Raw genomic sequence first — 72,089 nt, forward strand, 5'->3', positions numbered from 1 at the left:
TTTTAAGTTTTAATTTAAATTCCAGTTAGTTAACATACAGTGTTATATTTGTTTCAGGGGTACAGTATAGTGATTCAACATTTCCATATAAGACCAGGAGCTCCTCACAGGAAATTCACTCCTTAATCTTCTTCATCTATTTAATCCATCCTTCCACCTTCCTCCCCTCTGGTAACCACCAGTTTGTTTTTTGATAGTTAAGAATATGTTTCTTGATTTACCTCTCTCTCTTTTTTTGTTCTTTTCCATCTTGACATTCATGCAAAAACAGGAGCTGAGGGGAGCAATGATATACAGTGCAGATATTTTAGACCAAAGAATGCCTGACTATCAGGCATCTGATAGATGTTCAGACTATCTGAACAAAAAGTTAATCATTGGGTGCCTGAACGACTCAGTTGGTTAAGTGTTCAATTCTTGATTTCTCCTCAGGTCATGATCTCAGAATCCTGAGATCCAGCCCTGTAAAGGACTCCTCACTGGGTGTGGAGCTGCGTAAGATTATTTCCCTCCCTCCCTCTCTGTCTCCCTGTCTCCCTCCCCTACTCTCTCTCTCTCTCAAAAAATAAAGTAAAACAGTTAAGTGTGGCATTATTCTGCCACAAAAACAGTGAACTTTTTTCATTCATTTTTTCTTTTTTTTTTTTCATTCATTTTTTCTAATATTTTTACATTGATAATGTTGATTTTTTTTCTAATATATGTTAGGAAATAAAGTGCAATAAAAATATGTTGGATGCCTAGAATATGTCCTGCACTATATACAACATTTAGAATCATTCATTTCTCATATCAGTTTTAGTTATTATAATGATATCTCATATAATACTCTCAACAGTTGTGTGAGTTGCTTTCTTAATTCCATAAAGAAAAATCAGAATCCTGCTGTTTCAAAACTTATCCAAAGTAGCAAAATTGGAAAGTAGCTAGGAAAAAGCCTTGGTACAAACTTAGGACTCCTTGATGACAAAACTTGCTATCTCCTTTCAATAAAACAGTCTTTCCTTCAATTTTATTTCAGTGCTCAGAGAAAGATTAACAATCTGCTTTATTAAATATTACCAGAAGCATGAATCCTCTACAAAATATACTGAATGTTTCTCCTTCTTTTTATCCCTTCTGTTATTGTGCAGTCACACCATGAGGTTGGTCAAAGTGTGCCAGGTTGGATTCAGCCTTGGAAAGTGACAAATTTGTGAATAACTACATGCAGATGTCAAATGGGCAAAATGAAAACAGGAAGGTTAAGTGGGTAAATTCAATATTAATTAGCTATAATCATTCCTCCTAATCATATCATGAAGATGCAAGGAATACAGTATTTTTATATTTATTTGACATTTGATCTTTATAATTTCCATATGAAGCTTTGCAATTTTCATGTGTATACCTAGTTCTAGATGCCATTCTCCCATGCATAAGATACTGCTTATCATTCCAAATTCACTGCAATATTATTCGTGCCCCGTCTTTATATCTAAAAAAAAAGAGAGGCACATCATTTACAGACTTGTAATTAGATCCTGTTCTAATTATGCTTTATGGATTTATGTATGAATCCTGATTATTTTATACATTTGTCCATCCCATGATTGTGAATAGATGGAGGACAAAGAATGTATGTCAGAGTGCTGGTCACACAGTAGTGCTAAAAATAGCTTTGATAAAAGAAAGAAAAAGCTAAGGGAAGAAAAAAAACAGTGAAATAAAACTTATAACTTATGATTTGATGGTTAAAAAATTCTAAACAAACTAAAAATCTAGTATTATTTATAAATAGTTGCTTTCCCAACATTACTGATAATTTCTGTAAGTATATTTAAAATTATTTTCTGCATCATAGAACACTTAGAATATGCGTAATTATACCAAATTATTGAGGTAATACATGATAAGTAATTTTAGAAAGGATATAAATCACATACATTGTCAGTTTGGGCATATAAATTACATCTCTAACATCGGAAATTAAAGTACGAAAAGGAAAACTATGAGCCAGAATTTTTCAGTGATCTTTAAAAAAGAACAATATAACAAAGTTATTATTATAAGGATTTTAGTTACAAAGTAATTTAAGTTCATTAGATCTTTATTTGAGAATTTATGATAATTAACAAATGAAAGACATTTTTCTGCAAAAATTGTCTTAAAGCCTCACACTTGCCATCAACTCTACAATTTTAATCCAAAGCTGAAAGAAAGTGTAATGAAATGACAATGACGTTTGTAAACTTGATGATGATTTTAATTTTACACAAAAACACTGGTTGCAAGAAACTATTATAGATGCTTTCTAAAGAACATTTAATCTTATCCGAGTGTATTAGAGATAGCAATATATTTCCATTTTTATTATGTCAAAAGAGAAAAAGATTTAGTTTTATTTCTTCTTATTTTTCCATTGAGAAAAAAAGGAATGATAGTTCAAGTTACATTCATTGTAAACATATCATGGATATTCTGGGAATTTAAAAAAATGTTATTCAAATATCGTATGGTGCAGAAATATATATATATATGGGATATTTACACATATATACACACATACATCATACATATATATGGAATTTTATATTTTACAAATTTTACATTTTCCATATGTTTAATTTTATATAAAGAATTTTGATAAGGAGTAAAATTTTGAAAATTATTGTAAATAAATGCAGTCCAGAATAAAATATTAGAATTAATTTTACACTGTGAAATTATGTTTTATCAATATTGGCATGTTTCTCAAATAATTAGTTTCTAGTTAAAGAAAGGCAATAAAGTAATGGGAAGAGGGCCATTACAAAGGATGACTAGAATTCCAATCCTGAGGGCACATTGTGTCATATCAGATTTAGGAGTCTTGCATATTTAGGGGTTCTACTCTCCAGAAAATATTTCTATAAAAAGAAAGATATATATTTAATCAAAATATCAATTGACCTTAATTTTTATATCTTAGCTAATTTTTGCTTATTTATTAACATTATTTTTATAATATTATAATTCAGGGGAGCCTTGGTGGCTCAGTTGGTTGTGTCTGACTTTGAATCAGGTCATGATCCCAGGGGCCTGAGATTGAGCCCCACATGGGACTCCCTGCTCAAAGGGAGTCTGCTTCTCCTTCTCCCTCTGTCTCTACCCCTGCTTTTGCTCTCTCTCAATCAAATAATTAAATCTTTAAAAAATATTACAATCATACTGTTTGTAAAAGTATCTAGAATAAAAATACAGTTTTGAAGATAACACTTTTGTGAATTATAAATCTGATACTTTTATATCAATAATCAAGTTGTTCTAATTTGCTCAATTAATGTCATTGAGATAGTAATCTAGTTTTATGTAATAGCTTTCAATTTATTTGAAGTAAACTTTTAAGAATAATATATATTCCAAAATTAGAGCATTGGGGTGCCTGGGTGATATAGTTGGTTAAGCTTTTGACTCTTAGTTTCGGTTCAGGTAGTGATGTCAGTGTCGTGTTTTCAGGGTGGTGAGATCAAGCCCCACATCAGGCTCTTTTCCCTCGCTGCCTAAAACAAACACATAAACAAATTTGAAAAAAATTAGAAGGTCAGTTGAATTATTTATTTGTATAGTTTTAACATTTTTCCCTTAAAGTCCACCTTTTCCTACTCTAAAAAACAATTCATAATTTGTTTGTGATTATTCAAAATAAGATTATTTTGTATCTTAATGTATTGCCTACATCTCAATGCTATTGCCCAGTTCCAATATATGATTTTAATTCCATGTAATATCAGTATTTGAAATAGCAAACTTATTATGCTAGAACAGAGACATGAACATTGAAGGTAATCTCAGGCATGGTACGCAATTAAAATAAAAAATATGTAACAATAACTGTATTTAACAAAATAGAATGTAGCATTGATGTCTTAGTGCATTCTATTGTCATTTGAAGTTAATTGTTTGCATTTTTCCACCAAAATATTTGAAATTCAATCCTATCTTCTGAGGATTTCTACTGGCTGTAAGAACATGCAAGCAAATGTGGAAAACAGTGCATAATATCTCTTTTCAGATTTCTCAGAACTCCAGAAAAAAATACTGTATTATCTTTATATTCTCTCTTTTTATTACTTCCTTTGTTAGATATTTAATATATAAGAGAGATTTCTAAAATATATCCTAGTTCACAGTAATAAATATGCTGCAGAGAATTCCTGTTAAAATTTAACCCTGAAATTCCAGAAAATATTATTATATGCTAGGCACTCCTAATCATTTCATATAATCTTTACAACAGCTTGATAAGGTAAATTTTTGTTGTTCTCAGTGTTAGAGGAGGGAATTCAGGCATAAAGAGGTTACATCACTTGTCAGCTAATAAATGAGCTAAATGAGTTTCAAACTTAGTCTTGGGCATGATTTTACACTTTATCATGTTTCTTTAGTTCTCATTCTTTCATATCCAAGCATAGAGAGGAATAAATACAGATTTTGTGGAGGCCTGAAGATGATGTAATTTTGGTGGGTCGACATTAAGGAAAGGAATACAAAATTACCAATGATATATAGTGGTTAAAAATAATATTTAGTTAAAATGCTAAAAGAAATCACAACAAATATACTAAGTTGAAAATACCAACAAATCACAGAATTCAGAGTAACAAAACAATATGTTCACTAATTAACTGCCAGATAGCCACCTTCTTAGGATGTTTTACTTCACAATTTTTGGTCATCTCTTTATGAAATAAAAATTTCATAAATAACTTTTCCATACAGATTTTAAAAGGGTAATTCAATACTGACACTGGCATTGGTGATTGAAAAAAAAATATCATTGATAGTTTGCATTTATAAAGCATCCTACCTTACACATAGACACACTTATTTTGAAGTAGTACTTCAGATTATTGCTTTCTGGCAAAGAAATTTGGTAAATTTCTTTGAATATTTTCAAAGAAAATATTTTGAAATATATTCTTTGAAAGAATAGTGTACTATTCTTTCCTCCTTTTCTCCAATGCAGTTAGAATCAACAGATCAAACCTTTAAACTCCTTATTTTGATGGAAATATTCTAATATAGTAAATATTGATGACCCAGATCTTGCTTTCAATTGATACTCAATTGCAGGTGTCAAAAGTTATTTTTTTAAAGATTGAATTTATCCATTTGAGAGAGGGTGAGAGAGAAAGAGAGAGAGAGAGAGAGAGAGAGAGAGCACAATCTGGCAGGGGGAAGGGCAGAGGGAGAGAGTGAAGCAGACTATCCACCGAGTAGGGAGCCCCAGGTGGGGCTGGATCCCATGGCCCTGAGATCATGACCCAAGCTGAAGACAGATGAGTCTGTTTCCTGGTTTGCCTCTCTCTCTGTCTTTTTTTTTTTTTTCATATCTTCTGTTTTGTTTCCTAAATTCCACATATAAGTGAAATCATATAGTATATGTCTTTCTCTGACTTATTTCACCTAGCATAATATTTTCTAGCTCCATCCACATCAGTACAAATGGTAAGATTTCATTCTTTTTGGTGGCTGAGTAATATTATATATATATATATATATATATATATATATATATATATATATATATATACCACCTCTTCTTTATCAATAATTTCACTATTTGTTGATAATCCTGCTATAAAAATCAGGGATGCATGTATCCATTAAAATCAGTATTTTTGTATCCTTTGGGTAAATACCTAGTAGTGCAATTGCTAGATCATAGGGTAGTTCCATTTGTAACTTTTTCAGTAGCCTCCATACTGTTTTCCAGAGTTGCTGCACCAGTTTGCATCCCTACCAACAGTTTAAGAGGGTTCCCCTTTCTCCACACCTTTACCAAAATCTGTTGTTTCCTGTGTTATTAATATTAGGCATTCTGACGGTGTGAGGTAGCATGTCATTGCAGTTTTGATTTGTATTTCCCTGAGGATCTTTTCATATGTCTCCCAGCCATCTGGATGTCTTCTTTGGAAAAATGTCTATATGTGTCTTCTAATCATTTCTTAACTAGATTGTTCATTTTTTGAGTATTGGATTTGATTAACTTTTTGTAGATTTTGGATAAGTACCCTTTTGTCAGATGTCATTTGCAAATATCTTTTCCCTTTCTATAGGTTTCCATTTAGTTTTTTTTTTTTTTTTATTGTTTCCTTCACTATTCAGGAGCTTTTTATTTTGATGAAGTGCCAATAGTTCATTTTTGCTTTCACTTCCCTTGCTTGCCTCAGGATGCATATCTACAAAGAGTTGCTATGGCCTATGTCAAAAAGATTACTGCCTATGTTCCCCTTTAAGATTTTGAGGATTTCCCACCTCACATTTAGGTCTTTCATCCATTTTGAATTTATTTGTGTGTATAAGACAGTGATGCAGTTTCATTCTTCTGCATGTTGCTGTCCAAGTCTCCCAGCACCATTTATTGAAGAGACTGTCTTTTCACATTGGATATACTTTCCTGGGTTATCAAAGATTAATTGACCATATAGTTGTGGATTCCTTTCTTGGTTTTCTATTCTGTTCTGTTGACCTATGTGTCTATTTTGTGCCATATTGATTTGTAGTATAACTTGAAGTCCAGAATTGTGAGGCCTACAGTTTTTCTTTTCTTTCTTTTTTTTTTTTTTTTTTCAAGATTACTTTGGGTATTTCAGGGTCTTTTGTGGGTCTAAATTTTATAATGGTTTGTTGTAGCTCTGTGAAAAATGCTGGTGGTATTTTGATAGGAATTGCATTAAATGTGTAGATTGCTTTGACTTTGTATTGGACATTTTAATCTTATTAACTCTTTCAATTCATGAGCATGAAATATTATTTTTTTCTAAGAACGATTTCCTGATTTCATTGGTTTTGTTTTTGTTGTTGTTTGGTTTGTTTGTTTTTAGTTTTTATGTTATTTCTGCTCTAATCTTTATGATTTCCTTCTTTTTGCTAGCTTTAGACTTCATTTGTTGTTCTTTTTCTAGTTCCTTTAGGTGTATAGTTAGGTTGTGTATTTGAAAGTTTTCTCGCTTCTTGAGGCAGGCCTGTATTGCTATATACTTCCTTCTTGTAGTAGCATGTTGTTTCATCTCCGTATTTGGTGGTCTTTCGAATTTTTTTTCTTGTGGTTAACTTATAGTTCTATAGCTGTGTGGTCAGCTTTGTGGTATGATCTCAGTCTTTTTGTATTTGTTGAGGCCTGTTTTGTGACCTAATATGTGATCTATTCTGGAGAATGTTTCATGTGCCCTTGAAAAGAATGTGCATTGTACCTTTTTTTTTTTTTTTTTTTTTTTTTTTTAGGATGGAATGTTCTGAATACATCTGTAAGTTGTTGTGATTCAATTTGTCATTCAAAGCCAATGTTTCCTTCTTGCTTTTCTGTTTAAATGACATGTCCATTGGTGTAAGTGGGCTGTTGAAGTCCTCCTACCATTATTATGTTATTGTCAACATTCCTTCATGTTTGTTATTGATGGTTTTAAATATTTGGGTGTTCCCATGTTGGGTGCATAAATATTTAAAATTGTTGTATCTTCTTATTGGATTGTTCTCTTTATGATTATATAATACCCTTTTTTATCTCTTGTTAGTCTTTGTTTTAAAGTCTAGTTTGTCCAACATAAGAATTGTTACTCCAGCTTTTATTTGACAACTATTTGTATGATAAATGGTTCTCTTTCCCCCTTAATTTCAATCTTCAGGTGTCTTTAGGTCTACAATGAGTCTCTTATAGGCAGCACATAGATGGGTCTCATTTTTAAAATCTATTCTAACACATCTTTTGATTGGTGAGTTTAGTCTATTTACATTCAAAGTAATTATATATATATATATATATATATATATATATAGCCATTTAATTACTTGTTTTGTTATTGTTTCTAGAGATTTTCTCTGATCCTTTGTTATCCTTGTCACTTTTGGTCTTTACTTTGTACTCAGAGTCCTCTTTACTATTTCTTGCAGGGTTAGATTAGTGGTCATGAGTTCCTTTAGCTTTGTTTGTCTGGGAAACTCTTTATCTCTCCTATTCTGAATGATTGCCTCGCTGGATAGTGCATAGTTGGCTGCATATTTTTCCTATTCAGCACATTGAATATATCATGTCACTCTCTACTGGCTTGCCAACTTTCTGTTGAGAAACATCCTGCTGGTCATGGATGTTTCTCAACTTATATACTTATAAATTACTGACTTTTATCTTTCTGCTTAAGATTTTTTCTTAATAACTATATTTTATAAATTTAATTACAATAATTAACTACAAGCTTTTAGGTATTATTTCTTCAGGTAAATTTTCTGTTCACTTCTCTTTCTTCTTCTGAGACTCCTATAATACTAATGTTATTATGCTTGATGCAGTCACTGAGTTCCCTTAGTGTATTCTCATGTTACATGAGTCTTTATTTATTTATTTATTTTGTGCAACTTCATTGTTTTCCATTATTTTCTCTTCTAGGTTATGAATTAATTCCCCTGCTTCTTCTAGCCTGTTGTTCATTACATCAAGCCTGTTACCAATCTTGTTGGTTGTATTCTTCATCTCTGATCAATTATAACTCTTTTATCTGTGTAGTAAGGGTCTTATTGATAGCTTCTTTTCTCAAGCCCAGTGAATATCCTTATGATTGTTGCTTTAATTCTCCATCAGTTATGTTACTTAAATCTGTTTTACGTAGATCTCTGTCTGTGGTCTTATCTTATTCTTTCACTTGGGATACATTCCTCTGTCAGCATTTTGTCTAAGTCTCTGCCTTCTCTGTGTTAGAAAAGCCAGTTATAGCTCCTGCTCCTGACAGTAATGATATTATGATTAAGTCATGTAGTACCCAGGACCTGGCACTTCAGGGAGTGTCTCTGGTGTGTGCTCCCTTTGCTCTGCTGTTGTATTGTGGCTTCTCTGTCATTCAGGCCAGTCACCTGCAGAGGTTCTACTTGTCTACTGTGGGTAGTGTTTGGTCCCTGGCCTGAATGTGGTGAGTTTTAACTAGGTACACTAGTGAAATGAGACCTGACATCAACTTCATCAGAACTGAGGCCCTGTGGAACTCTCTGATCAAGATATGTGGTGTGGTGGACAGTGGTTTGTGTTGGTCTTCTAGGGGAGAGGCCTGTCATGCTGGGGACTGAGATAGGCTGGACCAAGAAGGGCAGTCCTACCAGAGCACAGGGAGCATGGGGCTTGATGTAAGCAAGTTAGGCAGCCAGTGTCCAAGCTATGTTGTTTCTCACAGGGGGCTCTCTGTTTATTCTGATGGGTGCGGCATATTAAATATAGTCTAATCATGTCCTTTGGAACAAATGTATAGAGAAGAAGAAAATGGACTGTGAAAACTAGTTAACAATCTCATATATAGACTCATATAGATTCTAGAGATTTTCTCTGATCCTTTGTTATCCTTGTTATTGATGTATTGTTATTGATACTTGCCCAATATCACACAGATATAATGTGTCCACTTGTAGATAGGAATTCAACTCTGATTCTTCATGCTGTGCTATTATCTATACAAATGTATAAAAAAATGAACCAAGAATTTGTGTTTGCATTATAACTTGTCACGATGTATCTTGTGGATGCATCTACAACAGTGGCTTTTCTATGTAAAGTTTTTAAATTAATGTGTATTTTTAGAGCTTAAAAGTTAACTATATTCCCATAAAAATGGAAAATATTTAATGATACTTAACCTTATTTTAAGGATTTTTTAATAAAATAAGAATAACTTTTTAACTGGACATTTATAGGCAATCAAGATGATTTTATTGCAACACTTCAGATATATTATTTCAGAAAATTATTTAATAGTCATCACTTATATTTAATTCAAAATAAGTGTGATCGTTGATTGATAAAAATATGAGGAAAAAATGACATAATCAGGAGCACCTCATAGGTGGTATCAACTTACTTGTATATTAAAGTCACAAAAAATGATTTTTCCCAAATTATACTGAATGCGTTAACATTTGCACATTCGTCTCTCCGAATCAGGTTGTATCTTGACCAGAATATCTAAGCTTTTTTTTTTAAGATTTTATTTATTTATTCATGAGACACACACAGAGAGAGAGAGAGAGAGAGAGAGAGAGAGAGAGAGAGAGGCAGAGACACAGGCAGAGGGAGAAGCAGGCTCCGTGCCGGAGCCCGACGTGGGACTCGATCCCGGGACTCCAGGATTACTCCCTGGGCTGAAGGTGGCGCTAAACCGCTGAGATACCTGGGCTGCCCTCTAAACTTCTTAATCTATAATTTCTAGCTCTTCCACTGTTTGGATATGGGCAAGAGAATATTCCCAATATTTTCATTTTATTTCAGCTCAATGCCTAACATCTTCTCAGTTGTCTTCCACAGATTTACCTTCCCAAAGTTCATAATTAAGGCTCATCTGGGTACCCTTGACGCTCAAATAGTGGAGGTTTGGATGGAGTTTATGTGGGCTATGTCCACATACATGGGTGTGAGATTCCTATGGGACAACGTAAGACAGAGTATAGGCCAGGGTTAGGAAATGGTTATGCCTTCCCTGTTTCCATGAAAATAGAAGGGTTCAGTAAATAAATCTAGGTAACATACTATTACATAAAATGTCAGGTAACTTTATCAAGGGACAAGAATAGAACATATTTAATACTATATAACATTTATATATTTATAACATTTGTACATTCATATATCTGGATATGTGATATGTGAATCTCTTTTTGTAGTCTTTTTTAAATTATTTATTTATTTATTTATTTATTTATTTATTTATTTATGAGACACACACACACACAGAGAGAGAGAGAGAGAGGCAGAGACACAGGCAGAGGGAGAAGCAGATTCCATGCAGGGGGCCGGATGTGCGACTAGATCCCAGGTCTTCAGGATGACGCCCTGGGCTGAAGGCAGTAGACCGCTGGGCCACAGGAGCTGCCCTCTTTTTGTAGTCTTGTGTAAACCTTCAAAGTTTAGAATTAGGCCTGCCTCATATTTTTCCAAGATGGAAGAAACTAATTTCTTTTGTTAAAACAAGACTTCTAATGTCTCTCTGTCTCTGTGAAATTATTTCTCCTAAAATATTACCTTTTGTTTCCCAACATCATATTTTCTCCTGTCATTTCCTCAGATATCTGCATTTTTCTGAGTCATCTGTCACTGTTGCTATAGAAAACCTATTTCTAAAGTAAACCTCCAGCCCACCCTTACCTTATCATTTTCCTTGAGCACACAGAGTTCTACCATTAAGCTCTTCCTGTATATAAATTCTAGAGCTACTAAGGATGTGAGGGAGACAATTTAAGAGACAGTTTTATTTTGGTGTTCTAGAAAACTTTATTACAGTTTAAAATCCCTGGTCTCAAAAAATTATAAAAAAATAAATGTTTGGTCTTACTAATATGAGGATAATGGTGAATATGTGGGAGAATTGAGATTGCTACTTGCTTCACTTCAAACTATTAAGATAAAAATCCTCTAAAACATGAATTTATTCAACAACTACTCCAAAAGCTACTATATTCTAGGTGTTATGAATGATATTTGGTAAGACAAATGTAAGAATATTATAGTGAACCTAAAGAAAAGTGATAGGGATTAGGCATGTAACTGGAGAGGTTTCCAGCCCAGATTGGAAATGTTTTTCTCTCAGAAAATTGATAAAGGGGAAAGGAATAAATAAAGCAACCAAAGACACAAATGAGGTACTCTATTACACAGCAAAATCAATAAGGATTTATTTATATAAAACTTTAAGCAGTGATGTGCTTTATGCACTCTTCGAAGATTTCAAGTACAGCAAATCTCCATAAGTGTCATGTAGAAGACTGGCAGTAGAGCAATACCAGCTATGTTGGGATGGATTCTAGGCTGTTTTCAGTGTACTTTAGAGTTATTTTATTCTCCATATGAGTAGAAAGGAATTAAAGGATATTCCAAATGAAAATATGTCCAGTGGGGGCCTAGAGAAGTATTAGGTAAACAAATTAATGTCATAGAATCATATATTTTAAGAACACAATCAAAATTAATTTAATTTTATCTTATAAGCTAAAGATCAGGAATTATGAACCATATGAAAAAATGCAACTATTTAATGACACAAGTAGTGTAGTATAAAGTCTGGAATTCAAGACAATGAACTTACTACTCTAGGGTAAGTGACTTATCCTATTTGATCCTTATTATAAAACTTACAAAATTGGACAAAAAGGCTTAAAATGCCCCTAAACCCTAAAACAATGATTCTTTGGAGACAGAAACCAAGTTGAAATTAACATCCTTGCATATCCTCTTCAGTACTTTTCCTATACTCCTCTAAAATTAGAATATAATAAAGTTCTGTTATCAGTATCAAGTACCTTTAAATAATAAACTTATAATCTCTTTGTATGACCTATGGTCAAAGGTAACTATTTTTTGTTCTCACATATTAATGTGTCTTCATGTTTAATAGTTCAAGTATATTTAGGGCATATACTAAAAATAAAAGACAAAGGATGAGTTTAAACTAATACATTCAAGAGAGGTATAGCTGTGATTTCTCTCTCATGTAAAATATGTACAGAAAGAGTCATGAGGGAATAGGAGAAATAGGGAATAGTTCAGTCTTAGAGAATTGTATGATGGAGTGTCTATATGTTAAGGTTCTGAAGTGAAAATACCTGATAGTTTACTCTGTCTACTTTAGAAGCTTTGGACTGTCTGGCATGGCTAGCCCTCTCATGAGGGATTCTTTATGAATGGATAATGCAATTTGTACCAAGTTATTTTACTATAACTTAATGATTAGACTAGGAAACATTGTTGGACCTAAAAACAGTCACCTCTTAATCTGGCCAGCAGCCTACATAATCATCCTCCAATTGAGTTGCCTTGTAGGACAGATACTAGCTAAATTAATGAAATATTTTCATAGGAGGATTTAATATGGTCTCATATTATGAGGTTTTCACATCATGAGGTTGGCTGTTTACATTCAGAACACTGAGAACAACAACAACAACAAAAAATTCCATCTTTGCGAATATATTCAGATATCATGGGACTTCCTAAAGTAGGGGTCACCTAGGCTTCCATATAGACTAGATAAACACACAGAGAAAGAATAACATTAAAGCAAAAAGTAAAATGATGAATCAGAAAATGTATGAAATGATAAGGTGCAACAAACAGGTTTATCAGGAAATATATTGTCATCAAGTCAAATAACATGGATAAGAAATAGTAAGGAAAATAGAAATAAAAAGCCAGGATGGAATATTCTCAAAAGCAATCTTAACATATGGTCTTCCTCTCCCACACAGACATTCTTCCCCTACACTGGTGCTCCTACAAAGCCTCTGCCATTCGATCTTTAACAGTTTTGGACTGAGTTGTTTGGGAAGTGAGACTAAAGGAGAAATTAGATACCATTTGAAAACCTTTGTATTTTTATTCCTTTGAATCTCTGCTTAACTAACTTGCTTGTTGAAGACTTTCTTCTGTCTTTTCTTTCACTTTTCTATATCTCATGTATCCTTTGACAGCAAGTACCAGTGCCAGAGTGAGAAGGAAGTCTCATTAGAAACTTTAGTAGAAACTTGATTTTTTTTATATTTGTCTGATTTAATTGTATAAAGTTGGATAAGTATAATAGAAGGTAGAATACTTTTATAATTATGAGATCTAAATATTTTCACCTATTGTGGTTGGTTAAGTTCTATCTGCATACTTGTGATATATTCATAATTAATTTAAAAATTGCATTTTTCTGTCTCCATAGGCAGAGTATATGCAGCTCCATATGCATCTCCCCATCCTTGAATTTGGCCTACAAAAGTCACACAAAGTTAATTTGGACAATGGGATATTAGCAGGTATAATGCAAATAGGTGCTCAAAATGTATGTCTGCAGTCAGTATGCACAACTCTTAGAAAATATAATCTCTTCGGTCACTTGTCATTGCAAAGAAAATTTCTTCCAAGTAGCTTCCAAGTTGCTTCTCCAACATGGATTACAGAAGTAAAACTCACAGTAGGCCAAAAGTGACAACCAAAAGTAGTCAAAAAAGCCCACTTACAGCTGACCACAGATGCATAAAAAAGAAAATTGAATTGTTAGATGCCACTGATATTTGGTGATTCTTTATTAATCAGCCATTAATAAGTAATATTCCTTTTGCTAAGTAAATAAAGGGTCCTGAGATAATCAGGCATATAGAAAACAATAAAATAGTGATAAAGGCTAGGAATGAACATGATAAGGTAGAATTAAAATTTTAAGTAAGGGAATCAGGCAGGAGTGGTTTCATATTGATGGTGATATTGGAGGCTATTGAGGGAATGGGTCGTGTACATATCTGTGCAGATATAACTCCAAGCCAAAAGATGAATTAGTGCAAACGGCCTGAAGCTAGAATGTGCCAACCATTTAAGAACAGCAAAGAAGTAAGTAGGGCAGAGAGACAGACTCTGTGGTCTTAGATTCACTCCAAATTACATGGGAAATCCCTGGAGGATTTTGAGAATACATTAATGAAGTAAAATATGAGATTTACCTTTTAAAAGAATTAATCTATCTGCTTTGTAGAGAATTGGCTGAAGGATGGAAAGCTAGAGTTTCAGCAATCAGGCTGATTAGGAGGCTATTGCAATAATTCAGAAGAGAATTAAAGATAGCTTAAACCAGTGCAGGACCAGTATTCCAGGCCAAAAATCTCCAGTTTCTGGACATTGTGAAGGTATACCAGAGAATATTTATTAATTAATTTTTGTGTGAAATATAAGAAAATTGGAAGGGCTAATAATTCTAAATTGGCCAGAAAAACTGTAAAGTGAAGTTACAACTCCCCCAAGACAGGAAAAACAGCATAGGGATGAGAGACAACAGAAGTCACACATTAAAAAATAAATAAATAAAACAAACAAACAAAAAAACATTTAGCCTAGCATAGGTTGAAAGGATATGTATATGACAGGATACTGAGTGGAGAATTTTTCTAATGCCCTGCAAAATAGCACTAAAGTCCACAGTCATAAGCAATTAATACTTGATGCCATATATTTTTTAAAAGCCCATTCATAAATAGAACCACACACTATCTTCCAGTGCTTAAAAACAAGATTAAACCATGTTTTTCACAGTGAACTCTTTTTCTCCTCACTCTTCTACTCTATCCCACTCCCCGCTACAGTATATAATCAAAATATCAGGGACGGTAACTAGAGAGAGGAAGTCCTAGATTACCACAAATGAGAAATAGAATGGTTTTAGTTACCCTGCCTATTTGAAGAATAAATGAGATTCTTTCCTCACAAAGCAGAGTAAAAATGTATAGGTAAAAATTCACCTTAGAGACAGAAATTGGAGATTTCTGTAAGGTACAAGACTAGTATCTCATTTTCTTACTGGAAGATAACTGAGCATTGAATCTCTGAATCTTTCTCATGCTACTATAAAGGAGCTCTTTGGGTGAACTGACACATGTTCTTGGACTCAGGGTTTAGTGTGTTTTGTTTGTTTGTTTTTTTAAGGCAGTGTAGCTTGAGATAGCAGCTTGAAGCAGAGAAACAAGAAGAATCAGTGGCATCTCTGAAAAGAAAGCAGTGAGAGCTACTTAGTGTTTCCTTTGCCTCTATTTTGGGCCATGAAGGTTAGAGATTGCTCAGGGGACTGCCCAAGGTTCTGCTGCACCAGTAAGGGTGGCACACTACCTAGAGATGGCGTATGATGGACTACTCCTGAAGCCATATTTAGAGCTGCTCCTTTATAAAGAGCTCCCCATAGAAAGAAGGAACAGAGTAAAGCTAAACATATTTGCTAGACATTCATGAACATTATGGGCTGAGGCCACTAGTAGGAGACATAAGCAAAATAAGCAGGAGTGAAAACATAGATAAATTGTTACCAAAGCAAAATAAACAGATTATAAATGAAGTTATCTGCCTCTTCTATTACTCATCTCAGCCTCAATACCAGAGTAGTGAGAATCTTCAAAACACAGGGAAAGACTATTTCTCAGAATAAGATCAGGATACCTACCCTCTTCCTTTGCTAGGCACTGGGGTAAGCGGAGAAGTGAAAGAATGGCCAATGCTCTCTTTTCACTACAGCTACTGTAAGAAACCAACCCGGGTATGCCTGAAGGGAGTAGATTGCATAGGATTACATCCACAGTAAAACTGGGTTTTCTAGCATAATTGTGTTTTTTTTTAAGAAATAATATGAGAGAGTGACTAATAACCTGTGAGATCATCCAGATGCATTTTGCAGATCAGGAAATAGAGACTTAATGATCATAGTTGAAAGTAACGATGGAAGAAAAAAATGTCTAGACTTTACTTAGATCAAAACTTTGCAAATCATACAATATATTATTTCTTCCGCCTTGAAGAACACTTTTTTTCTAATAATCTCTTACATTGTTCCTTGCTGTAATGTAGTTGTAAAAGTAAACATAAAAATTATGACTCTTAGCCTTCAAAAGATGTATGTGGCAGTGATAAATTGAGTACTTTCCTAAAATATGAATGTAAAATGTACATTTAATAAGAAATGTCCTCTCCTCTGAATTTACAAAAAATTTGGTTTATAAACATTTCTATTTCTTATTGATAGGAAATATTTATTTCAAATATCCCACCTTAATGGGAATGAAGAATCTATACACAGCAAAAGCTAGTTTATTACACTGTTTGAAAGTATGTCAGGTGATTCTCCACATGTCTAAAATATGTAATAAAAAGAAAAAGCATGCATAGATTTTCGATTATTTTCAATTGTGCAAGCATCCTGCATAGTGTCAACTTGATATCAACTCTTAATTAGAAGTGCAGTTATTTTTTTTCTTCTACAACTAAACTTTTCTTTTCCACTGTTCTTTGATCTTTTTCCCCCTCTACATTTTCAATGCCTTCATGTTTTTCTCTTTAGACTCTTTTTAAAAACCTTTAACCAGTAGATGTCATGCCTTATATTGAACTATTAGTAATGTCCCAAGATAGTAGAAAATAGTACTCTCTACACAGCTCTTCCCTACTTTTTGAAAGTTCATGTTATGCCACTTCACATTTGCAAAAGGCTTTCATTAGTATTTTTTTTTTTTTTGCTAACCTAAAGAAATCCAAAGAGGATTTTGCTTTTATGAAAAAAGGGTAAAGCAAAAATAAAGGTCAATGTTTGTTTTGTAGTGAGCCAGTAGAGAGGCAACATATACCCTGAGCAATGAGAGGGGCCTATCTAAGCTCATTCTCCAGGAACCACACAGTATCTCAGCATCAAGCTGTCATAGTTTTGGACTGTGTCTATGAGCACCTGGCTTTATCTCAATTTATTTTGTGTATCTGTTAGTAAGATGTGTCCTAAAGTATCAGAAAAGCCTAACAGAGGTTATTTTTGGGGATCTGAGAATGTTCAAATTTTTTTCTGTATAAATTAGTGGTAACTGCTTCTTTGCTTAATGCCATTTTTACTTGTGGATGTTTTCATAGGAGTGCTCTACTTTCTAATAGTGAAGGAAACCTTGTTACCAGCAAGCCAATATAGAACTGATGCTGTTGGCTACCAGGTACTACAGGAGCCAGAGAGAAGTTGTCCAACTTGCAGGAGCCTAGCAATGGAAAAGTCTCCCATGCAGTAAGAAGATTGCAGTGGTTTCCTATTTGTCTCATTCTTTTAAACTGCCTGTTGATTTTCTAAAGCATGTTGTTCCATACATTATTTTGTAGTGATTCTACATTTTGACATAGACCCATGAAGGACATCATCAAGAAAGACATTGGGCAATGATAAATTTTCAAGACAAAGTTCTATTTTTTTTCACTAGCTACAATGTCCTATAGTGATTGAGTAAAAATATAAGTGAAATTAAAGCTCTTAAAAAAAGAACATACCATTTTCCCAGTAAAACTCTGAAATAAAATATCCTATTCTTCTATGATGGAACCTAATAAATTGTGGGAGCTTTCTCAGTTTTTACATGGTGAAGACTTCTGACTACAGTGAGATAGTATACCAGGTTCACTAGAGAAATTTTCTATAACCTGGGAATGTGGCAATAAATGAGTAGTAACTATACTAGTTTCCTATTCCTGCTGTAAAAAAAAATTGTCACAGATTTGGTGGTTTAAAACAAATGTATTATCTCACCGTTCTACAAGTCAAAAAACTAATACAGATCTTGGGGGGATAAAATCAAGACTCTGGCAGAACTGCATTAACAAAATTGTTGCTGAAAAGTGTGCTGTTTAATTTCCATATACTGGTGACTTTTCCAATTTTCCTTCTGGTATTGATGCCTAGTTTCATTCCATTGTGGTCAGAAAAGATGCTTGGTATTTCAATCATCTTAAATTTATTTCGAATAAATAAATAAATAAATAAATAAATAAATAATAATTTTATTTATTTCGACTTATTTTGTAAAGTAACGTGATTTATCAGAGAATGTTTCATATGCACTTGAGAAGGGTGTGCATTCTGCTGCTGTTGGGTAGAATATTCTGTATATATCTATTAGGTCCTTTTGGACTATGGTGTTGTTTGAGTTCGCTGTCCTATACTGATTTTCTTCCTGAATGTGCTATCTACTGTTGAAAATAGGGTAATAGTCTCTTACTATTACTGTTATCTATTTCTCCCTTTAGATAGGTGAATGTTTGCCTTGCATACTTGGTGCTTGGATACATACTTATGATTGTTATGATTATTATATTCCTGATGAGTTGGCTCTTTCTTATCTATGTAATAGCCTTCTTTTCTTTTGTGAGAATTTTTAACTTAAAGTCTATTTTGTCTGATAAATATAGTCATCCTCGTTCTCTTTTGGTTGTCATTTCATACAAGATAAAACAGAATTTCTACTTGGTTCTTTTTAATTGTTTCTCTTTATCGATATTCTCATTTTGCTCATAAGTCATTTTTCCAATTTTATTTGGTATTTTAAACAATATTCTCTTGGAAATCACTGAGCTTGATACACTTTGAATTCTTTGTCAATGATTTCTAGATCTATAATTACTTAGGCTTGATACATAGAGATTTATTTTGTCCATATGATTGTGTCATGTTTTCGAAATATTCATGCTGTTTGTAGCTTTGCACTGGGGTCTGCACATTTGAAGAAACGTCATCTCCTCCTGGCTTTGACTGAGAAAGACCTTCACTAGTCAGGCTAGAGAATCTGAGCTTTTGTTTCTAGTTACCTAGGCTGTCCTGTCTTCTTACTTATTTTTCTTTCAGGAGCTCACAATCTTGTGTTTTTTTTTTTTTTTTTTTAAGATTTTATTTATTTATTCATGAGAGACACAAAAAGAGAGGCAGAGACATAGGCAGAGGGAAAGCAGGCTTCTCGAAGGAAGCCGGATGTAGGACTCAATCTGGGGACCCCAGGACCACACCCTGAGCCAAAGGTAGATGCTTAATCACTGAGCCATCCAGGCGTCCCAGGAGCTCACAGTCTTGTATATCACTCTTCCCTTTTGCTATTTAAGTCTTTGTAAGATAACATCTTTAAGAAGCTTTTAAAACAGAAAAAGTGCTAAAAAGAGAATTTCTGCTTGCTTAGATCAAAGCTCTTTTATTGTCCTTTATGGTGAACATTTCAAGTAGGCATGTAGGTTGACCACTTAAAGAACTGAAGTTTATTTGTAAATTCATAAATTTTTTATTCATTGTTCCAGTAAACCAAAATAAAAAGGCTCTTGAGAGTGTGAACAATGTCTGCGTGTAGATAAAAGGATGGAATGTTGCTTTAACCTTTAAAATTGAAACTTTTTCTTTAGGATATTTCAGGTGGGAGATAACAGTTGTTGTAGCCTTCTTTAATAGAGACAGAAGTAAATGACTTGCACAATCTGTCTACCAAGAAGAACTATTGTGTTATTATTAGCACTACCAAGGGAAATAGATTTTATGCTGGTGAGTAAGTTGACAATCTGAATGACCGGCTCCATTTTACAAAGTCACATTACAATGGAAAAGTTATGTAATAATAATGCATGGAACCTGTCTCTATGAATAATTGGGTTATACAAAGCTTCAGATGATAAATAAATAAATTCAAGCACCATCAGTGATAAATTATTACGTTTACAAAATTAAATTCTAATATACATAATAAATTATGTGGTTTCCAAAACACTACATTTTTGTCTTGTCTTACTGGTTCTATTACCACATTTAAATAGGTTTGTTGTTTCAGGTTTTTGTTTTGTTTTGTTTTTTGCCAAAATGAGTAGCATAGAATGGAGTCTAGTTTATTTAGTTTCCTCATCTTTCCTTATTACCTATTTTCTGAGATAACTGATTAGCAACTTCTTTTCTGTCTTCAAACTTCCATTGTACCGTATTCTGCTAGTTTTTTCTTCTATATGACCCTCTGCTCTTCAGTTTTTTGGTTTTGTTTTTGTTTTCCTAACTCCTCACCCTACAGAAGGTCTGTCTGTATGGGATATGTCCAAGAGCTCTGACTACATCATTTTCTCTGTAATTATTCTTATTCCTTAGATGATTTTATCTAGATATTTAGATTTAAATCACATTCATGCACAAATACTTCCAAATTAATACTTTACCCCAACCTCACTCAAAATATCTCTACTATATCTCTACTTTGAAGTCTTATGCGCATGTCAAACTCCTATGTCAAAATTCAAGTTTGATTGATTCCCTTTACAAATCTCTTCATGGCTTAGTCTTTCATAAATTTGCAAAAGCACAAACATTAGCCCTATTTCTCAGGGGCAGAAGCCTGTAGCTATCTTTCTCTAAACTCTTTCTGTGCATTCTACTGGCCAATCTTGAAACTCTGACCTTAAAGTAGGTCATGAAAGTAGTCCTATGCATCAGCTCAACTTTCATTAGACTGTCAAATCAATGTTACCTCTCTCATATGTGGTAAACAGTCTTTCACATTTTGTAATATTTAATAAAAAATGTATGTGCATATATATGTGTGTGTTTATGATATAGGAGTTTTGAAAATAAAAATACATTCATAAACTCATCATCAAATGACTATTACTAGATTGGTTACCTAAAACTCCATTCCTCACCTTACTTTTCCTTCTGCGGAAATCATTATTATACAAAAATTGTTTTCTCTATCACCAGACACAGTTGGAAAACTGTATGAAGTATGTGAAACAAAAGTTTTAGGGCTTTGGATAATAGTCTGTGAAGAACTGTTATCTCTGAGAGAAAGATGGCATTTGAGATGAGCCCAGTGGCTGCTCGATTTTCTTCCTAGGAGCACACTTGGGACTACAGTGGAGGGGAATTCCAGGGTGATGGTGCTGGTTGAGGTGGGGAAACTGAGCTCACAGTTAAAGTTGGCTCAGGGGGCTGGATGTTATGAGACTGTGTTCCCCAAAAGAGGAAGTTATGTAGGAAAAGAACTCCAGAAATGTGCATATGGCTTCCTTTGAGTATATACAGAATAATAAAATATGGGTGCAAATGGTGATGCTTAGCAAAAATTACCTCTAGAGTAAAACTACTCCAGACCTGTCCCTGCCCTAGCTTTACTTCTGTGATGGTTTAGCTCTGCTACTAATGTGCAATCTATGTGTGTGCTTACTTTGTTGAATGTCTCAGGTGATCAACAAGAATCTCCACTTCTAGCTTTGGCTGGCTGGAGCTTAAATATCTTTGTGTTCTGTGTGAGCTCTGGAAATTGTTTAGCTGCTATTGCTCTGGTTGATATTTTTTTTTTAATTTTTATTTATTTATGATAGTCACACAGAGAGAGAGAGGCAGAGACACAGGCAGAGGGAGAAGCAGCCTCCATGCACTGGGAGCCCGATGTGGGATTCGATCCCGGGTCTCCAGGATCGCGCCCTGGGCCAAAGGCAGGCGCCAAACCGCTGCGCCATCCAGGGATCCCTCTGGTTGATATTTTTATGATAATTTTGTGATTAAAATTTTATATTTTCTTATAAACATTAAAATTGTCTTCCAAATTTACTTCTTGTATCCATCTAAAGAGACAAAATATAGAGAGTTTCAAATTCATTTTTTCTTTATGGATAACCAATTTACCCAATAAAATATATTGAATAATTTGTCATTTCTTTCTAATCTACAATGGATTCTCTGTTGAATCAAATTTACAAATATGAAAGGATTTGGTTTTAGATTATTTACTATTTTATTGCTTTGTGGCCAATACCACATTTTCTTACTAGGATCTTTATAATATCGGTATATCCTGTAAGGATTCCTCTATCAACAATTTGCTCATTTTGACTGACTATGTAATTCTTAGGTCTGCTTTCTTCTTACTTTTGATCCTTATAAAAATATCAGAATCACCTTGTTAGTTTCATGAAATATATTGTGATTTTGATTGAAATTATATTGCATATACAGATCATTATAAATATAACTAAAATGTTTTTAGGAATAAAATCTAAAATTGAATTGCACATGGATTATAATTCTTGGCAGTAATACCACTTAACAGAACTATGATTGCATAATCAAATGTGTACATATTTTTAATTAAGATTCACAAAACATGATGAAAATATTAGTACACATATATTGATCTCATGTTGGTTGCAGAGTTATTTAGAGGAGTTTTGATGCACACTCAGGCAAAAAAAAAATAGGGGAAGAGGAAAGTAGCCATTTATTAGGGAGGCAATCCTATGAAATGAATACATGTCCAGGAGTATTCATGAGACAGAAGTCATGGTAATTCTCAGCGGTTATCACTTTAAGTTTCTTCCATAGGATGTGCATTTCTGATGTTTAAAATGTAGTAGTATAAAATGATAGTTAGGATATGTATTATTTTACATGTTTTTGAAATATACATTTATCTAGCCGTATTACAGGGGTGTGCATGCAAAACTACAATGTATTTTAACTTTTGTTCCTAAAACATTTTAGGAATAAAAGGTTGAAAAATTTCCAGAAATGATTTTGACTATATATGTTTCCCATATTCACCAGCCTGGGATGCTAACCATTTGTGTAAGTTATCTTTTGGTTGTAGCAATGCTGCATAACAAACAACCTAGAATATAAGTGATTTAAAGGCACAACCACTTATTCTGTGCTCTTAGGCAATTGGATCAGCTGCATCTTGGTTTGACTCTGCTAAGCTCTAGTGGTTCAATTAGGTTTCCCTCCAAGATGTGGGTTAGCTGTAAATTGATATTTAGATCCAAATTGAAAGATCGTACCTTATCTGGGAAGTGAAATCCTCATGTCTGTGCACAGGAGCACTAAGAGAAAACAAACCAATCCATGCAAAGAGAGATAAAGCCTGCTTGAATGTATGTATGTCATAGTCCCTAACATTCTTTTGGCTAAAGTGAGTCACACAACCAAATACAACACCCACAGGGTGGAGGTATAAAGTACTCCATGAAAGGGGCCAAGGAGGATGAATATATTCTGAATCATAACATATCACACTATGTAAGTATGACTCTATAGTCAGCTAAATTTTTCCTGTGGAAAATACCTGCAATTTTCAGGCATGACTTCTGTTAGGATCATGTTATTCTTAAAAAAAAAAAAAAAAAAAAAAAAAAAAAAAAAAGAAAGAAAGAAAGAAAGAAAGAAAGAAAGAAAGAAAGAAAAGAAAAGAAAAGAAAAGAAAACGTTATATTTCAGAAACATTAGTTTATATTTCCCACAAACTTAGAGTCTTTTTTAATTTCAGGATTTTAATGAGATTTTAAAGAGCTTTTTATAACTTCTTTGCATTGCTTAGTTTGTGACAAAGAATATTAAACAAGTTGTTTGTTAGATAATTCAAAACATACCATGAGTTGGTCTACTAATTAGCATTACAGAAGTAGAAGTGCTGAAGTTCCATAGTAGTGTTATTTATAGAGAATCTAAATTTCTTCAGAGTAAACTTGTTTACTATTAACTGTTCTTTGCAAAAAAAAAATATTGCTATACTATATTTAACGAGAAGCATAAATCACATCTAATGGACCATGCCTCAGATTACCATCAATTTATGATGCTAAAATATGGGCTTAGAAATCTATCTTTCTATGACTAGTTCAGTTGGGTTAAAATATTTATGGGTGGGGAAAAAAGCTTTATTCTTTTTTAAGCAGCAATAGAACATCATATGCTTCTTTGTTCTTTTTAGTTTATAAATATTAAAGTAATAAATACTGCTGATTAAAACTTGAAAGTGCAAATAAATATACAGACAGGCAAGCATATTAACCTAAATATCCTGGCTAACCAAGAGGAAAAAAAAAAGTAATTTGGGGGTAAGGAAGATGAGAGAAAAATAAATATATGTATCAGTGTTTTATTTAGTGTTATTAGTTCACCATATTCAGTATCTTGTGATACTGGGTCTTTGCTCCATATATCACAGGCTAGACCATACTGGCTGCCAGATTCTTAAGAGATGTTGTTGACATTTGCAGTCATGATAGCTAACCTGTGGATATCTTCACTTTAACAGAAAATAATGCGCTGTAAAAACAGAATGAGCATGAGACTATCATTTATGCTTTTCAATATCTTATTATAGTTTCCTAATTTTAGCCTTTTTTCTATCATCATAACAAAGAGAGGTAAGATCAGATGCTGCGGGATGCCTGGGTGGCTCAGTGGGTTGAGCATCTGCCTTCAGCTCAGGTCATGACCCCAGGGTCCTGGGATCTAGCTCAGGCTCACTCTCATTGGGCTTCTTGCTCAGTGGGAAGTCTGCTTTTTCTTTTCCCTCTGCCCCTCCCCTTGCTCATACTCCTTCTCTCAAATAAATAAATAAATAAAACCTTTAAAAAAAAGCCAGCTATTGCAACCCTTCACTCAAAATCTAAAGTGTGTAATTAAGGGGTTTCTACTTCTTCTTTCTCCTTTCTTCTCTATATATGGCCATATAATCATTGATCTCCCATCAATAGTTACCGAGATATTTTTCTAGCTTTTTTCTTATCCTATAGATGGCACAAGGCTAGCTTTTTACATATATATCCAGCCATTAATTGTGAGAGCCTGGTAGACAGTATCAACTTGGAATTGAAAGCTAAGTAAATTCTTGCATTTAGAGTAACTTATTTCTAAACCGTATACAATCTGGTGGAGGGGGGGTCACTTGGAAAGATAATTTACTCTCCAATTGAAGCAACAGGTATGAAAAGAGTGTATTGTTGCTGCCCTTTTCCCTTCCTTCTCCTTCTCTGGAAAGCAGACCTGGTACCTGGAGAAGAGTTTGACATGTTGAAACCATAATGAAACAAAGAGAAGGAGAAAGAAGATGCTAAGGATGTCAGAGGAGAATGATAGAACCTCAAAACCAGTTATATTGTGAAACTACTTCATCAATAGCAAACATTGCCTATGTCCAATTATATGGGGAAAACACGAACTTCTATTTTTAAGATGTGATTTATCAAGTTTTCACTTCTTTATTGCCAAAGGCATTCTTACATAGTGTAGAATATTTATCTAGAATAAAACTGTGAATAGAAGGTTTCCTGGTTAAAGAGTTACATTTTCTATTATAAACATTAATGTAAAAATATTCATTTAAAACATGATGCAAATTTACACCCAACCAACAACAAATGAGAATGCTTGTTTTCCTACATTGCTACAACATTAAACGTTATCAGTTTATATATTCACTAACATTTATTTAGTGCTTAATAAATGTACCCACTACTGTGCTAATTATAAAGATAGGAAAATAGACACGCTTTCCATGTTTCCAGTTATGCTCTATAAGCATTTTATTTTTTCTTGATGAATCCTGAAAAGTTCTTAAATTTGGCTTTGGTATTGCATATTTTGTGTTGTCTCTGTGGTTGAGATCAAGGGACAGTATAGGAAACTTAGGAAATAGATTCTAGAATCAGTTGGCTTGGGATAAGGATAAGGATCTCGTTACTACCTCAGTAGCTATGTGGTGATGGCCTATTAACTCTCTGAGCCTCAGTCTCCTCACCTGAATTTTGAGGATAATAACATTTTTATGGGGATCCCTGGGTGGCTCAGCGGTTTGGCGCCTGCCTGTGGCCCAGGGTGCGATCCTGGAGTCCCAGGATCAAGTCCCGTGTCGGGCTCCCAGCGTGGAGCCTGCTTCTCCCTCGTCCTGTCTCTCTCTCTCTCTCTCTCTCTCTATCATAAATAATAAGTAAATAAATCTTAAAAAATAACATTTTTTATAAGACCCATGGGTTCTGTAAAGCACTTAAAACAGGGCCTGTTTAATGTCACCTAATAGTACTGTGAGATTTTTAATGTATTTTATAATTAGTTTGTATTTGTATATATAAATGTTGCAAAATTTGGTACATTAATTTGTATGCAACTGCCTTATTGAATTTTGTTATTACATTAGTTGATTTGTTGATCTCTAATATTTCTAAATATTTAATCATATTATCTGAAAATAATCATATCATCTCTATTCCTTTCAATATCTATACTCTTATTTTGTAATCTAATATGGAACAGAATTTCCAGAAAAATAGTACCATGTTTATGTTAGAAGTCATACTAATTAAAATCCTATAACTATTTTAATATTGTTTCTGTTACTAGTCCCAATGTTAAAGGCACTCACAAAATAATGCAATATCTTTTTCAATTTCCTTTTCAAGTATAGCTGACACATGATGTTAGATTAGTTTTAAGTGTACAATATACTAAAAAAAAAAAAAAGTGTACAATATACTGATTCAACTTCTCTATACATTATGCTCTACTCACCACAAGTGTAGCTAGCACCTGCCACCATTCAATACAGTATCATTGATCATATTCCCCATGATGTGCCTTTTATTCTCATGACTTATTCATTCCATAACTGGAGGCCTTTATTTCCCACTCCCCTTTACCCATTTTGCCCACCTTCCTCTTCCCTCCCCTCTGGCATTAGTTATCTGATAAAGAGGGGGTTTCTCCACTGATCTGATAATAAGAAAAAGGCTTTGTTAACCAGAGGTTAGAAGGAAAAAGATATCTCCCATACTATTACTGTGCATTTAGAACTAGATATACAATGAACAACTTAGTTTGAATTTATAATTCAATTAACAAATTGATTTACAAATAAAATAATGAATTAGCTTTATCTAGCAAATTCTTCAAAGGTATGGGAAACATGCAAAAAATTACAGCAAAATAGAGAGAGAGAACAAATAGATACAGAAGCTAAGATGGATAAGAAGGATAAAGAATGTATTCTACAAGAAAAATTCCTATTTGTAATAGTTAGGAAACATATTCTCTAGTCCCTATAATCATATAAAATTGGCAACTTAGAGAAAATCTGATCAAAGATGAGCTTATTTGATGATAAAAATGTTTTATAGAACAGGTTGCCATAATATTATCAGTTCTCTGTATTTATCAGTCTGATTCTTTTGTTTGTTTATTCATTTGTTTTTGAGATTCCACATATAAGTGAAATCATATGGTATTTATCTTTCTCAGTCTGCCTTAATATTTTTAGTGTAATACCCTAAGGTCCATCCATGTTGTCACAAATGACATGATCTCATTTTTTTATGGCTGCATAATATTACTGGATCAGTGGAAAACCCCTTCTATATCAGATACATATTTCCATTGATCATAGTATACAATAAACTGAGCAAAATTTTGATGGAATAAAGCAAAAAATATTTGTTTATCGTACTATTTCACAGATTGGTAATTTGTGTTTGACTCAGCCATCATTCTGATCTCAACTGTGCTCCATCATGCTTCTTTGGTCAGCTGCTAGATTAGTTAAGGTTGCCTAAGGTGTCTAAGAAGGCCTCAGGATTGACAATTCATTTCTCCTCCAAGAGTTCCTCTTTATCCCATAAACTAACAGGAACTTGTTCAGTTGATAGTCACAGTTTTTGGAGAGAGAAAGCTGAAGCCCAGCTTCAAGGAGTTAGGAAATAATACTTTTTGGTATGAAGAACCACAAATGAAGGTACATAGATCCAAGAATAATTACAGTTAATTTTTGCAAATTATCTATATTACACCATCTCTTACTCTTAAGTAGCTATAATAGATCACATTTTGCAATGAGTTTTTTTTTTTAATTTCCTCATTTGTGGCCTAAAATATTTGAATCATATAAAGTTTAATTAAAAATAACTAGATGAAACTAGTAATATTTTGCAGTTTTTATTTAAACACTACTAATTGTTTGATACGTAAATATTGATTTGTATTTTGCCATATGCCTGAAATTCATTACTACATCACTAGTTCTTGGATGGTTCAGCACCTGAATGCATATGTAACTTTAATTTGATTAATCAGCATGACAAATAAATACCTTGCCACCCTGTAGACCATTGTAAGGCTGCAACTGAATGTTCCCCAACAGGAAGCAAATAGAATCCACGTTTGGTTGTTTCATATACTTTAACTTGCTGAAGGAGCACCTTTAATTTTCTAAGTAACCAGGAAGCAACCATGCATTTGTCAGCGTTCTTCAGAAAAAAAAAAAAAAAAAAAAAAAAACACATCAGAATATGTATACCATGTTTTTGAGAGGATGAATAGATTGTAAGAATAACTGTTCCTACTTGTGCATCACTAAATCCTTCTAGAGAGTGTGAGAAGCCATATTACTTAACAATCCCTTTTGCTATCACCTTCGCTTGCCTTCCACTACACTCAAATTCTCTAGCCCTCTTCACTATTATTTGGAAGATGATTGGCAGCATAATGTTGATTTGAATTTTATTTATATTCAAGAAATTAAATTTGTCTCTTTAGGCCATAAGCATTTAGAGGAAAATATAACCTATTTTAACTCTATCTTTAAATAAAATAAGAACATTCTTAAATACAAGGATACTTTTATTTTTAATGCACCCAATTATGATTTTGAACTGAAACTTTACAGAAAGTCATTTTCAGGAATTGAGGAAAGCAGATATGAGCGGTAAATTTTTAGGAGCAAACTATATCCTGCATAGTAGCCAACCTGAAACAGAAATATTGATCATAAAGGTAAAAAAATAAGGGTATAAGCTGCTATATGTAAAATAGAAAGTATTCTGGATTATAAAATACAGTTCTGAACTGGTTGTGATGGGGGTATGTGTACGCAAGTACAAGCATGTACATGTTTGCTCGCCTGTGTGCACAGTAGGTGGGGTTCACACACAAAACCTCCAAAGGAAAATTAAAAATGTGAAAGACACATGTATAGTTGTTAGAAAACAAAACAAGCAAAAACTTTTCTCAATAAAAATGCAATCATTTGATTAGATCATTAAAAGAGGGAATCCCCATGATACAGGAAAGCAAGAATCTGATTTTCAAGACTTCTTTTATTATCATTTTTCTCTTACTTTAATCACTACTGAAATTCAAAAGAGGGAAAAAGGGTGGCAAATCAAAATGCTGGTGTCTAATTTTACTTTAAGCCCTGTGTAACAAATCAATGTGCAGGTCGAGTGGTTTCCAGTGAATTTTTTCAATAAAATTGAAGAAGACTTCATCTAGATGTCACTGGAGAGATCATTAAAATGATTTTTGATAATAAATAACCTTGTTGGGTTTCTTTCTTCTTTTTTTCTTTATTGGCATAGAAATCGAAAGTTTAAAATATTAAGTGAAAAAAATAAAAAATATTAAGTGACTTTGTTGTGGAAAATTATTTTGTTTGGTTTTAATTATTTATTTTCAAAAGTTCCTTGGTGCTTTCTCATTGCAGCATTCAGAAATTATCATCTAAATAAATAAACTGATAAGAAAATACCCAGCATCCATTTCATTGAGTCATTTGCAATAAATCTGAACCGTAGACATTTATAAATTATCTAAATGCATTAAATGTATAATGTTTTGATCAATGCCTTGCTACTTATAATTATTAGAATGATTACTGAAGTCAAAAAATTTAAAGTTGAAACTGTTTGGTCACATCTGATGGAAAAAAAAAAAAAACATGTTGCTCAAATATACCTTAAAGCTGAAACCCTTAGCCACACTTTTTTGGCCAACTTCTGGAATCACCTTTCTAATTTGGCTCGTATTTTGGACAGAGCAACAAAGCTCCCAGAGTGGGTCTCTTTCTGGGCCCTGGTTCTCAGTAAGGCAGGGCCCTGTCCACTCCTTCCTCTGTGGAGAGGGCAGTATTCATTAGGCTGAAAAGTTAATCAGATGTGACCAAACAAAAATTAAGATGGTGAGACCTCGATCTGAAACCAAATCCTTGTCCTATCTTTGCCCTAACTGCTTACAGAATGGATCATGTTCCCCTTATGTCGAGGTGACCACTTATTTGCTCTCCTGCCTCCTTGAAAGAAAAAAGTGAATTATGTTTGCCACTGATTTAGCCACATGAATCAAACTCATCTCATCACCCTTTTATGGGTCCAAAGCTGCTGCCTCTAAACGTGCAATCTCATTGTGCTTTGTATCAGTTAGTGCTGGAGAAATCTTGAATAGCTTATGTACAAAACTGTTTTTAAATTTTATATTATTTTGAAACTTTGCTTCTTTAGGGTTGGGGCACATTGACCACCCCGTCTGGCTGAGAACTCTCTACAGTCTGTAGGCTGACAGTGTGCTGATCTTTTAAAAGTTTCTTTCCCTCCCCAACTCCCCTTTTAGGTGAGGTTTCCATGAGGTCTGTTAGGTGTGCATCCTGCAGCTTATTGGCTTAAAATGCACTCTTCCTTTGGTGGCCTCTCTTTGGGGGCCGATTGGGAGAAAGAAACCAATAGTGCAAACTGTTTTGATACTGAAAATTGACAAGTGTCTTTTTGAAATAAAGAACCAGTCCCTCTCATAAATAAATAAATAAATAAATAAATAAATAAATAAATAAATAAAAAGTTGAAACTGAGACCCCCTACACAAGTACAACCTCTGAATAAAGGACTCTTTTTTTGTATTTCAACTGTCCCCACTTAGTCTAAAGACCCATGATTATTCATTTTTGAGGAAATCTGTGGAAGTCCCAAGACTAGATAACATGACTCACCAACCATGATGAAAATATTAATGGCTAAATAGCTAAAGGAGAATATATATGGCAAACTTACCAAAATGTGAACAAAAAGAAATACATTTGAATGCTCATATAAAGAAAGTAAATAATTAAAAACCTTGTCATAATTATCTAGACATCTTTTAAACAAATAAATTAGAACAATCTTGTAATTAACTTTTAGGGAACTGAAAAACAAATACCTATTTCCCCAAATGTATTGTGAGATCAAAATTGCAGTGATATATAAGGTGATAAATTATTCATAAAACAAGAAAATTATAGCCTAGTTTCCCTCATGTGTGGAAAACTTGGCTAAAATTTTGTCCTTTGAATAACTCCGTGGCTGGATTATTGGAGGGATTTTTAATCTGAAGGCATACACGATAATTAAAACAAAAAACAAAACCAGGAACTCAATCCACTGTAAGCTTTGTATTGTGAGCTGTGATGTTACAACCTTGAACTTCATATGAACTGAGATGTGGTTAATGGAGAAGTTCAGCAACTTCAGCTCCAGGGAAAGTTCCACTAGTTACCCTGCCCAAGCAGCAACTGTATATAAATATGTCGCTTAAAAGGAGACATCTGAAAAAAATCTGTACCAAAGGTTTCTGACATAAATCATCCTAAAAGAATTTTCTTTTGTGAGTTGTTTTAAAATGTAGAGAAAATAACCCCTATTGCTTAATAGAATTAGCTTATTTATTTATTCCTTAAGATCAATATTTCAATACATTTTATTTAGAATCATAGACTGATAAAGTGGAAGGGACATTTGGGATATTCTAATCTAGCTGTTTCCTGCTGCGAATATGGGATGAGAAGGGTTACGTGATCTTCCCCAAGTTTATGTTAATTGACAGAAAAGTTGGAACTGAAACCAAGTTTCCATAGTTTTCCATTGTTTTATTCTCTCCCTTTTTAAGAGCCAATTCTAGAAACTACTTGGTATAAGAAGATATTGTACCCCTGAAAATTTTCTTGCAGTGTTCAGTCAAATGAAAGCAGGGCTGTGAAAGAGTGGCTCCCATAAAAAGAAAGAAGTCAGGTAGTATACTACCCGTCCCACTAGGAATTCACAGAGCAGTGTATTCCCATAAAGCTTATAAAGTGAAAATACTAGAAAGAATCAGAATTCATAAAGGGCAGAGATCATAGCTCGTCTCCGGAAGTGGTATTCTGAGGTAGGTATTTTAATGACCTAGTTGGATCATTTTTTGACTGAGAAAATTAATTCTTTTTCAACCAACTATCAGTGACTGACACATAGGTTTATTCTGTATGACCTAACAACAAAATATGTTTTGTTTTGTTTCTTAGTCAATGTGTGTCAAATTTAATATGCTTAGGAATCACCAAGAAGTTAAAAAACAGAGTTGAGGGATCCCATACACAAAGACTGCATTAGCAGGCTTGTAGGGGAGCCTAAGTACTTGCATTGAGAACAGGTAACTGCGGTGATCCCAGTGTATTGGTCTTAAGTTCACCTTTTGAGAAAAATTGTTTCAAGGCATCTAAACATCTCTAATAGCATTTTCTTACCTTTGTTCTTCACTGCTCTTAATTATGTGTGCTTTCCTTTGAGAAAGTTTTCTATAGTCATGCATCAAATATATACTGAGTCTGACTTTAATCAGTATATTTTACTCATTGTTTTTGGTCAGTCAGAGCACATTGCAATATAAATGCATATCTACTTAAAAGGGCCATATTTATTATTTCTTTGAAATATACATCATCAGCTGAATATAATCATGTATACATATGTACTCTGTGAAGTCCCTATAAAAGAATTTTGATTGTTTGGACATAAGCTAAGTAAACTGATGTTATGCAGATTTGGCTTTCAGTCAAGAGATTCAAAAACAGATATTCATTCGAAAATGACTCCAAAAATACCTTGCTAATTAGTTGTGCTATGTTATAGGTTCGGTTAAACTATACATCAAATTAGGTATCCTAGGATACAATTTTTTTTTTCAGAACAGTCTGTCTAGGAGATTTAACACAAGAATAATAATTCATAAAATTCAGATTCTGATTCTGTAGGTTTGGAGCAGAACATAAGAACCTGCATTTCCACCATGCTCCCAAGTGATACTACATTGTGAACAATGCTTTGGAGGATAGTTCTTTCACCAAAATGTGACAACTCTATATTTTGAATTTATTTATCATGTTTTCTGACAGTAGTGTTCCAGTGAAGTTTTGTTCAATATAATTGTAGGAGCTCATTGAAGGTGTATGTTGGAGATTTCTTTTGTTCCTAAAAAGTAAAAAAAAAAAAAAAAAATTCATTGTCTTAGATATTTTTTTTTTCCTGTACTCATATATGGAATGCCTTGTCCATTTGTGTTTTTTGCAAGATAATTGACCTAAGGTAAGAATCACTTAACTCTTCAGCTTGCACTGGGCAAAAGTGAATTTTCCAGGCTTTACTATCTTAAACCAGTAAATCCGTGGTGAGAAATAAGGCAAGATCAACATCTTTCTGTTAAACAAAATGCCTCATCAGATGAAGAAATAATAATATTCACACTTCCAGAACTTTCTGGTTGAAAGGTCAAAACCAGAAGTTTTACATTTCGTATGCATAGTAGAATAGTTGGAACAAATTTAAAAAGATACTTTAATTTATTCAGTTGAAAGGGCAAAAGAAAATACTGCAGAGAATTATCCTTTCCAGAAGTCTTGAAATAGCTATTACAAACTATTTCATTTTTAAGAAAGTCTTCATACAGACTAGGTCTTGAGAAATACATACATACCACTCCTCTGCTGAAGTCAGAATAATATGATGTTTTCCTAATTTATTTATTTTTTAAAGGTTTTATTTATTTATTCATGAGAGACACACAGAGAGAGGCAGAGATATAGGCAGAGGGAGAAGCAGGCTTCCCTCAAGGAAACCAACGTGGGATTCAATCCTGGGACTGCGGGATCAGGCCCTGAGCTGAACGCAGATGCTCAACTGCTGAGCCACCTAGGCATCCCAAAATTTTCCTATTTAATATTCCATTTTTCTAATTTAACATCGTGCCTCTAGCTTGCTATTTCTGCCTTTTGCTATACTTCCTGTGACTTAAAGAGCAAGTTGAGTCTTATTTTCTGTCCAGTTCTTTCCCATCCCCATGTAAAATCTCTTAGAGAAGATAAACCAAATTGATATATTGATATATACCTTCAAGGAGAAAAATATGACACCAAGTCTCCATTCTAACTTTTGTGGATTCCTAGAATCCAGAGCTTGGCTCCACAATTTAAAAAATGAGTTAAAGGGACACCTGAGTGGCTCAGTGGTTGAACGTCTGCCTTTGGCTCAGGGTGTAATCCGGATTTCTGGGATGGAGTCCCACATTGTCTTCCCTGCATGGAGCCTGATTCTCCTCCCTCTGCCTATGTCTCTGCCTCTCTGTGTCTCTCATGAATAAATAAATAAAATCTTAAAAAATAGTAAGTTAAAAAATAGCTGCCACTGTATCTCAGTTAGAGTTCTGCATCCTTTTGTCCATTCTAAAAACTCTAGTCAGAATTATTTTGATTTTTGCACTGTCAGTGATTTCTAGTTTGCTTCCCATTAAAGACTATCATGAGATATATGTTGATTCTTTCCTAATTGAAGCTGGTCAGCATTTAAATGTTTCGTTGTGCATAGTAATATACTTTGGATGAAGGAAGGAAAAAGCATTCCTGACCTGTGATATAAACATATGGAATCATAGTGATAGAAGCATTAGAGGTAATATTGATATAATAACACATTCACAGTATTAATTAGGAAACGAAAATTTATCTCTCTCTACCTTCACTTTTATTTTCAGGAAAATGAGGTCATGTATACCTGCCTTATCTCTCCTCAGATGCTATGAGGATGAAATTAGACAATATGTATAAAGTAGATTGATAAGCTAAAAAATTAAACAAGTATTTTTTTAATAATTTGTTGCATTGCATTACACAGTGTATGGTTGAACAAACAGGTCCAGTAGGTAGCTTTTATATTTCCTAATTCTCTCTCTTTAGTACATCATGTTATCTCAAACAAAAAGCATCCCACACTTGAAACAAAAAGCAAAGCTAGAACTGGTTCTAAAGAAACACAGAGCATAAGGAAATATAGAAGATCAATTTAATAGTCAAAAAGTTGAAAAGAAAAATATTTCAAACCAATGAAAAAGTATTTCACAGATCATTAACCCACCATACATATAAATTTGTCAAAATTCTTGTGTAGAGAACTATGCTTGGGGAGGAGGTAGGGGCTGAGTAGCCAAAAACAAATGCCCTCTACCTCAGAGTTTCCTAATGGGTAAAATATGCATAAAAGTTGTCAGGTTTTTTTTTAAAATATAATAGATGCCATTTAAGCTGAGAAATTATCCTTTGTGAAATTTTCAGATTTCATTTCATCAGGTAATTGACTTATATTAAATAATAATATTTTTCGCGTCCTGAAATTCATTGTTTCAAATTCTCAAAATACAGTATTTCCATTGCTACAGTTTGTCAGTAATTCTTAGAGAAAGCAACATGTTTTGTCATTTTTCTTTACATGGAGTTATGTTCTACTTTTATAGAAAAATTGGTAACTTTTTTTCTTTAACATTTTTAAATTGTTTTTCTACAATGCTGTGGTTCATATATAAGAAAAAATGCAGAGTTTTATGAATATAGTTCTGGAGAGATCATTAAATTTACTGAGGCTGAAAGTTTCAAGATTCCATAAAATATGCTAAAATTTATTAGGTACACGGCAAACCCTCTTCAGTTGTAGACTGTGAATGTAAGAAATATTTAAGCTGATTTTTAAAAGTAGATTCCTGTTTCTACCTTATTCTCTAATAGTCTCACTTAATCAGATTCCTTTGAATAGCACTCTTGAGTCTATTTTTACAAGCATTACAGTGGTTCTATTTTTAAAAATATTTTATTTATTTATTCATGAGAGACACAGAGAGAGAGGCAAAGACATAGGCAGAGGGAGAAGCAGGCTACCTGTGGGGAGTCTGATATGGGACTCAATCCCAGGACCCCAGGATCATGACCTGAGCCAAAGGCAGATGCTCAGCCACTGAGCCACCCAGGTGCCCCTACATTGACTCTTTAAACATGAAGGCTTGAGAAAGCTCTGAAAATTCCTTCCCAGGTGTTCCCCAAATAACTCTTCATAAGAAAGATTGCCCTGTAGAATACATAAAATAAATTTTAAAATATAGTGAAAAAGATTATTACTCAATGAAATTCGAAGAGTAGGCAAAAGTAAGAGCAAGTACAGTGTATCTTTTTTTTTTTCCTGATGCTCTTCTCCCTTCCAGTTTAGTTCAGACTCATGAAGCAGATGCAATGTTGATCTTTACAATCCCTTAGAATTCTAATGACAGAATGCATTACATTTTGGATCATGGAAGACTGAATTGCCAAGTCAGAGAAATTGACTCGTTTTTGCAGAATTGACTAGTATAGCCCACAACTTAGAAAAACAAACTGTCAAAGTCCTACGTTCTGAATTTCAGAGAACAGCAAGCCGTGAGACCAGTTTTCAAGTTTTTCAAGGCACAATTTCAAGAAAACTGTTCTTTCAATTCTCATTTGCCTTCCCCTGTGGGGGGAACTAGAGTTGAGATACGAGAACACAGGTGGTCTTTTGAGGGAGGAGTTATCTTCAAGGAAGGGATACTGGCTGGTTCTCATTACCATCATAGTATGTAATAGTCACTGGAGAATTGCTTGTATTATCTGTGGATGTCTGAAAGGAGACACGATTATCTTATGTCATACTAGACTACAGTCCTCTGTGGAAACAACATAGTGAAGAAGCTAAATGATTTGGAAATGCCACATATCATCTCCAAGCATTTCCCTCATCCTTTTCTTTTTTAAAATTCTTTTTTTTTCTTTTTTTTTTTTTTGGCATATATATCATGAGGGGTGGGGCAAGAAGTTTGACAGTGCTCTTGCCCTCAAGAGGCTGACAATATGCTAACATTCAGGAGAAATTACAAATACAAAGGTGTGACAATTATCAGTGTATTGCCGCTCAGCAGCAAATCCAGCTGCCTTTGTCCTGATGTGCTTTTGCCAGATGGTGCAGTGTTAGGATTGATCAGTAGAAGGTGCTGGAGCTACATGGGAGGGCAAAGGTGCACCCTTCCTAATTTTTGTTTGTTTCTTGCTTGCAGCACACAGTGGCTAATGGCCTGTACAACCTCCAAAGATCCTCACTCTGAGTGAGTTTCAGAGCACCCTCACAAGTAGCTTCCCAGTTACAGTGTCATTCTCAGGCAGCTTCCCAGAGCATTCCACCAGTGACTCTTAGTGCATCTTCTCAGAGTATTTGGGCAACTTCCTGTAAACCTCACCAGTGCTCCAGCAAGTAGCTTCTTAAAGTTGAAGCAGCACCTTAGTGAAGTTCCCTACTATCCACGGGGCCTTGCCAAAACCCACTCTACTAAGGCCTGAGTCTCAGCCTTAGTGGGAGCTGAGGAAGCTCTTCCAAATTTGTTCCTGCCTTAGATAATCTGCCTTAGCCCTAGAAATTTTGGCTTCTTTCTGTATCTGCTATCCCCATATTCTTTTGAACTATCCTTTACCCCTTAGTAGTTAATCTTCTCTTATTAGTTAATAATTCTTTTTTATATATTTTTATATTGGAGTTCGATTTGCCAAGATATAGCATAACACCCAGTGATCATCCTGTGAAGTGGCCCCCTCAGGGCTTGTCACCCAGTCACCCCATCTCCCTGCCCACCTCCCCTTCCACCACCCCTTGTTCCTTTCCCAGAGTTAGGAGTCTCTCATGTTCTCTCACCCTCACTGATATTTCCCACTCATTTTCTCTCCTTTCCCCTTTATTCCCTTTCACTATTTTTTATATTCCCCAAATGAATGACACCATATAATGTTTGCCCTTCTCCAATTGACTTATTTCACTCAGCATAATACCTTCCAGTTCCACCCACATCAAAGCAAATGGTGGGTATTTATTGTTTCTAATGGCTAATAGTCCATTGTATATATAGACCACATCTTCTTTATCCATTCATCTTTCGATGGACACCAAGGCTCCTTCCACAGTTTGGCTATTGTGGACATTGCTGCTATAAACATTGGGGTGCAGGTGTCCCGGCGTTTCACTGCATCTGTATCTTTGGGGTAAATCCCCAGCAGTGCAATTGCTGGGTTATAGGGTAGCCCTATTTTTAACTCTTTGAGGAACCTCCAGACAGTTTTTCAGAGTGGCTGTACCAGTTCACATTCCCCGAACAGTGCAAGAGAGTTCTCCTTTCTTCACAGCCTATCCAACGTTTTTTGTTTCCTGTCTTGTTAATTTTCACCATTCTCACCGCTGTGAGGTAGTATCTCATTGTGGTTTTGATTTGTATTTCCTTGATGGCCAGTGATGCAGAGCATTTTATCATGTGTTTGTTGGCCATGTGTATATCTTCTTTGGTGAAATTTCTGTTCATGTCTTTTGCCCATTTCATGTTTGGATTGTTTGTTTCTTTCCTGTTGAGTTTAATAAGTTTTTTATAGGTCTTGGATACTAGCCCTTTATTTGATAGGTCTTATGCAAATATCTTCTCCCATTCTGTAGGTTGTCTTTTAGTTTCCTTGATTGTTTCTTTTGCTGTGCAGAAGCTTTTTATCTTGATGAAGTCCCAATAGTTCATTTCTGCTTTTGTTTCCCTTGCCTTCATAGATGTATCTTGCAAGAAGTTGCTGTGGCCAAGTTCAAAAAGGGTGTTGCCTGTGTTCTCCTCTAGGATTTTGATGGATTTTTGTCTCACATTTAGATCTTTCATCCATTTTGAGTTTATCTTTGTGTATGGTGTAAGAGAGTGGTCTAGTTTCATTCTTCTGCACGTGGCTGTCCAATTTTCCCAGCACCATTTATTGAAGGGACTGTCCTTTTTCCAGTGGATAGTGTTTCCTGCTTTGTCGAATATTAGTTGACCATAGAGTCAAGGGTTCCACTGATCTATGTGTCTGTTTTTGTGCCAGTACCACACTGTCTTAATGATCACAGCTTTGTAGTACAACTTGAAATCTGGCATTGAGGTGCCCCTGGCTCAAGTTTTCTTTTTCAATATTCCCCTGGCTATTCAGGGTCTTTTCTGATTCCACACAAATCTGAAGATAATTTGTTCCAACTCTCCGAAGAAAGTCCATGGTATTTTGATAGAGATTGCACTAAATGTGTAAATTGCCCTGGGTAACACTGACATTTTCACAATGTTAATTAACTCTTCCAATCCATGAGCATGTATATTTTTCCTTCTCTTTGTGTTTTCCTCAATTTCTTTCAGAGTGTTCTGTAGTTTTGGGGGTCTAGATCCTTTATCTCTTTGGTTAGGTTTATTCCTAGGTATCTTATGCTTTTGGGTGCAATTGTAAAGGGGATTGACTCTTTAATTTCTCTTTCTTCAGTCTCATTGTGAGCGTATAGAAATGCCACTGATTTCTGGGCATTGATTTTGTATCCTGCCACACTGCCAAATTGCTGTATGAGTTCTAGCAATCTTGGGGTGGAGTCTTTTGGGTTTTCTAGGTACAGTATCATGTCATCTGTGAAGGGGGAAAGTTTGACTTGTTCTTTGCCAATTTGAATGCCTTGTATTTCCTTTTGTTGTCTGATTGCTGAGGCTAGGACTTCTAGTACTACATTGAATAGCAGTGGTGAGAGTGGACATCCCTGTCTTGTTCCTGATCTTAGGGAAAAGGCTCCCAGTATTTCCGCATTGAGAATGATATTTGTTGTGGGCTTTTTGCAGAAAAAGAAAAAAAAAAGAAAAAAAAAGAAAAAAGAAAAGAAAAAAGAAAAAGTAAAGAGGAAAATAAAGAAAAATAAAAAATAAAAGAGGAAAAAAAGTGGGGGGGGGTACTGGGAGATGGTGATGGTGATGAAGTTGTGGAGGGAGAATGTAGTCTACCTGAGGGGTCCTAGAGGGTGATCCTCTTGGTTCTGAGTGTATTAAGTTCTGTATGTTAGAAGATGCTTAGTCTGAAATTTATATAAACCAGCAATACTTGTAGAAAGCCTCAACACAGACCATTAAAACATAAACAAGATAAAAGAGGGGGCCACAATGGGAATGAAGAGAGAATATAATCTCTCAGAATGAACCAGCACAATATGGTTACTTAGAACCACTTGGTTCTGGGTGCATGCTGGTCATGTTTTAGAAGGTATTAACTTCCGCCATTGTGGAACAAGATGAGACAGAGAAAACAAAAAACACAAAACACAAAAAATATATCTCATATATCTCCCAAAATTAAATTGAGTATACTGAAGGGAATCTAGAAGTTGAAAATAATTGTAGAAATATGAAAGTCAACAAGGAAGACACTTAAAAATGAAGAGGTGCTAAAATATTGTAGTTAAGGTGGGAAAAGAGAAAAAATATTGGAAATTTTTAGTCTGATATAAAAATGAGGGGATTCCTGGATGGCTCAGCGGTTTGGTTCGTGCCTTCCACCCAGGGTGTGAGCCTGGTGTCCTCGGATGAAGTCCCGCGTCGGGCTCCTTGCATGGAGCCTGCTTCTCCCTCTGCCTATGTCTCTGCCTCTCTCTCTCTCTGTGTGTCTCTCATGAATAAATAAATAAAATCTTTAAAAAAAATAAAAAATAAATAAAAATGAGATGTACTGGTAAAAGGGAAAAAAGAAGGAGGGGTACCCTCTAGTTCTATAGAGTTTAAATCCCTCAGCCTCCCCTGGAGCTTCCAGCGCTGCTGGGTCAAGATCCTGCTCTTCCCCTGTCCTTCCAGCTGGTCTTCTGGGGGAGGGCCTGCTGTGCTGACTCTCAGATGTGTGCACCTGGGGGAGCTGCACCCCCCCGTGCCAGGCTCAGTAGGAGCTGTTGGCCCTGTGAGGCCCCTGTTCCCTGGGGCCCCGCTCCATCCCAGGCACAGGGCGACACCCGGAGGAACAACCCCACTGGCAGCGGCCGGCTCTCCAGCCCTGGAGTCAGCTCCCCCAGTAACCACCGCAGCTCCTAGTCTGCAGTGGCCTGGATGCTCCGGGGGCGGGGGCGCTGATCTGCACAGCTCGGGGCGCTCAGGGCAGGAGCGTCTTCCATCTCTCCCGGGGGAGCGCAGGATCCCCTGCACCCTGGGATCCAGGGCCTGCGCTGCTGGAATTGTGCTTCCGGGGCCGCAGCTCCTGAGGCAACAGGGCGCAGCCCCCTCCGCCCGGAGCCCCGGCCTGACCCCCTGGCTTCTCCCCAGGCCCCCCGGTGGGCTTCAGCCCTTTACTGAGCTCCGCCCACGGGGTGTGGCATGCTCCACCCCCTACACTTCTTCTGTTAGTGACCCCGGGAACCTGGGGGCTCCACTGCCCCTCCTGGGATCCTGCCCGAGTTCCCTGCTGAGCGCCCTTCCATCCGGGAAGAATCCGGTGCGGATTTTTAAAGTTCCCGCTTCTCCGGGGCTGGGCTCCCCTGTCCCCAGGCTCTTGCTGCTGGGCCTCAGCCCGGCTCCTCGCGGGGCCCCTCCCCCACTGGATTGTTTTTACTGCCCCCCCCCCCCCCGCCTTCCTACCTTGTTAGAAGCCTAAACCCTTCTCTCTGTAGGTTACAGCTGTTCTCTCTTTAAATCTCAGTTTGAATTTGTAGGTTTTCAGGATGATTTGCAAGTTATCTAGGTAAGTTGGAGGGGACAGGTGACTTGGGGACCCTACTCCTCCGCCGTCTTGCCAGGCCCCCCCTCTTATTAGTTAATAATTCTTAACAACCTTCCACCAGTTATTTCCCTTATTCTTAATATGACAATAATTCTGTTTACCTCACAAGATACATAATAATACTTGCTATGGAATATTTTGTAAGTAGAGGACCAAGTAAGTAAGGCATTTCTTGACTGATCTACCTAATTGTCTTAGTCTATTTGGGCTGATAAAACAAAATACCTCAAACTAGGTAGCTTATGAACAGCAGACTCTTAGGGCTTACAGTTCTGGAGGCCAGAAGTCCAATATTAGGGTACTAGCATGGAGAGTGAGGCCCTCTTCCCAACTGGAGACCTCTCTTTGTACCCTCACATGGTGGAGGGGGCTAAGGGACTTAGTAGAATCTCTTTTATAGGGCACTATCTCAAACATTCAAGACCTCACCCTTATAACTTAAGCACTTCCCAGAGACTTCACTTACTAATGCTAGCACCTTGGGGTTTAGGATCTCAACATGACTTTGAGGAATACAAATATGCAGAAATAGAAATAGAAAACAGCTTGATTAACCACATATAAGAATGTGAATCACTTTAAATGTAAGGTAATACTCATTGTCTTCCAAATTTTTCTTTTCTTTTCTTCTTTTAAGATTTTATTTATTTATTCATGAGTGACAGAGAGAGAGAGAGAGGCAGAGACATAGGCAGAGGGAGAAGCAGGCCTCCTGCAAAGAGCACAATCTGGGACTCGATCCTGTATTCCAGGATCACGCCCTGAGCCGAAGGCAGACACTCAACTGCTGAGCCACCCAGGTGTCCCTGTCTTCCAAAATTTTCATATAAACTCATACTCAAAAGCTTATTTTGATGATACAGCCTGTTATTAGGCATAATATCCACTTGCAGATCTAGATTTAAAAAGATCTATTATATTTCATTATGTTATATGGCATCAAAAGATACTAGCTTCTAATTTTAAAATAACTAAGTCATGAGGATGTAATGGATAGCATGATGACTGTAGCTAATAATACTGTATTACATATTTGAAAGTTGTGAAGAGTAAATATTGCAAGTTCTCCTTACAGGGAAAAAAAGATATACCTTCATATGGTGACAGATATTAACTACATTTTTATTGTGATCATTTTGCAATATATGAAAACATTGAATCTGTATATTATACACCTGGAACTAATATAATACTATATGTCTATTATACCTCAATATTTTTTAAAAATAAAAGGCAATGAAAAAGCTCCATAAATTCAATGCCAGGCATATTTTGAAAGAGAGTATCTTTATCCCCAGAAAGTTAAAAAAAATAAAAAAGAACTTAAAAAGAATGTACAGAGATAATCAAATTACAGTTAAATAAAATTATTCAGAAACAGTACACAAATTAAGGTGATAGACTCTCCAGCTACTATTCCAGATCATTTCAAAATAGTGACTCTTAAGTTTAGAGAGGACCTATGTACTAAAACCTTAAAAATAAGCCAGTGAGGGGTGCCTGGATGCCTCAGTGATTGAGTGACTGCCTTTCGTTCAGGTCATGATCCCAGGGTCCTGAGATTGAGTTCCACATCAGGGTCCCCGCAAGGAGCCTGCTTCTTCTTCTGCCTATGTCTCTGCCTGTCTCTGTGTGTCTCTCATGAATAAAAAAATAAAATCTTTTTTAAAAAAGCCAGCTAAACTATGACAATTATTTAATTGGATAATTCGTTATCATCCTGCCTAGTTCGGTAGTAAATTCCCATCTATTAGCATGTACAGCTAGTTTTCCTCTCCATTTTCTGGTCTGATTCCTATTGATAGTAATTTATTCCTTCAGCTGACATTTAATAAATTATAAAATTAGCTTATGATGGGTCATGACAATGCTCAAGACCTCACGTGGGCAGCAACTGATAATAAACCCCAAAGGATCACATGTTATAGAAGGAATCGGGTTTAATTTTGATTCACGCTTTACCCTTTCCTGTTGACCTCTGGAAAACATGCACACATGCACACATACACGGGAGCCTATTTGAACTCTATATCCTATGATTAGGTGTCAGATACATAGCAGAATCAGATTACGAAAGGTCTGTATTGCTACATTATATTACCTAGCCTATTGAAGACATTTCCAGTAAACTATAATAATGTCAAAAAATTCTAAATATTTCTCCTAAGATCACAATCCTATAAAAATTAAAACTATTTTCTAACCAGGCATGTTAATTGTCTTCTAAAACAATTTTTACACTGTAAGAAGTGATTATGAATGTGGCTTCCCAGGCAACCTCATCTACAAATCACCTAAATCCAATTTAGTGTGATTTATTTTATATAGTTACACATTAACTGTACTTATTATTGGCTTACTTTAAAAGTTTTGTGGTTATTATATCCATCAATAATAAATTGGTAAGCATCAATGAGCTTTTATAGCATACCATACATCAAATTATATACTACATGCTATACAAAATGAAGAAAATTACCCACTTCCTATAAATATTTCATAATCTACAGATGTTTCATCTTCAAGATCCTCCAGTTATTTAGAGTAAACCAAAAGCTTCTATATTCCATATTCCATATGAACTATAATTTTTTAACCTGTTAGAAAATCTTATGTTGATTACTTTGTGTCTAATTAGGATACTTTGAGAGCAGAATAAAAATCCCAATATTCATATGCCTTAACATGAGTAGTCCATTGGGGCATTTTTAAAATTCTAAGTAAATAATAAAAAAAAATAAAAATTAAAATCATATCAAAAGCATGATGGATTAGATGCCTTAATTATTTCTCAGAATATACATAGAAGGAAATTATATGAAAAATTGCTAAAAATAATTCTGGTGATTAATTTTAATCTATAAATTTTTGGCAGCCCAGGGGGCTCAGTAGTTTAGCGCCGCCTTCAGCCCAGGGCGTGATCCTGGAGACCAGGGATCAAGTCCCGCTTCGGGCTCCCTGCATGGAGCCTGCTTCTCCCTCTGTCTGTGTCTCTGCCTCTCCCTCTCTTTGTGTCTCTCATGAATGAATAAATAAAATCTTTTTAAAAATCTATAATTTTTTTTGTTTTTCTCCCATGTTATTTCTAGGGCAGTCAGATACTAAATCTAGGTCATTTTTCTGAGGAAATGAGGAAAAGAAAACATTTTTATTTTTGTTTCATTCTTATTTCAAAATTTTCATTGGTACTCAACCTCTGTCATTTCAGGAGTGGGTGACTGATTATTACAATTATAAAACATTACTCTAAGTTATAATGTAAACACCTTTGAGATCTTCAGTGTGTTTTAAACATAAAAAATGTCATGCTAATGAGAATTATGATGAAAAAATGCTTGGCTTCCTTCTCAATCTCATGTCCTAATGGATATGAGAATTTAATGGAGGTGGTGGAGCTTAAGCAGTTTCAACTGGCACTAGGCAAAAAATTGCAGAAAAGTTACAGTTGATTGAAATTGCTTGGCAGAAACATTCACTTATATGGTCCAAAATTATAATGTTTACTATAATATTGGCTAGATTTTGGAAACAAATGTACTTAACTGATACTTTTTTCAGATATTACTGCAGATGAACCCTTTATGAATGATAATCTGTTTAGAACCAAGTGCTGACAAATATCTTGCCTAAAAGAGCCTGGCTCTTCATTTCTGTATGTTATGATGCCAACTTTAAAACATATTGTTTCTGGCATGCCTGCAAAAGCAATTGAAAAGAACGGAAGCACTTATAAAAATCACCTGGCAGGATACATTTTATTATATTTTTACAATCAGGCACTTAAAATAAACATTATGAATAAGGATATAAAGACAATGTTAATTTATTTTGCTATTTCTTTATATACTTGGGCCTGGAATGGAGCAAGATTATTTAGCAATATTTTAAATAAGCAAATTGAGAACCTTCTAAAAAGTACAAATTCTTATTTAAAATAATGAATAGCATGATTTGGAGAGGGTGCCTTTTATATACATGTAATGTTTGTATAGTATATATATTAGGGTGCTACTGTCTATCTCCACACACACACCTCCATCATGGGAAGGCAAAATATTTTTCTGTCATTATACTTAATGTGATCTATATTTGCTTGTTAGAAATCCTAGTTTATAAATATCATACATTTTTAAAACATATTGTTAGCTTCAGATAAATCCCTGAAGTTATTTGGTGATCTGGATAAAAAAAGTTGCCTGTAAATGCTACTTTTAAAATGTAGATATTGGAATCTATTCTTTTCTTTTCTTCTATTTTTGGTACAGAGACTTGTAAGTGATAACAAGCTGTTCTTGATTGAAGGTATACTACGCCTTACATATTGAACTATATATGTATCATTTATGTATTGCTTCATTCATATTTACAAAACTCTTGGGAAATCGGATATATTCTCAAATTATATCTGAGGAAACTGAAGCTTAGAGTTTAGTAAGTTTTCTTTTTTTATAAGATCCTATACTAGCATGACAAAAACTTTTGCTCCAAAACTGGCTATAAGAAGACCATAACAACTTATTGTTGTGTTCAGAATCTGCCTGAAAGACATTATAATATTTACCAAAAAAAAGCGTTAAAAGCAAAATTATCAATGCAGAGCAAACCAAAGATTTCTGCCTGAAGACATGTAATTACACAGAAAAGTTTGAGATTAACAAGCCCAAATTAAAAATCAAATGGTGCTGTGGGATAACATACGTATATTACTGAGTGTCAGGCTGTTCCTCTCCAAGTTGAAGAAAATAATAGTTGACATATTGATCATTCTGTGATTTAAATGATAGAGGATATACAAGGCCTAATACCCACCAGAAGCAGACACTACAATACTATAATTTTTTAAATGTTCATTATTTCTCCTTTTACCCCCTTCTTAGTTATAAGTAATATAGTAGCACAGGTATGAGAAAGAATGTTTTATCCAAGTTAAAACTGTACTTTCATGATTAAGGTAGGGCCATGATAAATTCTCAGAACTAAATATTAAACTATACAAATGCCTCATAATAAAATGAGGGATTTTAACAAACATACTTAACTGTATTCCCTCAAGAAATGTGAAAAAAAAAAAAAAACAAAGAACCAGTAAGAATATATTATTAGGAAACCATTATTCATGGATCTCTTGCATTTCCAAGTATTTTGTGAGGAAAGACATGGGCTATTTTCTGCTCTATTTTCCCAAGGATGTGTGCATAGCTGACAGCTTTGAAAAATGTAGTGTATCCTAGGAAAAAAAAGGAGGTTTGTATATAGCCTTGAAAGAGAAATAGTGTTTCCTTCCGGAACCATAGACATGTAATGCTTATTAAGGAACAGTGGCAACAAGTATGTTGTCTTATGGTTGAATTCATCATTCCAACCTTGGATCGATTGGGAGGTGGCAATGCAAATTCTCATCCTAGTTGGAGTAAGGGAGCTTTTGCCCTCTAATGGAGTTTTTCTTGAGACAGATAAACTCACACAGGAAAACACAGGAAAAAAAGATTGACTAGAATTTAGGCTCTTACTACTCTGGGTTGGGTTTACATGCTAATAAAGGGAACCCACTGGAGAGCAAGAAAGAAGTACAAAGAAATCTAAATAAATTCTATTGCCCCTTATGTTGAAAATGGATAAAAGCTTAAGAGATAACAGTCTTGAGAATGGAGCATCAGATGCCCCATATTAAAAAGACTACTCAAAAATTGATACCATTCTGTGAGTCAAGCAGAAGTCAGCCAAATGGAACAAATCCCACAGCCCCAATCTGGAAGCATATGACTATAGCTTCTTAGTAAGGGAGTTCCCAAAGCCAAATAAATGGTGTTAGTAATGACAACCATGCCACATGATATAGAACTTTGGTTAGACAAAAACATTACAAGCTCATTTAGTTGAGCTACAAGCAGTTGTCATAATGTTGGAACCAAAAGTCAATGCATCTTGTTTAATGGAATAGAGTCAATCACTCCTCTGTCCTCTAATCTCTCCTTCTTTCCTAATGAGTTTAACAGTTTTAAGAAGATAGAGAAAGGATGCAAGTACGAATGTATGCAAGAAAGGTGGTGCTGAGGTTTCACTGTCCACAATGGCACAATGGGGACCAAAGTGGTATGAATTCACCCATCTGTGTAAGCTGGGAAACTTCATTCAGAAAGGGGAAAGAATCAGTTTTTATGAGTCTGTTGGATGCAGATATCCAAATCACCAACCTATTCATTTTTGAGGAAGGGAGAGCCTAGATTAACTGATGAAGTGGCAAGGGAAGCTAGCATGACCTTGTGGGTGGTACCCTTTAGGACAACTCAGTTTATCGTATTAACCACTTCTACTGCTGAATGTGTAGTGGCATTGATGTTTTTCTTGATTTCTCTCTTAAAGTATTAAAGGATTGAAAGGATTATTTTGATAAGGAAGAACTCATGCATGAAAGTGCTAATGGTACACACAAATAGCTCCACAATTTATCTCCCACCTCACTCTCAGGCAGTCCAACAAAAACAGTATAGAATCCCAGGAGAGAGAAAGGAAAATCACAGCTTTGAGTTAGAACTTAATTTTTACAAATGCAGTACCATAACATGGTATCTCAATATAAAAGCCTTATACCACTGGTAAAAAGCCAGATGGAGGTAGAGGTTTATGGGGGATTATCACCAATGAATTTCAATTTTGGCCCCTTAGTCCCTGTGTTTTGAAGATTAGTGCTAAAACTGAATGCATTACACACACTGATGACACTTGGTATGCTATCTTGGACATTTCCAACTCCTTCTTTTCTAACCCACGGGCACCTAAAGAATATGACTAATTGCATTTATATGACAAGAACTGCCCCAAGAATATTTGCAGTACTCTCCCAAGAATATTTAAGCCCCCCACCTGCCATTTGCCTCCGGTATCTAGGTCAGGATTTAGCGTTTGCACCTCTATCCTCAGGTGTTCAAAGCTTTCACCAAATAAATGGTGTCTTATTGTTTGGTAAAGCAAAAGGGTCCCTATCAACCACCCTGACCACACTATTTAGCCTCCACCAGTAGAGGCTGCTAAAAATTACCTTACAAAATTCAGGAGATTGTTTATCAGCTAAAGTTTACTGGGACTAACTGTGTGAGCATATCACAACGTTAATCCTTCTGGCAATCAGGAAAAAAAAAGTGCTGTCTCTTCAGACCCCATCACATAAAAAAAACCTTACTGGATACCTGGGGAGACAATATTGTGCTTTACTTAGTCATTCTACCTGGTACTTTATGTTAGTGAAGTCCCACCCAAATCAGCTGCTATTGAATGGAGCTCAAATCAAGGCTATGACATAATCAATTCAGCAAGATGTGACACTTTCTATTTTGGGAGACTCGCAAACCCAATATAATCCCATGCATGTAAAATGCAAAAACAATCATAATTTAATTAGAGTTTTAGATTTGTATACATAATTGGCAAAATTATAAGGAAAAGTAAGGAGATAATTTATGAAAGTGACTTTTTACCATAGTAAATAGTTTCTATATTTTAATTACTTGAATGATTTCTGCACGAACGAATTTCAGATAAGTACTTAAGTAAAAATGATGTTTCCAAAGGAGTGCAAAGAGGCTTCATAGGACCAGTCATGTCCTGGTTCTTTTCTTTTGCAATTTTGATTACATGCCATTTTCAATTTGCTTACATTCTAACTTGGGAGATGTTTTGGAGCCTGGGAAATCTGAGAATAAGCAAAAATTTTGATATGGCCACAAGTGTTGCTAACATCATTTTTTTAAAATTCCAGGCAAATCTGAAATGCTGGTTTCCTAGCTCTAGTTCAGATAATATTTCTCATTATTAACTTTTGTTTGAACATAATATATACATTAGAAGCAATACTTAGTGTTGATATTATTAACTATATTTTTGGTCATGGATTCCCAAATGAGTACTTTAGAAGTGCTGGCTGGCAAAAGGAAAAAATCCATGGTGTTTTCTGACCTATTTCCTCTATAAGATAAATAACTGAATATCAGCAAGAGAGATACTTGCTGTGTGACTAACACGTGGAGGAGACTTGAAAAGGGAGTTACAAACTGAAAGTTATTGTGTGTGTGTGTGTGTGTGTGTGTTAATATAATGACATTCAGTGTTATATTAGTTTCGGGTGTACAATATTTTTTATTTATTCATTTGTTTCTTAAATTGCACATATGAGTGAAATCATGTGGTATTTATCTTTCTCTATTTGACTTACTTTACTTGCCGTTTTACCCTCTAGGTCCATCCATGTTGTTGCAAGTGGCAAGATCTTGTTCTTTTTTCATAGCTGAGTAGTATTTCATGTGTGTGTGTGTGTGTGTGTGTACACACATATGCATAGCACACCTTCTTTATCCATCTATGGATGGACACTTGAGTTGCTTCCATATCTTGGCTATTGCATAAAACATAGAAGTGCATATATCTTTTCAAATTAGTGTTTTTGTTTTCTTAGGTAAATATTCAGTAGTTGAATTACTGGATCATATGGTAAATCTATTTTTATTTTTTGAGAATTTGTCATACTGTATTCCACAGTGGTTGTACCTAGTTATGTTCCCATCAACAGTACATGAGGGTTCCTTTTTCTCTCTATCCTCACCAACTCTTCTTGTCTGTTTGATACTAGCCATTCCCACAGGTGTGAGGTGATATCTCATTGTGGTTTTGATTTGCATTTTTCTGATTGTTAGTGATGTTGAGCATCCTTTCATGTGCCTGTTGGCCATCTGCGTCTTCTTTGGATAAATGTCTATCCAAGTCCTCTGTCCATTTTTCAATTGGATTATTTGTTTTTTGGGTATGGAGTTAAATAAGTTATTTATATATTTTAGATGTTAACCTTTCATTGTACATGTCATTTGTAAATATCTTCTCCCATTCAGTAAGTTGCCTTTTTGTTTTGTTGATCGTGTTGTTGGTTATACAAAAACCATTTATTTTGGTGTAGTTCCAATAGTTTAATTTTGTTCTTATTTCTCTTGCCTTAGAAGATATTTAGAAAACTTTCTACAGCCAATATCAAAGAAAAATACTGTCTATTATTTCTTTTAGGATTTTCATGTTTTCAGGTTTCACATTTAGATTTTTAATTCATTTTGAGTTTCTTTTAAGAAAGTGATCCAGTTTCATTACTTTCCATGTAGCTGTCCAATTTTCCCAGCACCATTTGTGGAAGAGACTGTCTTTCCCCAGTGCAGACTCCCGCCTCCTTTGTTAGAGATTAATTGACCATATAGTTGTGGGTTTACTTCTGGGCTTACTATTCTGTTCTGTTGATCTATCTATTTTTGTGCCAGTGTGAGCCTGTTTTGATTACCACAGCTTTGTAATATAACTTGAACTCCGGGACTGTGATACTTCCAGCTTTGTTATTCCTTCTCAAGATTGCTTTGGCTATTTGGGATTTGGGAGCTCCATATAAATTTTAGAATTATTTTAGCTCTGTGAAAAATGTTTACATTTTGATAGGAATTGCAAAGTTATAATTTTTATTTTAAATATGCAATTAGAATACTACATATATGTCTAAAAAACTATTCTTAGATATTCTTCCATGCTTAATTTCATGAATATAATGTCCCTCAAAACTAGAGGCAATAAAATTGAGAATAATGACACTGAGTATAAGGAAAGAAATTGTCCCTCCACAAAGTATTTGAGTAGAGAAAAAAATAAATGGGCTAGGTTAGAGATCAGATTATTTTCTGATTTCTTAGGCTATTTATGTGTTTCAAAAATTTTCTTTAATACTATATAAATATAAAAAAGCTTATACATGTTCAGAATCTGCATCAAAATATCCGTTCTTTTAGGTGAAATCTATTTCTTAAAAATATGTCCTTATAAGATAGAGAAATTGTCATAGATTATTATAAATTAATATCAATTTATTATAAATTGATATATTAGGCAACTAAACTTGTTTAATACCACTAATTTCTCAAAAATAGTGCCTTTCTTTTTTAATATCAGGATTTCACAGATTTTCAAAACTCTACCAAAATATTAATATCCTATGTACTCAAATCTACTATCTACTTTGTTATTTGAAAGATAGAATGGAAATTTATGATAAGGACCATTTTATACTGCCATTGAAAGTAATCACTGATCTCAATTGAAGTCAGTAAAGATATAGAGCCAATAAAGAACATAGAATTATATAATGCAATGGTTTTCAAACATTACCATGCATATGACTCATCTGCCAACCTTAACAAAATGGAGATTCTCATTTAAGTAGTTCTGTGGGAGACCTGTTATTTTACATTCTAACTAGACACCATATAATATCAGTGCTGCTGGTAACCCCCTACCTTATCATTTTCTAGGAAATGACAAAACAGATGAAAAAAATTGAGTGATTTTTCTCAAAATGAAGGCACACCTGGCAACAGCATACATTAGGGCCACTGGAGTTCACTACACCGACTCTCTCCAGACGAGGTGATTTGTTAGCCAGACTAGGAGAGACTTAAGGACCTCCAAGGAATGATTCTCATCCCAAACTCAGATCCATTTTAAATTTCAAAGCAGTGTGTTTTATTTTGTTTTGTTTTTAAAGCTGGGTCTGCTTCAGGGAACTGCCAGTACCCCAAAGCTGCAATTAGTTTCAGCAGCGATACTTCATATCAATGGTGGAGTTATTAAAAGTTACGTGGTTTTTAAAAAGAGATATGAAAGTGTAAATAAATAAGTTGTTAGAAATGTAGAGATTAGTTGTTTTAGCAGTTTACATTTTTAAAAATGAGTTATGGATGTAATTGTAAATTAACACTAAGACCATGTCTTCCTCAATACTTCCCTAAGTGTTGGTTTTCTATCCAACTATCAAAGACATGAATTTTGTTGGGCTGAGATTTGATTTTTGGAAGCCCAGTAATCTTAGTTACTTTATAAAATTATATTCTTCAAGAGTTCAAATACTAGAATAATGAAACCTATTTAAAAACGGTTCGTACTTCCACTCATGATTTTCTGTTATTTAAATAATGCAAAGCTCAAATTCATGTGTTAATACTTCTCATTACTGATATATACTGTATATAAATGATCTTACATCTTCAAGTTCATACTTTCCATTTTGAAATATAGGAATTCAATTTGTCCTTTTTGCCTGTTTATTTTTCTGATGGCACTTAGTATATTGCTACAGACATTGTGGGTGCTCAGTAAATGATTATGGACATACTGAGAGTTTAAGTCCAAACTTTATGACTGATCTATTATAAATCTGAAATTCTGCTGCTTGGTTTTCACATGGTTTTAATACCTAAGGGAGTATGAAAAGAAACAGCTGCATCTCTATTATGACACAACCAGTTGCTGAAATGATTGAACAGGTGGTTGATAGACCCAGTGGCAATTCTGGAACAAGTGTTAAGGCTTAAATTATGTTAGGTCACTTTTCCATGCTTGATATTCCCCATTTGGTAAAAGCATCTGAGAATGTTATTTTGTCGTAAAGTATATCATGTGCTAAAGTCATTCTCTGTAGATGGATTTCATGTTAATGTATTTCAGTTGAAGGAATAACTCAATTTGCATGCTCCATCCATTTTTCATTTTTCTTCTTTTGTCCACTATTTCTTACCTCCAATTTTTTATGCTCTGAATGAAAATTTTTATATAATTCAACTTTATATATATGCTACATATATGTAGAGTTTATTCTACATAATATTTATACTCCTTACTGTATAAGCTGTTTCTTAAACCCTGTCTCTCTCTGTACATACACCATAAAGAAGATGTTGTAAATAACATACAAGTTTTCAGTCCTACATTATGTCCATTTCATTTCCCATATTTATATTTTGTCATAATTGAAACATTGAAAATGTGCAATAATAGTAAATACCAAACTGGACCATAGTCAAAATTATTTTTTTGAAGTTTTATAATAGCATTTTTAAGACAATATGGATTTTTCATATAAACATATATTTATGATGGAAAGCTTTAAAAGTTTGAAAAAAATTATATGAAAAACACAAAATCTGCATTTCTACTGCTTTTTGATAGGTTTTGTTAGGGGTTTATTGTCTTTCCCTTAATGCCTCCCATCTCAGATGGACAAACACTGATACAAAAAATTCACTTTTGCTTTGGGGTCTACTTTCTATATAAATTCTTGAATCACAATATCCTTTTACCACTATAGTATGGCTTGGGAATTATTTATAAGACTGTCTACATGGCATTTTCTCAAGTAAGTGGGGCATGGGTTATGCAAGTATTATTTGTGCTTGAACATTTCATTATTCACATTATTACTCCTTAGTTTATACATTAGATATTTTAGGTATTTAGAATTTTGAATTTTGTTGGCATAATAAATACTTACAAATTTATTTCCAGGGAAGTCAAGTCATTTCATGATCACTTAGCATTTAATTAGAATGCCTCTTTCAACTCAATAATGATACCGTTAGTTTTTTTTTTTAATTTTTACTTATTTCTAAGTGTGTGATAATTCTTTAGTTATATTTTTCTATTGGATTAGTTAAAATATTTTATACCACTAATACTCCCTAATATTTGAGATGTCTACCAACATTATTATGAAAAATATTATACCTCTATTAACTTCTTGAATAGTTCATATTATACCTTTGCCCACGATTTTGTATCACATGTGTGTGCATGTGCGTGTGTGTGCGTGTGTGTGTGTGTGTGCTTGGTATGTAGTGGTTTTGAATACTTACTTGCTGAAGTATAGTGAACTTTGTGTTTTTTACTTCTCTTGTTCATATGCTTAGAAAGATATCTCTCAGGCAAGATCATGAAATTATTCACTACTGGCTAATTCTGGTTTACTTTTTGATGTTCAGTCATTAACTTTAACTGGAATTTAGAGGAGGTAAGGATATATCTATTTTTCTGAAATAGCCACAATAATCACATCATTGAATGATCCATTAATTATTTATTATCCAAATACATTTTCTTTCTGCTTATTTTTAATTAAAGTATAGTTGGCATACAATATTATATTAGTTTCAAGTGTACAGCACAGTTATTTGATATTTATATGCACTACAAAATGATCACCATAAGTGTAGTTATCATGTCATCATAAAAAATATTACAGTATTATTTGAGTGTATTCTCTATGTCTCCTTTACATCTCCATGACTTATTTATTGTATAATTGGAAATTTAGGCCTCTTAATCCCCTTCACCTATTTAGCCCATCCCTTTAATCCTCTCCATTCTGGCAACATCAGTTTCTTCTCTGTATTTCTGAGTCTGTCAGTTTGGTTGGGTTTGGTCTTTTAGATTCCATTTGTAAGTAAAATCATATGGAATTATCTTTCTTTATCTGACTTATTTCACTTAGCATTATACCCTCTAGGTCTATCCATGTTGTCGCAGATGGCAAGATTCCATTACTATTTTATGGTTGAGTATATCTAAACCACATATTTCTTCTGTATTCATCTATCAATGGATGCTTAACTTGCTTCTGTATCTTGACTATTGTAAATAATGCTGAAATAAACGTGGGGGTACATATATCTTTTCAAATTAGTGTCTTTGTTTTCTTCCAGTAAATATGAAGAAGTGGTATTACTGGATCATATGGTATTTCTACTTTTAATTTTTTGAGAAACTATGCTGTTTTCCACAGTGGCTGCACCTGTTTACATTCCAACAGTGCACAAAGGTTCCTTTCTTCCACATCCTTACCAAAACATGATGTTTCTTGTCTTTTTTTTTTTTTTTAGATTTTATTTATTATTCATGAGAGACACAGAGAGAGAGAAAGAGGCAGAGACACAGGCAGAGGGAGAAGCAGGCCCCATGCAGGAAGCCCAATGCGGGACTCGATTCTGGGACTCCAGGATCACGCCTTGTGCCGAAGGCAGGTGCTAAACTGCTGAGCCACCCAGGGATCCCTCTTGTCTTTTTATACTAGCCATTGTGACAGGTGTGAGGTGATATCTCAATGTGCTTTTGATTTGTATTTCCCTGAAATTAGTGATATTGAGCATCTTTTTCTGTGTCTGTTGGCCATCTGCCTGTCCATGGAAGAATGTCTGTCCAGGTCCTCTTCTCATATTTTACTTGGATTAATTTTTTGGGAAGCATTAAACTATATGAGTTATTTATATATTTTGCATATTAACACCTTATAGGATGTATGATTTGCAAGTATACTCTCCCATTTAGTAGACTACCTTTTCATCTTGTGGGTGGTTTCCTTTACTGTAGAAAAGTTTTATTTTGGTATAGTCCTGATAGTTTATCTTTGCTTCTGTTTCCCTTGCCTGAGGATGCATATCCATATAAACATTGTAAGACTGATGTTCAAGAGTTTATTGCCTGTTTTTGTTTAGAAGTATTATGATTTCAGGTCTTAAACATTTAGGTATTAATCCATTTGAGTTTACCTTTGTCTGTGGTATAAGAAAGTAGTCTAGTTTCATTCTTTTGCATGCAGCTGTCCAAGTGTTTTAAATATTCATACACGTACTTTTTCAGTTATATATATTAAATATAAAATTATATATTAAATATAAAAGCCAAATAATTATATACACAGGTTCTTTTGAGACATTCCACACAATATCATATAATCCTTGTGAGAAAGATAAGCATAGGATTTTAACTCCACATTCAACTAGGCTCACTCTTGCAGGGTATTGTCAAAATCTTATAGCAGAGAAATAGAGTCCAGTCAAAAAAAAATATATATATAATCAACATAAATGGAATTATAGCCTGAGGACATTTTTGAAACTCATTGCAGCTGTGAGACAGGAACAGGAAAAAAATAATAGCTCTAACCTACAGAAGAGCAGGAATATGTATTAGTTCCAGCATTGCAGTGGAGGAAGATCAGCATAGTAGGCTCTATACTGGCCTCAAAATTGTCTACATCTTAATCCCAGAAACCATGATATGTTGCCTTATATGAACTTTGGCAATCTGCGTAAGTTCTCCATACAAGGAGAGATCATCTTGCACTCTCTGGGTCACAAGCAATTGCAAAGATCCTTTTAAGAGAAGAGTAGAAGGTTCAGAGTCAGATAAAGAGATAAAATGACATGACTAAAGGGAAAAAAAATAGTGTACTGTGAAAATAAAGATCCACAAGCTAATGAATGCAAGGGACCTTCAGTACCTACCATATGCAAAGATTCTCCCCTGTAATATTCAGAAGGAACATAGCACTATTGACACCTTGATTCCAGCCCACAGGATCCATTCTGGTATATGATCCCAAAAACTGTAACATAACAAATTTATATTTTTTAAACCATTAAATTTATGATAACTCTTTATAGTATCAATAGGAAACTAATATAGAATTACCAACAATTTTTTCCTAAAATAAAATTTTGTGGACAGTTTCTCCAGAGAATCCAGCATACCATGGGATTACAATACATATTTCATTGAACTGTTAAAGTACAAAAGTCAGAATAATGAGCTGTGATAACAGAACCAGAAGTTAGAATGATGAATATTAAAGATGGAAGAAACAACCATTAGCCAAGGAATTCCTTTAGAAAATGGAAAAGTTGAAGACCTAGATTTTTCCCTTCCTGTAGAAAGAATACAACTTCACCAATGAGTTGGCAGGTACAGGTTTCCGACCTTCAAAATGATAAGAAATAATTAAAATTTGTGGTATTTTAAGCCACTGATTTGTGGTAGTTTGCTTTAGTTGCTATGGTAAACTTATGTATACAGGATCCTTTGTGAAGACCACACTCAGGAAACAAGCTTAGAGTACCTACTTAATACTGAATCTTTGTCAAAATGCCAGAGAATGCTCCATCTCCCAATCCCTGCCACCAGGCCATCAAGCATTAGATAAAAATAACAATGGGAACAGCAAAGAGAACTGCAAGAACAATATTTTCTCTGGAGAGTTAGCATATGGGGGAGGGGGAGGAGTTAACCCAAATGTAAAGAAATTTTAAACAGGACCAAAAAAATAAATAAATAAAATAAAATAAAAAATAAAAAATAAACAGGGCCAGTAACTGAAAAAGATAAAAACAGAAATGAAAGCTGAAAGACTAAAAAAGTAAAGAGACTAAAAAAGATGAAAAGAAAGATAAATAAATTATGACTATTAGGATTGACAGGAGATCATTCCTATAGAACTACAAACACTGTAGCTATTAAAAAGACAATAAGGTTTTATGACCTTTCACTCATAAATTCAACAATTTAGAAGAAATGGATCAATTCTTCCAAAACTACAAGCTAATGAAACTAAACAAAAATGAAATAGATAACAAAGTAATGGAGTCTTACAACCCCATTAAATAAACAAAATTTGTAATTAAAATTTTCTTGTAAAACAATTATCAGATAACTTCACTGTATAATCACTAATTTTCAAACATTTAAGAATTAACAGCAATTTAGCACAATCTCTTTCAGAATACAGAAGAGAATAAAAAAGTTTCTCAACTTGTTTTTGAGGCCAGAATTGCCCTGGTATCAAAATCAGACCAAAAAAACGACAATAAAAGAATATCTATCATAAAATTAAATACAAAAATTGTCAGGAAAATATCAGCAAATTTAATCCACAATTGTATAAAAATTGTATATAAATTAAATAAAATTTATTTCAGGTATACAAGGCTGGTTCAATATTTGAAAACCAATCAAATAATCTACCATATCAAGAGGCTAAGGAAAAAAAAATCACATAATCCTATCAATTCAAAAAAAAGCATCTGAAAAATCCTACCACTAATTTATTTTAAAAACTATCAGCAAAGTAGAAATAGAGGGATGAAATTAAAAAAAATGAAAATAAAGGAAAACGTCCTCAACTTGATAAGATCACCAATTTTTTTAAAGAAATTTCCAATTTACATTGTACTCAATGGAGAAGGACTAAAGGTCTGCCTTCTAAGTTTGAAAACAAATATCCATTGTTGCCATTCTTAAATCAATTTACATTGGATGTCAGTACATTAAGGCAAGAAAAAGAAACAAAGTGCCCATAGATTGAAAAGGAAGACACAAAAATGTGTGTTTGTGTATGTGTAAAAATGTTATAATTTGCAGATAACATTATGGTATACCTAGAATAATATAAAGAATCTCCAAAGTCCTTGAAAATTAATACCTTTGTTGATAAATTTCTTAGGATGCTAGATCTATTCATAAAAATTAATCTCATTTTCATATACATGAACAACAAACTTTTTTTAAGATTTTATTTAAATTCAAGTTAGTTAATATATAGTGTATTGTTAGTTCCAGGGTTAGAATTTAGTGATTCATTAGCTGTATATAGCACCCAGTCATGATTACATCACATGCCCTCCTTAGTCCCCAATACCCAACTATGTCTTCTCTACACCACCTCCCCTCAAGAAACCCTTAGTTTGTTCCCTATAGTTAAGTCTCGAATGGTTTTTCTCTTTTTATCTTACTTTATTTTTCCTTCCTTTCCTCTGTGTTCATTTGTTTTGTTTCTTAAATTCCACATATGAGTGATATCAAATGGTATTTGTCTTTGTCTTACTGACTTATTTTTCTTAGCGTTATACACTTTAGTTCTATCCATGTCATTGCAACTGGCAATATTTCATTCTTTTTCATGACTGATGAATTATATATTCCATTATATATTCATATATATTTCATGTGTCTGTTAACTATTTATATGTCTTCTTTGGAGAAATGTCAATTCATATCCTCTACCCATTTCTTGATTGGATTGTGTGATTTTGGGGAGTTGAGTTTGATAAGTTCTTTGTAGATTTTTGGATACTAGCCCTTTATCTGATATGTCATTTGCAAATGTCTTCTCCCATTCTGCAGGTTGCCTTTTAGTTTTGTCATTTGTTTCCTTTGCTATACACAAGTTTTTTATCTTGATGAAGTCCCAATCTCTCTCTCTCTCTGTCAAATAAATAAATACAATATTTTAAAAAAGAAAACTGGAAAGAAAAACAAATATAGATTTTACATAAGAGGACACACAAATGCCAAATAGCGCTTGAAAATAGATCTAACATCATTAGGCACTAGGAAGATACAAATTAAAACCACAATGAAATGCCACTACATACCTGTCAGAATGACTAAAATATACAATACTGACAAAACCAAATGCTGACAAGCATGCAGAGAACCAGAGTCACTACATTGGTAGTGGGTTCTAGAATTATATAGGTACACTGGAAAAAATATGACAGTCTTTTAACAAAACTAAGCATCACCTACCATATAACTTAGTAAATACACTTTTGGACATATATTCCAGAGAAATTAAAAAATTATATTCACAAAAAAATTCCTACTCAAATGTTCATAGTAGCATTATTTCTAACAGTCACCATTGAAAATAACCAGCATGTCTTTCAGCAACTGAATGGTTAGACAAACTGTGATATATCCATATCATGGAATATAATTCAGCATTAAAAGGAATAGATTATTGATAATTGCAACTACTTGGATATATACTATGTGTATTATGCTAGATTAAAACACCAATCTCAAAAGGTCACATATTATTTAATTCCATTTATATGCTTTGAAATAAGAATATTATAAAAATGCAGAATAGATGAGTGGGTGCCACGTGCTAGAAACAATGACAAGCAGGGTGTAAATGTAAAATGTACAGTGGTTATATAAGCTGTTGACATTCGGGAAGCTATTTGAAAAATATAAAGGAGCTGTCCTGACAAACTTTACAACTCTACTCTAAGTCTAAACTTATTTTAAAGTAAAATGTCTTTTTTAATTATGTTTCTTTTATTTTCATGTGTTGCTTCATTTCATTGTTGCTTCATTTCATGTGTTGCTAATAACACATACTTTTCTTCCCCTTGAACTTAAGGTACTAAGTCAACTTTCTTTGATTTATTGCTCTCTTTCTTTTCTTAATTTAATTGAAAATTTTGAGCCAGGTGAAACAATAGCCTGTGTGGGAAGTCAACATACTTAATCAGAGCTTTGCTCAAGGCCAAGTCCCCTTGTATTCAGGGAACTTGTAATGGATCTTCTTTGTTCATAACCTTTCTCATCATATTTTCTGTTGTTTAGATCCAGAAGATGTTTGCTTCTCCCATTTGGAAAAGTCTTACATTTATAGATGTAACTTAGTTTCATCTCTGCATGAGAACAGGCTAATTCTTGCCTGAGCTCATCTTTCTTTTACTATCCTGCTAAACACAGCAAGCAACTGTCAATGTTCAATAATGTACCAACTTTTTCCACGCTTGGCTCCCAGAGCTACAGTCCAAGTGGTCATTTGATTTGCTTTTCCAGTTATTGTAGATAGTATATGTACTAAATATTTTGTTATTTATTACCGTGATCTCCTCTTCAGCCTCCGAAATCAATCTATCTGCCATCTATAAGCAGATACTATTTCCTTTCGAATAATATGAAATTATTAAACATTAATAATTTTTATTTTTTGTAAAACATATATTTCAGTACACAATTATACAATAATCTTTCTGGGCTACATTATACTAAGAAATATACCCAGAACATTAGGTGGCTTAAAAGAAATGAATGGTTTTTGTTCGTGTAACAATTTGAAGTGGGACTTACTGGGGACCAGGAATCATAGGGACACTTTCAACATACAATTCAAAGATGGTCTTGAATATTACTTCCATCTCTAGGTTCCAAACATTGAGAAAGAGAGAAAGAGCACATAAGAATTTATAAATGGGGCAGCCTGGGTGGCTCAGTGGTTTAGTGCCGCCTTGAGCCCAGGGCCTCATCCTGGAGACCAAGGATTGAGTCCTATGTCAGGCTCCCTGCATGGAGCCTACTTTTCCTTCTGCCTGTGTCTATGTCTCTCTCTCTCTGTGTCTCTCATGAATAAATAAATAAAATCTTTAAAAAAAGAATTTATAAATGGATAGCATACATTATATATAATATTACATAAATATAGAGAGATCATGGAGGAATATGTATTATAAGTATTATGCATGTATGTTGTAATAAAACATACTATTATATTATGTATATTAATACATATTACATATATATAATATAAAATATGGAGAGAGAGAGAGAGAGAGCATGTACACCCCTGGAAATGTGTTCATCAAAAATAGTAGCTGCTCTTACTACATTGCCTAAAACTTATTACATGACTATATCTAATTGAAAGTGAAAAGTGAGTATGGGAAACATGATCTAGCTCTGTGATTAACAGGTATTGTTCACATGAAAGTTACAGGTTTATTTTGATTCATAAAATAAATATTTGGCTAAAAAAGTTTTTTTCAATTTTCCTGTTAATATTTTATGTTTCAAAATTTTATTGTTATTAGTCCACGAGTCAGTATTCAGTATTTTCATTGCATTCTTCAACCATGTGGTCAACAATGAATATAAGACAGGTACACATAGAAATGCTCTTTCAAATAGACCTCAGAGTAATCATATAATGTTGAAATAATTCCAGGGAAAGTTTTAAAATTAAAACTATGTTTCACTTTGAAACCATTGCAAAAAAACAGAAGGCAATGTATTGCCTGTATGTAAACATGTATTATAATACATGTAAGTAATCAACAATTTATATATATATTTTAGCAATTTAAATTAAAAAATATATTTAATGGTAGCTATAAAAAATCCATCTAACTATCATATGAATTATAGAGCACAATTAACTAAGAAAATTATTTTGCTTAAGTGAACTCTGGATAGTTTTAAAAAGTAAAGTTAAAAATAATAAAATCCTTTCAAATACAAAATTTGTGTGTTAGATATCCCCGAAGGCTATCCAATATGTGCTAGAATGTGCTTTATGATATGTATGTGCTGCATTTATTTTTAATATTAAATTTATAGTAAAGTAATTGGGGGAGCGGGGCAAGGTGGGGGAAGAGAAGGGACCCAAGTCACCTGTCCCCTCCAACTTACCTAGATCACTTTCAAATCATCCTGAAAACCTACAAATTCGGCCTGGGATTTAAAGAGAGAACAGCTGGAACGCTGCAGAGAGAAGAGTTTGCACTTCTAACAAGGTAGGAAGACAGGAAAACTAAATCATAAATAATAGATAGATAGATGATAGATAGATAATAAATAATAAGTAAGTAAGTAAGTAAGAATCAAGTGCGGGAGGGGCCCGCGAGGAGCCGGGCTAAGAGGGGTGGCAAGAATCTCTGGACAGTGGAGCCCAGCCCCAGAGAAGCAGGAAATTTAAAAATCTGCACCGGATTCTTCCTGGATGGAAGGGCGCTCAGCAGGGAAACCGGGCAGAACTGCGGGGAGGCAGTGGAGCCCCCAGGTTCCCGGGTCACTAACAGAGGAAGTGCACCAGGGGAAAGCGAACCACACACCATGGGCCGAGCTAGGTAAAGGACTGGAGTGTGCACCCAGTGGGGCTTCGGGGAGGAGCTGGACTGTCAGGAGGGGGCTCTAGGTGGAGGGGGCGGCGGCGCCCTGCTGCCTTCAGCGGCCCTGGGAGCGCAATAGCATCCGCGCAGGCCCTGGATCCCAGGGCGCCGGGACACAGCCCAGGATCCTGTGCTCCCCCCGGGACAGGCAGAGGCCAGAAGGGCACAGGACAGCGAGGAAACTCCTGCTGCTGGGTACTCCCAAGCTGTGCAGATCAAGGCCCCCCCGCCCTCGGGAGCATCCAGGCCAGTGCGGACTGGTAGACTGCGGGAGTTATTGGGGGACTTTCCACCTGGAGAGTGGAGAGCTGGCTGCAGTCTGTGTTGTTCCTCCTGGTATCACCTTGTGCCTGGGATGGAGCCGGACTGCCAGGGAACAGAAGCCTGACAGGATAAACAGCTCCCACTGAGTTGTGCACCTGGCAGGGGGCGGGGCAGCTCCCCCAGGTGCACATACCTGAGAATCAGCACAGCACACCCGGCCCCCAGAAAACCAGCTGGAAGGACAGGGGGAGAGCAAGTCCCTGACCCAGCAGCACTGGAAGCTCCAGGGGAGGCCGATTTATTATAATATATAGAGAGAAGCAGACACAGGCAGAGGGAGAAGCAGGCTCCATGCAGGAGCCCCACACAGGACTCCATCCCGGGAATCCAGGATCAGGCCCCGGGTGAAGGCAGGCACTAAACCGCAGAGCCACCCAGGGATCCCGGAGGCCGAGATATTTACATTATGTAGAACCAGAAGATACACCACCTTGTTTTTTGTTTGTGTAGTTTTTTTCTTTTGTTTCTCTTTTGTTTTCCTCCTTTTTCCAGTGCAACTCATTTTTAGCCCCTCTTCACTGAGCAAAATGACTAGAAAGAACTCACCACAGAAGAAAGAATCAGAAACAGTATTCTCTCCCACAGAGTTACAGAATTTGGATTACAATTCGATGTCAGAAAGCCAATTCAGAAGCACAATAAAAAAGCTACTGGTGGCTCTGGAAAAAAGCATAAAAGATTCAAGAAACTTCATGACTACAGAATTTAGATCTAATCAGGTCTAAATTAAAAATCAATTACATGAGATGCAATCTAAACTGGAAGTCCTAACGACGAGGGTTAATGAGGTAGAAGAAAGAGTGAGTGACATAGCAGACGAGTTGATGGCAAGGAAGGAAGCTGAGGAAAAAGGAGAAAAGCAATTAAAAGACCATGAGGAAAGGTTAAGAGAAATAAATGACAGCCTCAAAAGGAAAAGTCTATGTTTAATTGGGGTTCCAGAGGGAGCCGAAAGGGACAGAGGACCAGAAGTGTATTTGAACAAATCATAGCTGAGAACTTCCCTAACGTGAGGGAAACAGGCATTCAGATCCAGGAGATAGAGAGATCCCCCCTAAAATCAATAAAAAACCGTTGAACACCTTGATAATAATAGCAAAACTTGCAAATTGCAAAGATTAAAAGAAAATCGTTAAAGCAGCAAGAGACAAGAGATCCCTAATTTATATAGGGAAAACTATTAGATTAACAGCAGACCTCTCCACAGAGACCTGGCAGGCCAGAAAGGGCTGGCAGGATATATTCACGGTCCTAAATGAGAAGAACATGCATTCTTTCAGAAACTGAAAGAATATGTGACCACCAAACCAGCTTTGCAAGAAATATTAAGGGGGACCCTATAAAAGAAAGAGAAAGCCCAAAGAAATAATCCACAAAAACAGGGACTGAATAGGTATTACGATGACCCTAAATTCATAGTAACCCTGAATATGAATGTGCTTAATGAATCCATCAAAAGACGCAGGGTTTCAAACTGGATAAAAAAGCAAGACCCCCCCTCAAAAAAAAAAGCAAGACCCATCTATTTGTTGTCTACAAGAGACTCATTTTAGACGTAAGGACACCTACAGACTGAAGATAAAAGGTTGGAGAACAATTTACCATTCAAATGGTCCTCAAAAGAAAGTAGAGATAGCAATCCTCATATTGGATAGATAAAAGTTTATCCCAAAGATTGTAGTAAGAGATGAAGAGGGACACTATATAATATTTAAAGGATGTATCCAACAAGAGGACATAATAATCATAAATATTAATGCCCCTAATGAGGGAGCTGCCAAGTATATGAATCAATTAATAACCAAAGATAAGACATACTTAGATAATAATACACTAATACTGGGAGACTTCAACACGGTGCTTTCTACAAATGACATATATTCTAAGCACACCATCTCCAAAGAAACAAGAGCTTTAAATGATACTCTGGACCAGACTGACTTCACACATATTTACAGAACTTCACATCCAGAGACTATGTTTCTTTTTTTAAAAAAGATTTTATTTAATTATTCATGAGAGACACACACACAGAGAGAGAGAGAGAGAGAGAGAGAGAGAGAGGCAGAGACACAGGCAGAGGGAGAAGTAGGCTTCATGCAGGGAGCCAGACGTGGGACTCAATCCCGGGTCTCCAGGATCACGCCCTGGGCCAAAGATGGAGCTAAACCACTGAGCACCTGGGCTGCCCCAGAACTTTATATCCAAATGCAACTGAATATACATTCTTCTCAAGTGCACGTGAAACTTTCTCCAGAATAGACCACATACTGGGCCACAAATCAGGTCTTGACTGATACCAAAAAATTGGGATTGTCCCCTGCATATTTTCAGACCATAATGCTTTGAAACTTGAACTCAATCACAAGAAGAAATTTGGAAGAAATTCAAACACATGGAAGTTAAAGACCATCCTGCTAAAAGATGAAAGGGCCAACTAGGAAATTGGAAAAGAATTAAAGAGATTCATGGACACTAATGAGAGAGAAGATACAACCGTTCAAAATAGTACAATAGACTATTCTGCGTAGTACTAGAAGTCAGCAATCAGGCAACAAAAAGAAATACAGGCATTCAAATTGGCAAAGAACAAATCAAACTCTCTGTCTTTGCAGATGACATGATACTGTACCTAGAAAACCCAAAAGCCTCCACCCCAAGATTCCTAGAACTCATACAGCAATTTGGCAGTGAGGCAGGATACAAAGTCAATGCCCAAAAATCAGTGGCATTTCTATACACTCACAATGAGACTGACGAAAGAGAAATTACGGAGTCAATCCCATTTACAATTGCACCCAAAAGCATAAGATACCTAGGAATAAACCTAACCAAAGAGATAAAGGATCTATACCCTAAAAACTACAGAACACTTCTGAAAGAAATTGAGGAAGACACAAAGAGATGGAAAAATATTTCATGCTCATGGATTGGAAGAATTAACATTGTGAAAATGTCAGTGCTACCCAGGGCAATTTACACATCTAATGCAATCCCTGTCAAAATACCATGGACTTTCTTCAGAGAGTTGGAACAAATCATCTTAAGATTTGTGTGGAATCACAAAATACCCCGAATAAACAGGGGAATATTAAAAAAGAAAACCCGAGCCGGGGGCATCACAATGCCAGATTTCAGGTTGTACTGCAAGCTGTGATCTCAAGACAGTGTTGTACAGGCACAAAAACAGACACATAGATCAATGGAACAAAATAGAGAACCAGATATGGGCCCTCGACTCTATGGTCAACTAATATTTGACAAAGCAGGAAAGACTCTCCACTAGAAAAGGAGTCTCTTCAATTAATGGTGTTGGGAAAATTGGACAGCCACGTGCAGGAGAATGAAATTAGACCATTCTCTTACACCAGACACAAAGATAAACTCAAAATGGATGAAAGATCTAAATGGGAGACAAGAATCCATCAAAATCCTAGAGGAGAACACAGGCAACACGCGTTTTGAACTTGGCCATAGCAACTTCTTGCAAGATACATCCATGAAGGCAAGGGAAATAAAAGTAAAATGAACTATTGGGAATTCATCAAGATAAAAAGCTTCTGCACAGCAAAAGAAACAATCAAGAAAACCAAAAGACAACCTACAGAATGGGAGAAGATATTTGCAAATGACCTATCAGATAAAGGGCTAGTATCCAAGACCTATAAAAAACTTATTAAACTCAACAGCAAAAAAACAAACAGTCTAATCATGAAATGGGCAAAAGACATGAACAGAAATTTCACCAAAGAAGACATACACTTGACCAACAAGCGCATGAGAAAATGCTTGGCATCACTTGCCATCAGGGAAATACAAATCAAAACCACAGTGAGATACCACCTCAGACCAGTGAGGATGGTGAAAATTAACAAGACAGGATACAACAAATCTTAGAGAGGCTGTGGAGAAAGGGGATTCCTCTTCTACTGTTATTGGGGATGTGAACTGGTGCAGCCACCCTGGAAAACTGTCTGGAGGTTCCTCAAAGAGTTAAAAATAGAGCTACCCTATGACCCAGCAATTGCACTGCTGGGGATTTACCCCAATGATACAGTTGCACCTGCACCCCAATGTTTATGGCAGCAATGTCCACAATAGCCAAACTGTGGAAGGAACCTCGGTGTCCATCGAAAGATGAATGGATAAAGAAGATGTGGTGTATGTATACAATGGACTATTACTCAGCCATTAGAAACGACAAATACCCACCATTTGCTTCAACGTGGATGGAACTGGAGGGTATTATGCTGAGTGAAGTAAGTCAATCGGTGAAGGACAAACAGTGTATGTTCTCATTCATTTGGGGAATATAAATAATAGTGAAAGGGAATATAAGGGAAGGGAGAAGAAATGTGTGGGAAATATCAGAAAGGGAGACAGAACATAAAGACTCTTAATTCTGGGAAACGAACTAGGGGTAGTGGAAGGGGAGGTGGGCGGGGAATTGGGGTGACTGGTGATGGGCACTGAGGGAACCACTTGACGGGATGAGCACTGGATGATATGCTATATTGGCAAACTGAACTCCAATAAAAAAGTCAAAAATATTTTAAAAATTAAATTATTTAACTATTTTACATATAAATTAAGGCATAAGTATGCAGATTTTGACCATCTAAATTTGATATCCTATCATTATTACTAGTTGGTGCTTATTTCAATTTCTAGATAACTGCAAGTATTTAAATATGGGTACATCTCTTTCACCATGCCTCTATTGGGTAAAATTTTAGGATCTTTGATATTTTCATGTTATAACCAGATTGTATTCTTTGTTTCATAATCTTGAGTATGTCAACCTGTTTGAATTACTTAAAATACATTCAGGTTTCCAGTTTTTGGTTTTGATTATCACTGGATATATGGCCTTACAAGAAATTATTCATTTCTGCTTTCTCATCTAGGACATTCATGTCAGAATTCTCTCTTATACTATTCTAATTAGCATAGCATTTCCATATGATTTTTCTCATTTGGCCATATTTACAAGCAGGTTAGTTGCTAGACAAAACAGTTATTCATTTTTCATATTTCATAATTGGGAACAACTAAGTTAAGTCAGTCACTCTGGGGATCTCTGGGGGGCTCAGCGGATTGGCGCCTGCCTTTGGCCCAGGGCACGATCCTGGAGTCCCAGGATTGAGTTCTGTGTCAGGCTCCTGGCATGGAGCCTGCTTGTCCCTCTGCCTGTGTCTCTGCCTCTCTCTCTCCCTATGTCTATCATAAACAAACAAGCAAACAAACAAATAAATAAATCTTAAAAAAAAAAAGTCAGTAACTCTGGTTTTGGTAGTAACATGGACTATGATGGAATGTTATCTCAGTTATCTCAGGTACCCAGTTTGTTTAGTGCTCCATTTAACCCTCTATGAGGTATTTAGCTAGCAAACTTAACCATTTCTATGGGTTTTTATTATTTATTTAAAATATATTCTTTTATTTTGCTGTGAAATTGTGTTAAGATTGTGGCATGGAATGGTTGAGAAAACCTTACATTCAGGTGAACTAACTTTGGGTTTTGGCTTTGTGAGGTTTATGACCTAAGGTAAATTACTTATATATATTTTTTTAACTTTCTCAACTGAAAATAAAGTGATACAATTACATTATTACTAATATCTTTCTTATTCTAAATTTCTGTAATTAAAATAAATATTTTATTAATTAATTTATTAGAGAGAGAAAGCACATGAGTGAGTAGGGAAAGGCAGAAGGAGACTTTCAAGCAGACTCTGCACTGAGTGTGGAGCTCCACATGGGGCTGATCTCATAAACCTGAGATCATGACCTGAGCTGAAACCAAGAGTCAGATGCTCAACTAACTGAGCCATCCAAATGCCCCTAAATTTCTGTCAATTTTTAAGCTATTTTATATGGTTAGTCATTTTAAAACCTTACGAAATATATATTCCCCACATGTCATCTTCTTTCAATTTGCTAAAAAGGAAGCACATGCAAAATCATGTATGTACACACATATACACATGTACACACATTATTATCCATAAGGAGTAAGTGAAAAAAAGACACTAAATGTAATAAATTTTAAATATGTATACTTAGATATTTTTCCATATTAACATATCAAATTAAGAGAAATGGATTTATGTTGATAAGCATGTATTTAGTGATGATATTTGGTTTCTATTATAATGATTCTTAGTTTAGTTATCTTAATAATTAAAGAATTTATTTAAATTGTGTTTTGGTTATCTATTGATGTGTAATAAATTATGGCAAGTTCAATGTCTTGACATTATTCTTTTTCATATCCTTGTGAGTTGGTGCAAAGTTCAGGAGTTCCCAGGATTACTCTCACTTTTGAAATCAACTGCAAGTTCTCGGGTCTCCAAAATCAATCTCAATTCTGATACTAAATACAAGGGCCTCTTAGACCAGCCTCAGGTTTAATAACTCATTAGAAGTACCCATCAAACTCAGTAAAAATATTATTCTCCCAATTATAGTTTATTATAGTGAAAAGATAGAGATTAAAGTCATCCAAGGAAAGTAACACAGAAGGCAGAGTCTAGGAGACTTCAAGCACAGAGTTTCCCATTCTGGTTTCCCACTGGAGCCATTCAGATACTCCCTAATTTTCTGACAGTATTGTGTGACAATATACATAGAGCACTGACAACCAGGAAAGCTCTCCTGAACCTTGGTATCTAAAGTTTTCACAGGGAAGTGGTTGTGTGGACATTGCTGACCACTAGCATGGATAGTCTTAGTCTCCCTTCTGGAAGCCTTCCTGGTACCCTATGGCCTGCATGACCCCCATCTTAAATCATGTTGTTAACATAGACTATCTAGCATGGCCAACGGTCCCCAGGAAAAGGCAGAGGTTTCCAAAGGTATAGAGTTACGTCACAGGAGCCAGGGCAAAGACAAAGCCTTTCTTGGTGAAGATTAATCCTTTACCGCATAACGAGGCTCAAATGTGCAGTTACTTTGCTCCATAAGGTATCAGTTGGAGTTATTTATGTGGCTATATTTAGCTGAGAGATTGACTGGGGGCCGGATATTTAAGATGGCTTTATTCTTCTGGCCGAAGCCTCTTCTGGAGGACCTAGAAATGCTGGAATCCAGCCAGAACACTACAACAGAGTAGTCAGAATTCTTACACAGTGGGATGGGGCTCTAAGAGAGTGAAATGTGGCCTGAAAGTTTTCTTAGGTTAAAAATAGTCTGAGAAGCCTATGAAAATCACTTCTGTCACTTCCTATTAGAAAGTGTAAGTTATAAAACGAGTCAAGATTAAAAGACGATGAAATACCTCCACCTCTTGATGGGAGGAGGAGCATTGCTCAGACAGGGTGAGAGAAATTGTTAGCCATATTTACAGGTAATTTTCTTCCCAGTAGTATTTTTAAAAGATAGTAATAAATGAATTGAATGTAAGCTTTTGTTCTATGCCATTTCCTTTATCATGGAACTGCATTATATTATGAAGGGAAATAACAGAATTTTTGCAGAAATAACAGAATTTTTTCTTTTAGATTTTATATATAAGTGAAACCATACAATATTTGTCTTTCTTTGTCTAACTTGACTTTGAATAATGCCATCTGTGTTCACTGTTCATAATATATTGTTCCAAATGGCAGTATTTCCTGTTTTTTTTTTTTAATGTCTGGATGATATCCATATATGAACATCAAAGAAAATTTAGGTTGTTTCTATATCTTGGCTATCGTGAATAATGTTTCAGTGAACATAGGTGTGCAGATATCTCTTCAAGTTACCTATTTCGTTTCCTTCACATATATTTGCAGAATTGGAATTACTGGATCATTTGGCAGTTAGTTCTATTTTAATTTATTGAGGAACAGCCATACTGTTTTATATAATGGCTACAGTGCATATACTGATTTACATTCTCACCAACAGTGTATAATGGTTATCTTTTCTTCACATCCTCTCCAGCATTTATTATCTCTTATGGTTTTGATGATAGACACCCTAGCAGGTGTGAAGTGATACCTCATGGTGCTTTTGAATTGCATTTTGCTAATGATTAGTAATATTGAACATCTTTTCATGTACCTGCTGGCCATCTGCATGTTTTCTTTGGAAAAATGGCTGTTCAGAGCCTTTTGCCTATTTTTAAAATTAGATTCTTTGCTTTTTTTTTTTTTTTTGCTATCAAGTTGTATATTTATATGAAATTAATCCCTTATCAGATACATGGTTTGCAAATATTTCCTCATTCTTAGGTTGCCTTTTCAACTTATGGAATACTTCCTTAGTTGTACAGAAGCTCTTTAGTTTAAACAGATTCCACTTGTTTATTTTAGCTTTTGCTACTGTGCTTTTGGTGTCTTTTCCAAAAATCATTGCCAAGAATATCTTCCCTATGTTTTGATCTAAGAGTTTTATAGTTTCATGTCTTACATTTAAGTGTTTGATCCACTTCAAGTTAATTTTTTGTGATCAGTGTATGATAGAGATCCAGTTTCATTCTTTTGCATGTAAATATCTAATTTTCTCAATATCCTTTACTGAACAGATTATTGTTTCCTCATTGTGTAGTCTTGGTGCCCTTGTCAAAAGTTAGTTGACTGATAAATGTGGGTTTATGCCTGCACACTATTCTGACTCATTAGTCTCCATGCCTGTTTTTATCTCAGTACAGTGCTGTTTTGATTATTATAGCTTTATAATATAGCTTGAAATCAGGAAATGTGAAGTTTCCAGCTTTGTTTTACTTTTTCATTCAGGGTCTTCTGTAGTTTCCTACAAGATTTAGGACTTTTTTTCTACTTCTAAGAAAAATGCCGTTGGAATTTTGGTAGGGATTACATTGAATCTACAGATCATTTTGGGTAATATGAACATTTTTACAATTATTAATAA

General features: G+C 34.9%; 1 long non-coding RNA gene across 1 annotated transcript; it reads right to left on the bottom strand.

The window, feature by feature from the left end:
- Positions 1-11,693: 11,693 nt before the first annotated feature.
- On the bottom strand, positions 11,694-44,075 carry LOC118355517 (uncharacterized). The gene is made up of 3 exons (XR_004818128.2): positions 44,025-44,075; positions 28,183-28,339; positions 11,694-11,892 (listed from the first exon to the last, which is right to left on the bottom strand). It is a non-coding gene; the product is annotated as an uncharacterized LOC118355517 (long non-coding RNA).
- Between the last annotated feature and the right edge of the window lie 28,014 nt (positions 44,076-72,089).

Source organism: Canis lupus, chromosome 8 (genome assembly GCF_003254725.2).
Source record: "Canis lupus dingo isolate Sandy chromosome 8, ASM325472v2, whole genome shotgun sequence".
Classification (NCBI taxonomy): domain Eukaryota; kingdom Metazoa; phylum Chordata; class Mammalia; order Carnivora; family Canidae; genus Canis; species Canis lupus.